The 72,089-nt window shown below is 40.2% G+C and overlaps 2 long non-coding RNA genes across 2 annotated transcripts; both read left to right on the forward strand.

Moving 5' to 3' along the window:
- The first annotated feature begins 8,391 nt into the window (after window positions 1-8,391).
- Window positions 8,392-27,064, forward strand: LOC108351116 (uncharacterized). The gene is made up of 4 exons (XR_001838145.2): window positions 8,392-8,480; window positions 26,506-26,575; window positions 26,750-26,909; window positions 27,000-27,064. It is a non-coding gene; the product is annotated as an uncharacterized LOC108351116 (long non-coding RNA).
- Window positions 27,065-32,886: 5,822 nt separating this feature from the next.
- LOC134487054 (uncharacterized) lies at window positions 32,887-40,172 on the forward strand. Its single transcript, XR_010066773.1, has 2 exons — window positions 32,887-32,982; window positions 39,841-40,172. It is a non-coding gene; the product is annotated as an uncharacterized LOC134487054 (long non-coding RNA).
- Window positions 40,173-72,089: the final 31,917 nt, after the last annotated feature.

The following is a 72,089-nucleotide window of genomic DNA, read 5'->3' on the forward strand; positions in this document are numbered from 1 at the left end:
GACCACAGGTAAGACCAACTTTTCTGCTGCAAGAAAGCTGCCTGGTGAACTCAAGACACAGGCCCACAGGAACAGCTGAAGACCTGTAGAGAGGAAAAACTACACGCCCTAAAACAGAACACTCTGTCCCCATAACTGACTGAAAGAGAGGAAAACAGGTCTACAGCACTCCTGACACACAGGCTTATAGGACAGTCTAGCCACTGTCAGAAATAGCAGAACAAAGTAACTCTAGAGATAATCTGATGGCGAGAGGCAAGCACAGGAACACAAGCAACAGAAACCAAGACTACATGGCATCATTGGAGCCCAATTCTCCCACCAAAACAAACATGGAATATCCAAAAACACCAGAAAAGCAAGATCTAGTTTCAAAATCATATTTGATCATGATGCTGGAGGACTTCAAGAAAGACGTGAAGAACTCCCTTAGGGAAACACAGGAAAACATTAATAAACAAGTAGAAGCCCATAGAAAGGAGACACAAAAATCCCTGAAAGAATTCCAGGAAAACACAAACAGTTGAAGGAATTAAAAATGGAAATAGAAGCAATCAAGAAAGAACACATGGAAACAACCCTGGATATAGAAAACCAAAAGAAGAGACAAGGAGCTGTAGATACAAGCTTCACCAACAGAATTCAAGAGATGGAAGAGAGATTCTCAGGAGCAGAATATTCCATAGAAATCATTGACTCAACTGTCAAAGATAATGTAAAGCGGAAAAAGCTACTGGTCCAAAACATACAGGAAATCCAGGACTCAATGAGAAGATCAAACCTAAGGATAATAGGTATAGAAGAGAGTGAAGACTCCCAGCTCAAAGGACCAGTAAATATCTTCAACAAAATCATAGAAGAAAACTTCCCTAACCTAAAAAAAGAGACACTCATAGGCATACAAGAAGCCTACAGAACTCCAAATAGATTGGACCAGAAAAGAAACACATCCCGTCACATAATAGTCAAAACACCAAACGCACAAAATAAAGAAAGAATATTAAAAGCAGTAAGGGAAAAAGGTCAAGTAACACATAAAGGCAGACCTATCAGAATCACACCAGACTTCTCGCCAGAAACTATGAAGGCCAGAAGATCCTGGACTGATGTCATACAGACCCTAAGAGAACACAAATGCCAGCCCAGGTTACTGTATCCTGCAAAACTCTCAATTAACATAGATGGAGAAACCAAGATATTCCATGACAAAACCAAATTTACACAATATCTTTCTACAAATCCAGCACTACAAAGGATAATAAATGGTAAAGCCCAACATAAGGAAGCAAGCTATACCCTAGAAGAAGCAAGAAACTAATCCTCCTGACAACAAAACAAAGAGAATGAAAGCACACAAACATAACCTCACATCCAAATATGAATATAACAGGAAGCAATAATCACTATTCCTTAATATCTCTCAATATCAATGGCCTCAACTCCCCAATAAAAAGACATAGATTAACAAACTGGATACGCAACGAGGACCCTGCATTCTGCTGCCTACAGGAAACACACCTCAGAGACAAAGACAGACATTACCTCAGAGTGAAAGGCTGGAAAACAATTTTCCAAGCAAATGGTCAGAAGAAGCAAGCTGGAGTAGCCATTCTAATATCAAATAAAATCAATTTTCAACTAAAAGTCATCAAAAAAGATAAGGAAGGACACTTCATATTCATCAAAGGAAAAATCCATCAAGATGAACTCTCAATCCTAAATATCTATGCCCCAAATACAAGGGCACCTACATACGTAAAAGAAACCTTACTAAAGCTCAAAACACACATTGCACCTCACAGAATAATAGTGGGAGATTTCAACACCCCACTCTCATCAATGGACAGATCATGGAAACAGAAATTAAACAGAGATGTAGACAGACTAAGAGAAGTCATGAGTCAAATGGACTTAACGGATATTTATAGAACATGCTATCCTAAAGCAAAAGGATATACCTTCTTCTCAGCTCCTCATGGTACTTTCTCCAAAATTGACCATATAATTGGTCAAAAAACGGGCCTCAACAGGTACAGAAAGATAGAAATAATCCCATGCGTGCTATCGGACCACCACGGCCTAAAACTGGTCTTCAATAACAATCAAGGAAGAATGCCCACATATACGTGGAAATTGAACAATGCTCTACTCAATGATAACCTGGTCAAGGAAGAAATAAAGAAAGAAATTAAAAACTTTTTAGAATTTAATGAAAATAAAGGTACAACATACCCAAACTTATGGGACACAATGAAAGCTGTGCTAAGAGGAAAACTCATAGCGCTGAGTGCCTGCAGAAAGAAACAGGAAAGAGCATATGTCAGCAGCTTGACAGCACACCTAAAAGCTCTAGAACAAAAAGAAGCAAATACACCGAGGAGGAGTAGAAGGCAGGAAATAATCAAACTCAGAGCTGAAATCAACCAAGTAGAAACAAAAAGGACCATAGAAAGAATCAACAGAACCAAAAGTTGGTTCTCTGAGAAAATCAACAAGATAGATAAACCCTTAGCCAGACTAACGAGAGGACACAGAGAGTGCGTCCAAATTAACAAAATCAGAAATGAAAAGGGAGACATAACTACAGATTCAGAGGAAATTCAAAAAATCATCAGATCTTACTATAAAAACCTATATTCAACAAAACTTGAAAATCTTCAGGAAATGGACAATTTCCTAGACAGATACCAGGTATCAAAGTTAAATCAGGAACAGATAAACCAGTTAAACAACCCCATAACTCCTAAGGAAATAGAAGCAGTCATTAAAGGTCTCCCAACCAAAAAGAGCCCAGGTCCAGACGGGTTTAGTGCAGAATTCTATCAAACCTTCATAGAAGACCTCATACCAATATTATCCAAACTATTCCACAAAATTGAAACAGATGGATCACTACCGAATACCTTCTACGAAGCCACAATTACTCTTATACCTAAACCACACAAAGACACAACAAAGAAAGAGAACTTCAGACCAATTTCCCTTATGAATATCGACGCAAAAATAATCAACAAAATTCTGGCAAACCGAATCCAAGAGCACATCAAAACAATCATCCACCATGACCAAGTAGGCTTCATCCCAGGCATGCAGGGATGGTTTAATATACGGAAAACCATCAACGTGATCCATTATATAAACAAACTGAAAGAACAAAACCACATGATCATTTCATTAGACGCTGAGAAAGCATTTGACAAAATTCAACACCCCTTCATGATAAAAGTCCTGGAAAGAATAGGAATTCAAGGCCCATACGTAAACATAGTAAAAGCCATATACAGCAAACCAGTTGCTAACATTAAACTAAATGGAGAGAAACTTGAAGCAATCCCACTAAAATCAGGGACTAGACAAGGCTGCCCACTCTCTCCCTACTTATTCAATATAGTTCTTGAAGTTCTAGCCAGAGCAATCAGACAACAAAAGGAGGTCAAGGGGATACAGATCGCAAAAGAAGAAGTCAAAATATCACTATTTGCAGATGATATGATAGTATATTTAAGTGATCCCAAAAGTTCCACGAGAGAACTACTAAAGCTGATAGACAACTTCAGCAAAGTGGCTGGGTATAAAATTAACTCAAATAAATCAGTTGCCTTCCTCTATACAAAAGAGAAACAAGCCGAGAAAGAAATTAGGGAAACGACACCCTTCATAATAGACCCAAATAATATAAAGTACCTCGGTGTGACTTTAACAAAGCAAGTAAAAGATCTGTACAATAAGAACTTCAAGACTCTGAAGAAGGAAATTGAAGAAGACCTCAGAAGATGGAAAGATCTCCCATGCTCATGGATTGGCAGGATTAATATAGTAAAAATGGCCATTTTACCAAAAGCAATCTACAGATTCAATGCAATCCCCATCAAAATACCAATCCAATTCTTCAAAGAGTTAGACAGAACAACTTGCAAATTCATCTGGAATAACAAAAAACCCAGGATAGCTAAAGCTATCCTCAACAATAAAAGGACTTCAGGGGGAATCACTATCCCTGAACTCAAGCAGTATTACAGAGCAATAGTGATAAAAACTGCATGGTATTGGTACAGAGACAGACAGATAGACCAATGGAATAGAATTGAAGACCCAGAAATGAACCCACACACCTATGGTCACTTGATTTTTGAGAAAGGAGCCAAAACCATCCAATGGAAAAAAGATAGCATTTTCAGCAAATGGTGCTGGTTCAACTGGAGGGCAACATGTAGAAGAATGCAGATCGATCCATGCTTATCACCCTGTACAAAGCTTAAGTCCAAGTGGATCAAGGACCTCCACATCAAACCAGACACACTCAAACTAATAGAAGAAAAACTAGGGAAGCATCTGGAACACATGGGCACTGGAAAAAATTTCCTAAACAAAACACCAATGGCTTACGCTCTAAGATCAAGAATCGACAAATGGGATCTCATAAAACTGCAAAGCTTCTGTAAGGCAAAGGACACTGTGGTTAGGACAAAACGTCAACCAACAGATTGGGAAAAGATCTTTACCAATCCTACAACAGATAGAGGCCTTATATCCAGAATATACAAAGAACTCAAGAAGTTAGACCGCAGGGAAACAAATAACCCTATTAAAAAATGGGGTTCAGAGCTAAACAAAGAATTCACAGCTGAGGAATGCCAAATGGCTGAGAAACACCTAAAGAAATGTTCAACATCTTTAGTCATAAGGGAAATGCAAATCAAAACAATCCTGAGATTTCACCTCACACCAGTGAGAATGGCTATGATCAAAAACTCAGGGGACAACAGATGCTGGCGAGGATGTGGAGAAAGAGGAACACTCCTCCATTGTTGGTGGGATTGCAAACTGGTACAACCATTCTGGAAATCAGTCTGGAGGATCCTCAGAAAATTGGACATTGAACTGCCTGAGGATCCAGCTATACCTCTCTTGGGCATATACCCAAAAGATGCCCCAACATATAAAAGAGACACGTGCTCCACTATGTTCATCGCAGCCTTATTTATAATAGCCAGAAGCTGGAAAGAACCCAGATGCCCTTCAACAGAGGAATGGATACAGAAAATGTGGTACATCTACACAATGGAATATTACTCAGCTATCAAAAACAACGACTTTATGAAATTCATAGGCAAATGGTTGGAACTGGAAAACATCATCCTGAGTGAGGTAACCCAATCACAGAAAGATATACATGGTATGCACTCATTGATAAGTGGCTATTAGCCCAAATGCTTGAATTACCCTAGATGCCTAGAACAAATGAAACTCAAGACGGATGATCAAAATGTGAATGCTTCACTCCTTCTTTAAAAGGGGAACAAGAATACCCTTGGCAGGGAAGAGAGAGGCAAAGATTAAAACAGAGACTGAAGGAACACCCATTCAGAGCCTGCCCCACATGTGGCCCATACATATACAGCCACCCAATTAGACAAGATGGATGAAGCAAAGAAGGGCAGACTGACAGGAACCGGATGTAGATCGCTCCTGAGAGACACAGCCAGAATACAGCAAATACAGAGGCGAATGCCAGCAGCAAACCACTGAACTGAGAACAGGACCCCCGTTGAAGGAATCAGAGAAAGAACTGGAAGAGCTTGAAGGGGCTCGAGACCCCATATGCACAACAATGCCAAGCAACCAGAGCTTCCAGGGACTAAGCCACTACCTAAAGACTATACATGGACTGACCCTGGACTCTGACCTCATAGGTAGCAATGAATATCCTAGTAAGAGCACCAGTGGAAGGAGAAGCCCTGGGTCCTGCTAAGACTGAACCCCCAGTGAACTAGACTGTTGGGGGAATGGCGGCAATGGGGGGAGGGTCGGGAGGGGAACACCCATAAGGAAGGGGAGGGGGGAGGGGGATGTTTGCCCGGATACCGGGAAAGGGAATAACACTCGAAATGTATATAAGAAATACTCAAGTTAATAAAAAAAAAAAGGCCGAAAGGAAAATGTTGATATAATTATTTATGTCAGAATTAAGTATGTTAAGTTTCACACAAGTACCAAAAAAACCTAAATCAGGCTAAGAGTTTGGTAGTAGAAGCGGATGGAAACGGGAGGAAATTTACTATTTGAAATACTCAAAGGATATATTTCCATGAAATAGATATCACTGGCCAATAGGAAAGAGACTTCTGAAAAAAAATGGCAAGAGAGATAACTGATTTTTCATAGGAGAGAACTTCCTACCCGCTTAACACTTGACACCAGCATGCCAGAGTCAGGGAAGGCAAGTCAGTGCAACAGAAGCTTTCAGTGACCAAGCTAACAAAATGGGTCAAGCATTCCTGAGGGTTTGGAAGAGCGGCTAATCTTACACATCACCACAGGTCATGCATTGTACTAAACGTTAAAGGACAACTGGACAGCAGTAGAGAAATCTAGAACAGGAGAGCAGCATAGGGAAGGAGGGGAAGAGAGAGAGGTAGAGAGAGGGGGAGGAGGGAGAGAAGGAGAGAGGCGGAGAAGAGAGAATTGCAGTGTTACAGAACGCATTTCATGTACAAACTTAACCATTCAATGCTACATTTAATATATATATATATACACATATATACACACATATATATACACACACAGACACAGACACAGACACAGACACACACACACACACACACATATATATATATACACACATATATACACACATATATATACACATATATATACACACACAGACACAGACACAGACACACACACACACACACACACACACACATATATATATATACACATATATACACACATATATATACACACACAGACACAGACACAGACACAGACACACACACACACACATACATATATATATATATATACACATATATACACACATATATATACACACACAGACACAGACACAGACACACACACACACACACACACATATATATATATACACATATATACACACATATATATACACACACAGACACAGACACAGACACAGACACACACACACACACATACATATATATATATATATACACATATATACACACATATATATACACACACAGACACAGACACAGACACACACACACACACACACACATATATATATATACACATATATACACACATATATATACACACACAGACACAGACACAGACACACACACACACACACATATATATATATACACATATATACACACACAGACACAGACACAGACACAGACACACACACACACACATATATATATATACACATATATACACACATATATATACACACACAGACACAGACACAGACACAGACACAGACACACACACACACACACACACACACACACACACACATATATATATATATATATAAGTGCTTTTTTGCTAGAGCTGAATGAATCTAAATTACTGATTTATGACAATGAAATTCAGGTCATTCCCACCTGAGAGTGGGAAACCTTTTTTTAAATCTGTGTAGTGACAGAATATAACACATTGACTGCAAATAAATATCATTAGTACAGTGACAAAAGTTTTGAATGTTTTCTGTGGGACTCCTGGCCCAACCTGAGGTTAAAAGCCTGAAGTTTGTAGTCACAAGGTTTTATAGCCATTCATAGGAAGCAGTGAACTGGAGAAAATGACCGATGGATTACTACAAGATGCGGTGACTCAGAGCAGACAGAGGGGAAGTTTAAGGACTCAAGTGAGAGAATGGAAAGGATTTAAATTATGGGGTGAGGATGATGGATTTAAAGAAAAAGAAACCATCAAGTAACTGAAGGTCTTTTGAGGTCTTTCTCTCTAAATTGCCGGTTCAAATGCATTTCTCATTTTCTCTTAGTGGTTTGACCTTTTCTTATTGAGTTATGAGGTATTAAACCTTTCTTGTATGTCTTGGGAATGCTCTTGTATTGTGAGTGAAGGCTTGAGAAGGTGCAGGAGATGAAATTTAGGTCAGAGGACTCGAACTTTAGACTCTAATCTTAGCCAAGGGAGCGAATGACTTGCAAAAGAGGTTAAAAAACGAAGTTCATTGACTAGAGTGGAGCAAGAATTTTGAGGGAGTCAGATCAGTCATAGCTGTAACTTATGGATTCCTTTGTAATAGGATTTTTTTTTTTTTGGTTCTTTTTTTCGGAGCTGGGGAATAAGATTTGAACTACAGTGAAGCAGAAGACAACAGGGCGGATGAGTGGAGGAGAAGAGAGATGGGAGGAGCGGTATGCAGGACTTTTATCTGCAAGAGTGAAAAATATCTTAGAGGAAGGAAGGACTTCTATCCAAATAAAAGAATCATGGCCTGGGAAGGAAAATGGAGGGCCAAGAGAAGAGAGTACGCAAGTAGCTTGCCCTGTATCCTTAGGACAAGAAGCTGTTCCACGGAAGGCTCTGCCGTGAAGTGTCTGGTAAGTAAGTTTTCGTCAGTGTTCTATGCAGTCACAATAGTGCAGCGGAGAGCGTCTGACACGGAGCGGTCTTCCTCCAGACGCCTGATGGAGCATGAGCAGTGGGAGGCCACATCCAAATTCAGGTCTCAGGTCCGTTGTCTTTCGGATCGATCACTGGGTTGTTTACTGAATCACAATCCTCTTCGGTGTTTATGCAGATGATGTGTTCTCTTTCTGAGTGTATGTTCAGTTGTGCTTCAGTCAGAAAAAGGAAGGAAAAACCCCCTGCTATGTTTTCGGCATACTGCATAATGATCAAGTTTAAAACAAGGCACAGATTGAAAGGTCATTACTTAAAATGTTACCTCATAGGATTTTAGATCCACCCAGCTAAGTGTTTCATTAAATACGCTCCCTGTGGTGGCTCCGTTTTGAGTCTTGGCCCTTCTTCCAGCATCCATTCTTTTATGAAAAGCTGCAGATCCCACAAGTGTCGGAACAGGCATCTGGGCAGTCAGAAGGGAAGGATTATAATCCTTAAATAATTAAATGGGAGCTGACCGACGTGGCTCCAGAGTTTCAGCTGTAGGTCAGTATGAAGAAGAGCCAGGTCTATTGTAGTTATGTTTTCTCATTGTTCAGAATACCCATGGTGATTTCAGACAGCTCTTTATACTGATACAATTTTGAACTATGGATCAATACGTATGCATAAGAATCTTGAGTGGAAAAAATCATCAATATCATAAGCAAAAAAGAAATTCAACAGGAAATAAAATCAAAGCATTTAACATACTTAAAAGCAATATTTTCAGTTTAAAGAATCTATTCAGAATTCTGTTCAGCTAAAACACCTTGGTCCGTTTGTCCTTCCTTCCTTCCTTCCTTCCTTCCTGCCTTCCTGCCTTCCTGCCTTCCTGCCTTCCTGCCTTCCTGCCTTCCTGCCTTCCTGCCTTCCTGCCTTCCTGCCTTCCTGCCTTCCTGCCTTCCTGCCTTCCTTCCCCCTCCCTCCCTCCCTCCCTCCCTCCCTCCCTCCCTCCCTCCCTTCCTTCCTTCCTTCCTTCCTTCCTTCCTTCCTTCCTTCTTTTTAATCATCTCACCATCTGTCTGATATCTCGGCTGGAAGCTTGGTAGATACATGTACCTTATGTTGTGGTTTCAATGAACAAACCCCACAAGTTTCACAGGTTGGGATGGAAACTCAGCAGTAATGGGGCTAAGGTGGGAGCCATGCGGGAGGTCAGGAGTGCTTCTCAGCTGCAGGACTAGCTCCATGCCTTCACTAAGTGACTTAGATGGAACAGGTTCTCTCTGTTGCTTGTCCACGAAGCGAGGATTCAGCACAAGGTCATTCTCTCCTCTGTGTGATGATAAAGCAAAGACACCTCAGATAAAACAGAGCAACTTTGCCAGCACTGGACTTCAGCCTCCTTGATCTTGGACTTTACAACCTTGTGGATTGTAGGAAATCAATATCTGGGCTGAAAAAAATATGAATTAACCTACCTGTCTAAGGTGTTTTGTTATGGTGACAGCAGTGGGTAAAAGTTTTTCCATTCAAGCTGCTAGATTCTGTGTAGTCATAGTTTTTTTTTAAGTATTTATTTGTTTATTTATTATATATGAGTATGCTGTAGCTGTCTTCACACACACCAGAAGAGGCATGAGAGCCCATTACAGATGGTTGTGAGCCACCATGTGGTTGCTGGGATTTGAACTCAGGACCTCTGGAAGAGCAGTCAGTGCTCTTAGCCGCTGAGCCATCTCTCTACCCCGTAGTCATAGTTTATTGTTTTGCACCATTTCCAGCTTAAATTGAAGTCTCTGTCTATATGTCTGGATGTCTGTCTTTCCTTCTACCTATCATTTGTCTGTCTGTCTGTCTATCTATCTGTTTATCATCTGTCTATCATCTGTCTATATCTATCATCTATTTTTTGGGAGACCATAATTTTCCTTTTAAATATTATTGTGTTAAAATTTTACTACTTAATGTTTTTTAACCTTTTTATTATAAAGTCAAATACTATACACATACACATATATCTTAAAAATCACTATATTGAGCTATTTTGTGCCCCTCTCTCTCTCTGTCTGAGAAAGGAACTCCTGAAATGACAGCTTCCAGCTCTCTGAGTAGCTAACGATAACCTTCAGCTTTTCACTCTTCCTGACTTCACCTCCCGAGTGCTGGGATTGGAGATGTGCCCACACTCGGTTTTATGTGGTGCTAGGGCTTCAACCTTGGACCTTATGCATGTTAGGCACACACCTTAGTAGCAACACTAGATCCCCAGCCTGAGACCTTGCTAGGAAAGAACCACAAAGATACAAACCCACTATTCCCGAGATTTATTCTGGTGTTATGAATAGCAGCAGATTCCTACTTAATTCACCAGGAGCCTGCCACATCCCATGCATTTATTGGCGCAGTGGTGCTACCAGGCTTTGAGTCTGCATTACTTTTATGTTGCTGTGCATCAGATTGTCCCAAATTTAGCCCAAAAGAAGATACATTTGCTGTCTCACCAGACATATTATAGCTGGGTCTTCTGTACCAGCTAAAATTGTAGCTTGGGTCTTGCTACCCAAGGCTGGGTTCTCTTCTGGAAGAAGGATCTTCCTTGCAGACTTATTCAGCTTGTTGCCAGAATTTATTTCCTGGAGGGTGAGGACTGGCTGGTTGCTTAGATGCCAGAAATATAGACCAACACTTTCAGCAGACAGCCTGCTGACAAGATGGAGTCATAGAATGTCGTGTAACCACAGGAAGGGATTTGATATATTCTATCGGTTAAAAACAGCTTACCGATCCATTCACACACCAACCGATAGAACTATATTGGGCCCTAGCATAAAGATTAGGAGACCATGACAGTGGGGGCTCCCTTACAGACCCGTACCATGAAGTTATCGCAGGTAAATGTACTAAGAATTCTTGTGTACAAGATTTTGTGCACATGTGGTTTTGTTTCTTCGGCATAAACACTCAGGAATAGAAACGCTGGAAAATATGGTAAAAAAAATTAACTTTTTAATAGACTGCCAAGCTGTTTTTGAGAAGAGTTTTACCATTTAAGATTTCTGTTTAAATGTATAAGATTACCATTTGTTTCCCATTATCACCGGCATCTACCGGCACCGGACCCTTTCACATTAGCTGTTCTAGTGGGTGTGTAGCAGTATTCGTTATGGATTTACTCCACATTTGCCCATGTGGTTATTGTCTCTTCATGTATTTCCCTTTGCCAGTGTTTACTCAAACTTCAGACCTTTCCTTTCATTTGGTTGTTTGGTTTTTACATATTCTTTTTTTTTTCCTTTTGGTTTTACATATTCTTGATGCAAACCACATTTCAGTTAGATATACTTTGAGTATTCCAGTCCACTGCTTCTCTGAAATCTGCCTTTTTATTTTCCTTCTATAGTCTACGGTGGTTTTTGATGTTGTTGTTTGTTTTTTTCTTATTCATTCATTCATTCATTTATTTATTTGCATTTAACTTAAGCAATACTTCCCTGTCCTAAGCTCACAAAATGTTATTCTGAATTTTCCCTTACAGGATAGATAGCTGCATTTTTTTTTTTGGTATATAACTAACTATAGGTTAATCTATATGTAAGGCATAAATTAAAGGGGAGGAGTGGGAATTTAATTTTTCATATGAATATACTATGGCTGCAATACATTTAAGAAACTAAAACTATTCTTTTCTTGGCTCCCTTGGTAAAAATCAATTACAAACATATTCATGGGTCTTTTTATTCTGTTCCTCTGAGCCTTGTGCCAATATGACACAGTCTTGGGTACTATAATGAGTAGTGTCTAATGTGGTAGTTTGAATAAAAATGGCCCTGTAGGCTCATATATTTGCTTACACATCAGGGAGTGGAACTGTTTGAAAGGATTGCAAGGATTAAGAGGGATGGTCTTGTTGGAGGAATTGTGTCACAAGGAGCAAGTTTCTAGGTTTCAAAAACCCAGGCCAAGTCCAGTGTCTTTTTGTCTGCCGCCTCCAGTTCAGAATGTAGCTCTGAGCTCCAGGATCTGCCTGTGTACTGCTATGCTCCCCATCATAAGGATAATGGCCAAAACCTCCGAGACTGTAAGCCAGCCCCCAATAACCCTTTCGTAAGGGTTGCCTAGGTCATGCTGTCTCTTCACAACTATAGAACACTGGTAAATCATGGCCCACAAATAGATATAAATCTGAAAGTTCAGCAGCTTGATCTATGCTTCTGGTTCAAGGACCTAGAAGGTTAACTAGACCCAGTGATAAGAGACAGAAATAAATTGATAGTGGGCAGATAACATTTAAGTGATAAAATGGGGTGTTAAAGCGATGTCTCTGTGGTTAAGAGATCTGTTGCACTTGCAGAGGACTGGGTTTGGTTTCCAATACTGACATAGTGGCTCACAATCACTCATAACTCCAGTTCAGTGGATGTGACGTCCAGCTTGGCCTCCACAGACTCCGGACATGTACACGATACATACATGTATGTGCAGCCAAAACACTCATAAAATAAAATAACTTAATCTAAAAGAAAATTTAATGGCAAAAATTATTTTTTGAAATAAGAGTTATCAAAATTATCAACATAACTAAAGGGTCTACATTGATTATTGTTATAACTTTTAATTAAAAATTTGAATAAAAGTATGGATCATTGTGTTGGTAGTTTTGGCCATCCTGACACAAGTTAGAGTCATTTGGTTAAAGGCTGCCCATTGACAAAATGCCTCCAACTATACCCCAGTCCATTAAAGAAACCCATTTAACACAGTGAATGCTCTATATCAATTCTGATGGTTGTGAGTCTGACCTTGAATGGCTAAGCTATCTTCCAACCCTCTGTATCAATTCTGTATTATTCTTTGAATAGAATATTCTATTAACGGTTTGTTGGAGGAGCTTGGTTAGTTTTCCAGAGGCATGCTGCTTTTCTGTACTTGTGCCAGCCTGCCAGCTTTTGCTACAAAACTGAAGCTCTGTTATTAGGCACGTCAAGATTCTGAAATGTTTTCTCTTCTTTAAAAGGTTTTTTCTTTTATTGGGTCTATGTATGCCTGCTTATCCATTAGGGAAGCATGTATATGCAGATGTCTGTAAAAGCAGGAAGAGTGGAGGTGTCCAACATGGGTGCCGGGAGTCAAACTCTGGTTTTCTACAGGAACAGTAAATACCCTTGCCCTCTGAGCCATCTCTGCAGCCCCTGGTTGGACTTCTTGATGAATTATGAAATGTTCCTCCTCCTTGTTGTTGAAATACATCCTCATTCTGAAGTCCACTGTGTTATACATCAAATAAGGCTCTGTCGTGTCAGCATGACAGTATCCCTGGGATAAACAGCTAAGGGGAGGGAAGGCTTATTTTGTCTTATTGCTTCAGCAGCTCATGGTGCTCTCAGTGTGTGGTGATGCAGTATACTGTGGTAGGACCACATGGCTGAGATCTGACAACTTCCTGATGTAGGAAGCAAAGAAGGCAGAAAGGGATAGGGTCCCAATATGCCCTTTGAGTAATATCCTTATTGACCTAAGTTCCTTCACCATAACCTATTTCTTAAAGTATCTACTCCCTCCAAATAGCACCTTAACTGGTGATCAAGTTTTTAACATATGGGCCCTTGGGGATTATTTAAGCAAGTAACAGCAGATATTTGGTTCTCTTAAGCATTTTGTTGTATAGGTACTGTCAGAGACTGAAAAAAAATGGAAAAATGAGGTCTGCTCAGTGTTCCACACCTAGTAAACAGGACCAGTTGTTTTGATGCCTGGCACTGTCTAACACACCCCTGAAACTATTGAGCTTGTCTAAGTGTTTTGGGTATATCTTACAAATGGAAGAGGTGGTATTTACAAATAATTTAAAATAAAGGCAGCAGGCCCATTGGTGGTAACCTTTGCCTCCTTTTATGTTGTGCTGGCATGTGGTTTGAGAGGCGTATTTGAGCAGCATTATATTGAGGAGTCAATGAGGACTACATGGAGAATGTTCCTGTACAATAGTAAAAATTTATCAGTAATTATATACTGTGTTATGAATGTTTGACAACTGATAACATATGAGCAACACAAAGAAAAGCAGATCAAACAGTAGGAACCCAGGAGTAACCACACCCAAAACTGGAAGGTGTAGCATTATAATAAAGTCAGGCAAACTCTTTTTCAGTCCAAAAGGACAAAATTCACAGGAACTTGATGGTTCTTTTCTGACACTAGGGATTATAATTTTCACTAGTCTTTCTTAAAAATTCCTTGGGTGTCAAATCCTCATAGATTTGAGAGGGTTTGTGTGTGTGTGTGTGTGTGTGTGTGTGTGTGTGTGTGTGTGTGTGTGTGTGGTGGTTCGGGAGGTTGAATGCAGTGAGTGTCTGAGTGTCAGATATGATTCTTTCAACACTGAGCTGTGTCCCCGATTCAAACAATCATTTTTATAGACCTCTCATTAGACGCAAAAGTCAAAATTACCTGTTTGAATGTTTAAGTAAGGATGTACAACTGAAAGGTGAACTCTGGCATTCTCTCTATGCAAAAGAACCTTTTCATGCGGTTTTTATAAAATGGACACACCAGTGACAATAGTTCCTACAGCTACAGCGAGCTTATAATGACTCCCGGCAGTGCTCTAGAAATCAGTGGAGAAAGGACCTTGAAAAGTTATGTAATTTGTAATAGTAATCCTGTGTTTTATGGCGAATATCCACTTACACGTGAGTACATGCCATGTGTGTCTTTCTGGGTCTGGGTTACCTAACTCAGGATGACATTTTCTACTTCCCTCCACTTGCCTATGAATATCATGAAGTCATGGTGTTTAATAGCTGACTAGTACTCCATTGTGTAAATACATTGTCTGTATCTATTCTTCTGTTGAGGAACATCTGGGTTGTCTCTAGCTTCTGGCTATTATAAATAAGGCTGCTATGAACATAGTGGAGCATGTGTCCTTGTTATATGTTGGAACATCTCTTGGGTATATTCTCAGGAGTGGTATAGTTGGGTATTCAGGTAGAAAATTTTCCAGTTTTCTGCGGAATTGCCAAACTGATTTCCAGAGTGGCTGTACCAGCTTCCACTCCCACCAGCAATGGAGGAGGGTTCCCCTTGCTCTACATCTTCAACAGCATGTGGTTTCTCGAGATTTTGATCTTAGGCATTATTACAGGTATGTGATGATATTGATTAACATCTATATACAGTTCCGGTCAGCATGCACTACTTGACTTAATCAATATCAATATCAAACCTCAGAATCATTTTGATTTGTATCTCCCTGATGATTAAGAATGTGAAACACTTCTTTAAGTGCATCTCAGGCATTAGAAAATCCTCTGTTGGAAATTCTCTGTTTAGATCTCTACTCCATTTTTTTGGATATATTTTTATTTACACTTCAAATGTTATTACCTTTTCTGGTTTCCAATCCATAAACCCCTTATCCCATTCACCCTCCCCCTTCTTCTTTGAGGGTGTTCCCCCTCCCCAACGAACCATTCCTTCCAGCCTCCCACCCTGACATTCCCCTACACTGGGGGTTCAGTAATGTGGCAGGACTAAAGGCTTCTCCCCATTGATGCCCAATAAGGCCATCTTCTGCTTACATATGCAGTGGTAGTAGTTTAGTACCTGGGAACTCTGGTTGGTTGATATTGTTGTTCTTACAGTGTTGCAAGCCCCTTCAGCTCCTTCAGTCCGTTCTCTAACTCATCCAACAGGAACCGTGTTCTCAGTTCAATGGTTTGCTGCTAGCATTCACTTCTGTATTTGCCATGCTTCGACTGAGCCCCTCAGAAGATAACTATATCCAGTTCCGGTCAGCATGCACTTCTTGACTTAATCAATATTGTCAAAGATTGGAGGATATATATATATGTTATTCCCTTATATATATATGGGCTGGATACCCAGGTGGGCTGGATACCCAGGTGGGTCAGGCTCTGAAGGGCCATTCCTTCATTCTCTGCTCCAAACTTTGTCTCCATATCTTCTCCTATGAATATTTTTCTTCCCCCTTTTAAGAAGGACTGAAGCATCTGCACTTTGGTTGCCCTTCTTGAGCTTGATTGTGGTCTGTGGATTTTATCTTGGGTAATTCGAGCTTTTGGGCTAATATCCGCTTATCATCGAGCACATACCATGAGTGTGTTTTTGTAATTGGGTTACCTCACTTAGGATGATGTTTTCTAGTTCCATCCATTTGCATATGAATTTCATTAAGTCATTGTTTTTGATAGCTTCTCCATTGTATAGATGTACCACAATTTCTGTATCCATTCCTCTGTTGAAGGGCATCTGGGTTCTTTCCAGCTTCTGGCTATTATAAATAAGGCTGCTATGAACATTGTGGAGCATATGTCTTTGTTTTATGTTGAAGCATCATTTGGGTATATGACCAGAGTGGTATAGCTGGGTCCTCAAGTCCAATTTTCCAAAGACTGATTTCCAGAGTGGTTGTACCAGCCTGGAGGAGTGTTCCTCTTTCTCCACATTCTCACTAGCATCTGTTTACACCTGAGTTTTTGATGTTAGCCTTTCTGACTGGTTTGAGGTGGAATCTCAGGGTTGTTTTGATTGCATTTCCCTGATGGCTAAGGATTTTGAACATTTCTTTAGGTACTTGTCAGTCATTCAATATTCCACAGATGAGAATTCTTTGTTTAGCTCTGTACTCCATTTTTAATAGGGTTTTTGACTCTCTGGAGTCTAACTTCCTGAGTTCTTTGTATATTTTGGATATTAGCCTTCTATTGGATGTAGGATTGGTAAAGATATTTTCCCAATATGTTGTTTGCACTTTCGTCCTAATGACAATGTCCTTTGCCTTATAGAAACGTTGCAATTTTCTAAAGTCCCATTTGTCAATACTTGATTTCAGAGTATAACCCATTGGTGTTCTGTTTAGGAAATTTTCCCTAGTGCCTATGTGATGGGGCTCTACTTCACTTTTTCTTCTAATAGTTTGAGTGTATCTGGTTTTAGGTGGAAGTCCTAGATCCACTTCTACTTGAGCTTTGTACAGGGTGATAAGAATGGATGAATTTGCATTCTTCTACATGCTGATCTCCAGTTGAACCAGCACCATTTGTTGACAATGCTATCTTTCTTCCATTGGATGGTTTTAGCTCCTTTGTTAAAGATCAAGTGACCATAGGTGTGTGGGTTCATTTCTGGGTCTTCAGCTCTACTCCATTGATCTACCTGCTTGTCTCTGTACCAATACCATCCAATTTTTACCACTATTGCTCTGTAACATACCTTGAGGTCAGGGATGGTGTTTTCCCTAGAAGTTCTTTTATTGTTGAGGATAGTTTTTGATATCTTGAGTTTTTTGTTATTTCAGATGAATTTGCAAATTGCTGTGTCTAACTCTAGGAAGAATTGAGTTGAAATTTTGATGGGGATTGAATTGACTCTGTAAACTGCTTTTGGCAAGATGGCCATTTTTACTATATTAATCCTGCCAATCCATGAGCATGGGAGATCTTTTCATTTTCTGAGATCTTCTTCAATTTCTTTCTTCAGGGACTTGAAGTTCTTGTCAGACCTTTCACTTGTTTGGTTAGAGTCACACTGAGGTATTTTATATTACTTGTGACTATTGTGAAAGGTGTCTTTCTTTAATTTCTTGCTCAGCTTGTTTATTCTTTGAGTAGAGGAAGGCTACTGATTTGTTTGTTAATTTTATATCCAGTCACTTTACTGAGGTTGTTTTTCACATGTAAGCGTTCCCTGGTGGAAGTTTTGTGTGGTCCAGTTAAGTACACTATCATATCATCTGCAAATAGTGTTATCTTGATTTCTTCCTTTCCAATTTTATCTCTTGGGCCTCCTTCTGTTGTCTGATTGCTCTGGCTCAGACTTCAAGTACTGTATTGAATAGTTAGGGACAGAGTGTGTAGACTTATCTAGTTCCTGATTTTATTGGGATTGCTTCAAGTTTCTCTCCATGTAGTTTGATGTTGGCTACTGGTTTGACCTATATTGCTTTTATTGTGTTTAGGAATGGGCCTTGATTTTCTGATCTTTCCAAGTCTTTTAACATGAAGGGGTATTGAGTTTTGTCAAATGTTTTCTCAGAATGTAATAAGATGGTCATGGGTTTACTATTCTTTGAGTTTGTTTATATAGTGGATTACATTGATGAATTTTTGTATTTTGAACCATCACCATATCACTGGGATGAAGCCTACTTGAACATGATAGATTATTGTTTTGATGTGTTCTTGGATTCGATTTGTGAGAATTTTATTGAGTATTTTTGCATCGATATTCATAAGGGAAATTGGTTTGAAGTTCTCTTTCTTTGTTGGGTCTAGCATAATTATGGTTTCATAGAAGAAATTGGGTAGTGTTCCTTCTTTTTCTATTTTGTTGATTAGTTTGGACAGTATTGGTATTAGGTCTTCTATGAAATTTTGATAGAATTCTGCACTAAACCCATCTGGTCCTGGCTTTTTTTTTGTTGGAAGACCTTTAGTTACTGCTTTTCTTTTTTAATTTCTTTGGTTTCTGTTGTTATGTCTATCTTTTCATTTCTGATTTCGTTAATTTGGATACTCTCTCTGTGCCCTCTGGTTCGTCTGGCTAAGGGTTTATCTATCTTCTTGATTTTTCTCAAAGAAATAGCTCCTGGTTTTGTTGATTCTCTCTTTTTGTTTCTATTTGGTTGATTTCATTATTTCCTGCTGTGTGCTCCTCTTGGGTGTTTTCACCCTTATAGATTCCTGGGATTTTCCATTGTCCTAAGTTTCAGCTTGTCACATAGATATCTCATTCCCAAACTTGTTGTCCCTCCAATTATTCTCTTCCCCCTTTTACTTACATCTCATCCCTTCTGTTTATATTCCCAACCCCTCCCCTATCCAGAACCCTCCTTCCAGCCACTCTGATGTCTAATGTCTTTCCCCTTCTCAATGGCATTTAAGCACACCCACTTGGTGACTCCTTGTTACTTAGCTTTCTTTGGTCTATGGTTTTGGGTATATCAACAAATGGTGCTAATCTAACTGAATGTCAGCATGTAGAAGAATACTATATCTATCACCCTGCACAAAAATCAAGTCCAGGTGAGTCAAAGATCTCGACATAAAACCAGAATCACTGAACCTGGTAGAAGAGAAACTGGTAAATACCCTTGAATACATTGGCATAGGAGACAACTTCCTTAGTGCCCAGTTGCTCATACACTAAGATTAACAATTAAATAAATGGGACTCATGAAATTGAAAAGCTTCTGTAAGGCAAGTCAAAAGACATTGTTAATAGGACAAAACAACAACCCCCAGAATGAGAAAGGATTTTCACCAATCCCATATCTGTCAGAGAATATAATTTCAGAAAGGAGACATCAACAAACCAAATAACCCAAATTAAAAATGGGCAAGAGAGGAGTGCTGACACATCTGAGAGCAGTGATAAGACCAATTGTTCTGCTTCAAGTGATCCACCTGGAGGCCTCAGGACACACAAACCCATAAGCAGTTTTGGCAAGTCCCTTCCACTTTCTGCCTGCGCCAGGAGCTGAATCCATCCCACAGTTCTCTGTTCCCAGATTTGGCTGTAAAAAAACCCAGACATACAGGATGCTGACACACAGGCTTCCAGGAGAGTCAAACCACTATCAGAGACAGCAAGACAAGGTAATACCTGAGACAGCCTGATGGGGAAAGGCAAGCACAGGAACCTAAGCAACAGAAACCAAGACCACTTCACATCATCTGAGCTCAGTTTTCCACCAAAGCAAATACTGGCTATCCAAGCACACAGGAAGAGCAAGATTTGGATCTAAAATCACATCTCATTGTGATGATAGAGGACTTTAATAAGAACATAATTAACTTCCATAAGAAATACAAGGACAAAACAGGTAAACAAGTAGAAGCCCTTCAAGAGGAAACACAAAAGTCCCTTAAAGAATTACAGGAAAATACAACCAAAGAGGTGAAGGAATTGAACAAAACCATCCTGGATTTAAAAGGGGAAATAGCAACAATAAAGAAATCACAAAGGGAGACAACCCTGGAGATAGAAAACATAGGAAAGTGATGAGGAGTCATAGACGAAAACATCACCAATGGAATACAAGAGATAGAAAAGAGAATCTCAGGGGCAGAAGATACCATAGAAAATATCGACATAAGATAATGTAAAATGCAAAACAACAACAACAACAACAAAAAAAACCTCAAAAAAACTCATAACCCCAAACACCCAGGAAATCCAGTACACAATGAGAAGATCAAACCTAATAATAATACATATAGAAGAGAGCAAAGACTGCCAACCTAAAGAACCAGTAAATATCTTCAACAAAATCATAGAAGAAAACTTCACAAAACTAAAGAAAGAGATTCCCATGAACATACTAGAAGACTGTAGAACTCTAAGTAGATTGGACCAGAAAAGAAATTCCTCCCATCAACATAATCAAAACACCAAACACACAAAGAAAAAATATTAAAAGCAGTAGGGGTAAAAGGTCAAGTAACATATAAAGGCAGACCTATCAGAATTATACCAGACTTCTCACCAGAGAGTATGAGAGCATTAAGATCCTGGGCAGATATCATACACACCCTAAGAGAACACTCAACTATATCTAGCGAAATTATCAAATAAAGTAAATGGAGAAACCAAGATATTCCAAGACAAAACCAAATTTACACAATATCTTTCTACAAACCGATCCCTACAAAGGATAATAGATGGAAAACTCCAAAACAAGGAGGGAAATATACCCTAGAAAAAGCAAGAAAGCAACAAAACCCAAAAGAGGAGAGCCACACAAACATAATTCTACCTCTAACAACAAAAATAACAGAAAACAACAATCACTATTCCTTAATATCTCTTAACATCAATGGGCTCAATTCCCCAATAAAAAGACATAAGCAAACAAACAAACTAATAAACAAAAAAAGAGGACTCAGCATTTTGTTGCATATAGGAAACACACCTCGGTGACAAAGACAGACACTACCTCAGAGTAAAAGGTTGGAAAACAGTTTTCCAAGCAAATGGTCCCAAGAAACAAGCTGGAGTAGACATTCTAATATTGAACAAAATCAACTTTCAACCAAAACTAATCAAAAAAGATAAGGAAGGACACTTCATGTTCATCAAAGGAAAAATCCACCAAGATTAAGTCTCAATCCTGAATATCTATGCTTCCAATGCAAGAGCACCTACATTCATAAAAGAAATCTTACTAAAGCTCAAAGCACACACTGCATTTCACACAATAATAGTGGAAGATTTCAACACCCCACTCTCATCAACGGACAGATCATGGAAACTGAAAGTAAAAGCAATCTACAGATTGAATGAAATCCCCATTAAAATTCTAACTCAATTCTTCCTTGAGTTAGACAACTTGCAAATTCATCTAGAATAACAAAAAACCCAGGATAGTGAAAACTATCCTTGACAATAAAAGAATTTCTGGGGGAATTACCACCCCTGACCTCAAGCTGTATTACAGAGCAATAATAATAAAAACTGTATTATATTTGTATGGAGACAGGTAGGTAGATCAATGGAACAGAATTGAAGACCCAGAAATGAACCCACACACCTATCTTGATCTTTAACAAAGGAGCTAAAACCATCCAGTGGAAAAAAGATAGCATTTTCAACCAATGGTACTGGTTCAACTGGAGGTCAGCATGTAGAAGAATGCAAATCGATCCATTCTTATCACCCTGTACAAAGCTCAAGTAGAAGTGGATCAAGGACCTCCACCTAAAGCCAGATACCCTCACACTATTAGAAGAAAAAGTGGGGAAGAGTCTCAGACACATGGCCACTGGGGAAAATTTCCTGAACAAAACACCAATGGCTTATGCTCTAAGATCAAGAATTGATAAATGGGACCTAATAAAACTGCAAAGCTTCTGTAAGGCAAAAGATACTGTCATTAGGGCAAAACAGCAACTAACAGATTGGAAAAAGATCTTTACCAATCCTTCATTCGAAAGAAGGCTAATATCCAAACTATACAAAGAACTCAAGAAGTTTGACTCCAGAGAGTCAAAAACCCTATTAAAAATGGAGTATAGAGCTAAACAAAGGATTCTCAGTTGAGGAATATCAAATGGCTGTGAAGTACCTAAAGAAATGTTCAACATCCTTAGTCATCAGGGAAATGCAAATCAGAACAACCCTGAGATTCCACCTCACACCAGTCAGAATGGCTAAGATAAAAACTCAGTTGACAACAGATGCTGGTGAGGATGTGGAGAAAGAGGAATACTCCTCCATTGTTAGTGGGATTGCAAGCTGGTAAACCACTCTGGTTGTTTTCCTCAGAAAATTGGAAATATTTCTACCTGAATAGCCAACTATACCACTCCTGGGAATACACCTAAAAGGTGTTCCAATATATAACAAGGACATATGCTCCAGTATGTTCATAGTGGCCTTATAATAGCCAGAAACTAGAGACAACCCAGATGTCCCTCAACAGAAGAATAGATAAAGAAAATGTGGTACATTTACACAATGAAATACTAGTCAGCTATGAAAAACAATGACTTCATGAAATTCACGGGCAAATGGTTGAAAGTAGAAAATATCATCCTGGGTGAGGCAACCTAATCACAAAAAAAACCACACATGATATATACTCACTGATAAGTGGATATTAGCTCAAAAGCTTGGATTACCCAAGATACAATCCACAGACCACATCTAGCTCAAGAAGAAGGATGATTGAAGTGCTTCCGTATTTCTTAGAATGGGGAGCAAAAATACTCAAATGAAGAACAAGTTGTGTCAGAGACTGAAGGAATGGCCATTCAGAGACTGCCTTACTTGGTGATCCAGCTCATATACATACAGTCACCAAACTCAGTCACTATTGGGAATGCCAAGAAGTGCATCCTGACAGCAGCCTGATATAGCTGTATTCTGAGAGGGTCAGCCAGAGCATGACAAATACAGAAGCTGAGTCAGTCAACCACTGAACTGAGGACAGGATTCCCATTAGTGTTATTAGACAAAGGATTGAAGCTGCTGAAGGGGCTTATCACCCCATAAGAACAATACCATCCAACCAGAGCTTCTAGGGACTAAATCACCATCCAGAGTACACATGGACACACCTATGACTCCAGCTGCATATGTAGCAGAGGATAGTCTTGTTGGGCACCAATGGGAGGAGAATCCCTTGGTCCTGCCTAGGCTGGATACCCCAGTGTAGGGGAATGTCATAGTGCGGAGGTGGGAAGGGGCGGATGGGGAACACTCCCATAGAAAATGGGGGTGGGGGATGGATATGGGGTTTATGGACAGGAAACTGGGAAAGGGGATAACATCTGAAATGTAAATAAATTAAAAAATGACTTTTTAAAGCTAAAATAAATAAATAAATAAATAAAAAAGTCCTAACAATGGGGAATATGGAGCCTGAATCAGCCATCTCCTGTAACCAGGTAAAATTGGGACATCAACCCAGCCATAAACCCTTAGACCTACAATTTGTCCTGACTACAAGATGTGCACATAAATTTTAGGTTAGGGCCAACCAATGACTGGCCCACCTTGAGACCCATGCCATAAAAGGGAGCCTACTCCTGACAATATTAGTGATACTTGCAAAGAAGAGACTAGCATAACTGTCATTAGAGAGGTTTTACCCAGCAATCAATGGAAACTGATGCAGAGAAAACAGTCAAACATTAAGTGGACGTTGGACGATCTGGTTGAAGAGGGTGAGTGGGGGAGGATTGAAGGAACCAGGGGGGGGGGTCAAGGATACCACAGTTAAACCTACAGAATCAACTATTCTGGGCTCTGCCAATCAGACAGCATACATCTAGGCCCTCTGTACTTATGTAATAGTCTTGTATCTGGGTCTTCATGTGGAACTCCTAAAGCAAGGTCGGGGACTGACTCTGACTACATTGCTGCCTTTGGATCCCTTTTCCTCTGTACTGGGCTGCCTTGTCTAGCCTCAAAATAAGAAGATACACTTTGTCTTATTGCAATTTGATATGCCAAGGGTGGGCTCCCCTTCTCAGAGAAGAAAGAGAGGTATGGATGGGGTTGGCAATTGAGAAGGAGCAAGTGGAAGGAGAGGAGGGACGGGAAGCTTCAATTGGGGTGTGAAGTAAATAGATAACTTAATTAATATTAATTTAATAGAAAGTACTGTAAAAATGTTGTCCTGGGGTCTTCATACAGGTAAGTTCTGGGCTGAAGAGTCAGGGAGAACTTTCAAAGCTTGGCTCACACACTAGAACTGTAAACTGAACTTAAGTGTTTTCACAGCTGGAAACCGTCTGTGTGCAGTTGCTGTCATCTGGCCCAATGCTCAGCCTAACTAAATGGCTGTCATTCTTTAGGCTTATCTGTGGTCACAAAGTCCCCATAAGAAAAATATAAGTGGCATTAAGGCACTTTGACAGGCGCCCCACCTCGTTATAGTCCTAGAAACAACAAGAAAAGAAAAATGGAACAACAGCAACACAAACAAACGAAAGACTGCACAGAAATTGAACCTTTTGGCTTTGCTTGATGGATTTCCTGGGAGACACCCACCTTCACAGTGAGAGTGGGCTCTAAAGTGCCCTTATCTTCACTAAGCCTGTTTTCATTTCTTAAAAGTGAACGGCCATTAAGGAGACCCAAGGAGCGTTGGTGAGGCACAGAGGGTTGAAGGATCTGATAGCTTCGCCGGTCTGTCATTTTCTCAGTGCCAATGTAGGTTTCCTTAAATATCTTGTTAAAAAATATTGACTCTATTAGCAAGTACCAAAATCTACATCCCACAGACAAGAACCTTGACATCTCATTCTTGCACCTGACTCCAAAACTGACATAAACAAGTTGTATATTTTTCTCCCTGATCTTGTTTTCTTATGCTCTATTTATATTAAATATATTCAGTATTATTAGTTAGTTGAATAACACAGTATATTGTACTCTCCTAAATCTATGATTAATCCCACATGCTTTATATAGCATTCACACTTCTGGCCTGCTACCACTTGCTGGAGGTGGTAGGCACTGTTTATGTCTTGCGTTTTCTATAGCATTTATTTTCCATTTATGTATTTTTGTGTACAGAGACTGTATTTGTAGTATAGATGTCTATCTCTTTCTCTCTTTCTCTCCTCAACCCTCCCTCCCTCCCTCACTCCCTTCCTCCGTTCACCTGTTTTTTGCAGCTCGTATTCTTAAGCCAACAACTTGGGGGAAAAGGGTAGTTAATGAGTTAATTGAATAAGCTGAATAAACTGCAGATATATTAAACTGCAGCCCACACATATAACACTCTCCTTTAATAGCTCTGCTCTTTAATAGATGCATTAACTGTTGCTTCTGGAAGTGCCAGGAGCAAAAGAGGGAGGGGTGTGCTGTGCATTCCACCCAGAACACGGAAGATGGAAAGGGTAAAGTGCAGATAAATTTCGATTTTAGTGTTCCTTAACTCTTTTAGTGCCCCAGAAAGGGTGCACTGAGTTCAACAAAGGGATCCTGTGTGAAGTCCTCCAGAGCTGGCCTGAGATGGCTGGCAGGGGAGCAGGCTCGTAAACCCTGGAGAGATGAAGCTGTAGGCTATGTGGCTGTCAGCTGGGAGGGGCTCGGTACCTTTATCTGATTTTCACTTATCTTACCGAACAATTATGGCCAGCAGTCTGGGGACGCTCAAAGCTGGACATGAAGCCAGTACCCCTGGAGACTCCATCTGGCATAAATGACAATTCAGAGGCCAGGCAAAGCTGTCACTATGAACCATTGGCAAGGGAGAAAATGAGATTTCTAAAACAGGAGGGGGTGGAGGGGTGTTGGTGGGGGAGGGAACAGACAGAATGGAAAGCCGAGTTTAGGAATGGTTTTGTGCTGGGTTTTCGGATGAATTCAGCATGGCTTTGGTTTTAATTCTGCTTGCTGCTGTCATTCCGGTCACAAACTGACAAAGTTTCCGTTGCAGGCACTGTTAGCCACTCATGGACATCCTGATGTGTGACACTGCCTGTGGAAAGTTTCAAGTCACTGTAAAAATAAAAAAGGAATTATCAATTATTTTTTCATTAACCTTTCATTTTAACCCCGAAGCATGCAATGTTTAGATATTAAATCCATTAGAAGTAGAATGAACTGTTATTTCAGCAATAAAAAAATGAAATAAAAGAGCATGGATGTGTTTCATTGTTGCCTTACTAGGAAAAGAATCCAACTTCGTCAGCTTTGCTAATGGCGTTTGGAATCACCAAGATCACAAAGGATAAAAGTGGTGAGTTTACACATTAGTGTTTGATCAATTTTATTGAGAGAAATAAAAAGCCTCTAAAAACCAAAGGATCATAAAATGCTTATCTGAATTTTATAAACCAGTATTAATAAGGGTGAGATTTCTGTTAGGTTGAATCCAAAAGTCTAATATAAAAGTGTACCAACTGTCTTTCAGGGTTGGAGCATAGGCAAGACACAAGTTGGTGGAGACAGAGACAGCCTATGCTAGAAGTCTCCAGTAATGGGTCACAGAGACAGCTCAGCTCCTGAGGTGTTGTTGACACAGTGCTTGGCAACCTGTTTTTGATTCCCGGTTCAGGGGGATAGCTCACCTGGTAAGTGTTTACTCATGATCCCAACAAGCTGTGTTCAATCTCTAGATCCATGTAAAAGCTGCATGTGATGATGTGCTTTGTAATTTGCAGAAGAGAAAGAGACTCCTGGAAGTTTCATCACCCAGCTAGCCTACCCAAATCAGCAAGTCCCAGGTCAGTCTAACCAAATTAGTAAACCACAGACTGGCCTGTGAGGGATCTGGCTCCAAAAAGAAAGTGAATGGAAACTAAAGAACAGAGTCCAAGGTGGACATTTGGTACACACACAAACCCACACACACACACACACACACACACAGAGAGAGAGAGAGAGAGAGAGAGAGAGAGAGAGAGAGAGAGAGAGAGAGAGAGAGAACTAATAGACTGATAATAGATGACAGACAGACAGATTAGGAAGGAAGAAAGTCCTGGGGGTCTATGCTGGATCTATGCTCTTTGTAACCAGATAACTTGGGACACTGTATCTTAGTCAAACTTCAGTTGTGTTAATGAGATACAAACAACTTAATTGCAGAAAGGATTCATTTTAGTTGCTAATTTTAGAGATTTCAGTGCATAGTTTGCCTGACTCCATTGTGGGTTGGAGAGGTACCATGATGAGACAGTGCTTAATGACAGCAGCAACATGAGGAGACACCCAGGGCTTCCCAATAATCTACTAACATCTAAAACTTCCTTGGTTAGGCCACGGATGAAGGCAGTGCCCTCATGATCCTGTATTTCAAAAACTATCAAAACTATCTGGGGATAGAGCTCAGGGGTAGCACATGTGCGTGAAAAGTACCATCATGTTAAAATGATTTTGTTTCTGTGTCTGTGGTTGAGTACAGAACATAGGTGCAGGTACCCTAGAAGGTAGAAGAGGGAATTGGAATATTTATTAAACATCTCAGTGCTTATGGAAAGGAAAAAACTCTGAAGGTCTCTGCTCATTATATTCCTGGAAGGTTTTACATTGATAAACTGCATAGAAAAAAATTAAAATCCTACTTTGGTACAGCACACAGTGTGACTTCTGTCCTTAGAAGAGAAGGACCCATGAGTGAGAAAGTCCATTCTAGAACCATTAACGTCAGTAACCAGAGTAATGGCTCTTTTTTCCCCCTCTCTTCCTGAGACAGGATCTCATGTTGTCATGTGGTTCGGGTTGGCCTGGAACTTTCTATAAAGGCTCATCTTCATAACGTTTGAACTGGGGAATAGAAGTACATGCTTCCTGTTCAAACCACAGTGTTTGTCTATCACCACAGCTCACTTACTCCTTTTTATTTTAGTCCAATATCCCAGCCCCAGGGATGGTTCTACTGGCATTTAGGGTGGGTCGTCCATACTCAGTTAAACCTTTCTGGAAAAACACTCGATCCCATAAGGTGTAAGTTTAGATTAAATATCACAGTGACTCAGACAGGATCTCAAATCCCATAAGCTAGATATAGGATATAAAGGCTGCTCTTTGATAGTTATGGAGGTGAAAAAGCTCAAGAAGATAGTTAGAATTAAACAATGATAAGCTGAAACTCAAGTAGATAAGAAAGTCTGAATATTTGTTAAACATGAAAACTAGGTCCATTTTAAAATGAGGAGAAAATTAAATGGTCATACTTTGAAAGGCTTGACATACTGTTATCTTTTGGGTTAAAACCAAATGCCTATGCAATGGAATGTAATTAGATGCTCTGACTTATCTGCTTCTAGAGTGAAGTTTATACAAGAATCCTTTTGAAAACATATATAAAAAAAGGGTGCCCAGGCTTACAAGACATTTTAGCACTTATTAAAAGGGAATCATCAGGTATGGATTTCCCATAACTTAATCCTTCTGCCCAAGAATGCCTTGGATGAAATCCCTCCAGTAAGTCTTAAGTCCTATAGGCATCATTAACACTGATGATTTAAAATTTGTCTTTTGGACTCAGGATAGCAATAGCAGTTAAAGACTATTAACTGTTGGTTTTATGTCACAGTATGTACAGTGGCAAAACTACCAGATGACAATTTGCTTATTACATCCATTGCTAAGTGATAGAGTATGACTCTTTGTCTCCTGTCTTTCTCTGGCTTTTGTCTCGGTCTCTCTCTGTCTCTCCCTTTCTCTTTCTCTCTGCATTAATGGCTCTTTGTTTTCTCTAGGTGCAAGTTTAAATCACTGAGTTGCTATACTTTACATGTTGCCCAGTGAAGCCCAAGGCAGACTGGATGGCCTTAACGAATCAGTTGAATCACTCTTAGATTTTTCTACGGAGAAAAGAAAAAGGGCATTTGAAGACTGGGTGAAATCTACCTCAAGGAAGAAAAGGCTGGCCCCAGTTAGGAGATTCAGTGCTAGGACGAGGAACTGTTTTAGGTGGAGGATTATGGTTATTAGTAGATCCTACATTTTGTTGCCAACTCACTGAAAATGAGTTATGAGTTATGAAATATGTTAGTTATTCTTGTTACTGTGACAAGATACCTGACCAACACTAGTTGAATAAAGCGTATCTTTCTTTTTTAAAGTTTCATCATGCTGTTTAATCTAGCATGTTGCCGAGAAAGGCTAGTGGTAGTGACAGTACAAAGACTTCTCTAGCATGTCTCCTAGAGACCATGCCATCCACTGCTCTGTTTGACTTGGCCTATAAAGACTGTCTTTATTATGGCTCATGGTTTGGGGCTATAGTCCATGATGGTGGGGAAGTTGTGGAAGCAAGAGGGGCTCCAGCTGTCACAGCAGGAGTGTGAGGCAGCTGGCTATACTGTGCCCACATTCAGGAGAGATGGGGTGGGAGGTAAGGGGAAGGGGGGATGTGAGGCAAGGAGGGAGGGAGGCAAACAGCGAGGGAGACTCTGCTTGGATTGCTTCCCACTTTCCGTTTGGTCTGTAGCACATCCTGACTCCTCAGTTAAGCTTGTATGGAAATATCCTCAAAGGCATGTCTCGAAATGCATCTGGTAGATGATTCCTAGTACAGGCAAGTCGACCATGAAAGTCAAGCATCATACACATAGAGTATGTTCTTTAAAATGCTAAAGGACTTTTATAAACATAGCTTCTAAGGGTTTGTATGAGGCATTTCTAGAGAAGAGAAGAAGATCGTTTCGGTGTTCATTTTAATTTTAAGTTGGCGTTTTCTTGGGCATAGTGATAGTGTGACATCAGGAGACTAACCAAAGGCAGTAAGCCATACAGTAGTGTGGCCTAGAGACATGATGCTAGACATGTGTGGCGGCATCCTGTAAGCAAATATTGGCAATGTTCGTGGACCAGAAGGAACATTTATACCCAATGTCCATGATGATTCACCAGAAATTTTTGAAATGGTTGAAAGAAGACATCTATTCTAATTAACTTGTTTTACCAATAGCCAAAAGTGCATCTTGAAGATGGTAACACCAAAAAAATATTGCTTGAATAAATGAATTGTTAACACACACACACACACAAATAAGTTGGTTATATAATCATCAATGGAGACAATTACCTGAAAGCCACTTCAAAATACATGAGTTCAGACTCCTTTCAGCATACCTGTTGAAGATCCTTATTCTGCCCACCCAGTTCCGCCATATCCTTTTTCTTCACCCTGTTCCATGTTCACGGAAGTTCCTGTTTACAGGGTGAAAAGACAGACTTATGGTCCTGTGCTTTGGGCTGGATTTTTCCCCATGGATGGACGGTGAAAGATGAGTGGAAAGTATAACAAAGTCATTATTTTTTACCCTTTTTCCCTGAGCATTGGCCAAAACCCTTCACTGAAGTGTGTGCAGCTACCCCCTTTGTGAGGGACCCAGTCTGAAGCCCGTGGACACCTCTCCCTTTGTTCTCTGACATCGTTTTTCTTGTGTTGAGCTGAGATGTTGGGGGAAGTGCCTTATCCCTTCTATGTTGGTTTAAATTTATCTATACCTGGGGAAACAATATCAGTATCTATACATCAATTTCTTTTAAGTTACCAAATTTTATTTAGCCTGCTTTTTTGGGATGGGCAGTTAAATTAGTTTTCTGATACTATGTCTGCATGTGTATACTTCAAAAAAGAAAATTTAATTAAGATAATGAATATTTCCAATTATGAACCAATTATGTAGAGAAATTCCAAGAAGATTTGAGTCACTAGACTCCCTCATGGTATAACAAACTTCTGGATAGTTCTCAGGTTCATTGTCTAACTTAATAATTTCTATTTAATCTATCTGTGTATCATCTATCTCTCCATCATCTGTCTGTCTGTCTATCTATCTATCTATCTATCTATCTATCTATCTATCTATCTATCTATTTGTCATTTATCTAGTTTAATAAGAGAGTCTTAATGAGAGATCAGGTTGGCTTCTGGGCATGTCTATGGGGGATTATCTTGATTACTTTAATTGAGGTACGAATTCTCTCCCACTCTGTGTGGCACCATTACCTAGGCAGGGGAGTCCGAATTGTATGAGAATGGAGAAAACTAGCTGAACATTAGCATGCAAGCATGAATTCATTGTTCTCTGCTTTGAATGTGGAAGTAACATGACTATTTCAAATACCTGCTACACTGACTTTCCCACCATGGTGGACTGTGTAGGTTAAATTAACCTTTGCTCCTCTAAGTTGGGTTTGTTAGGGCATTTATTATATCATGTAGAAGTGAAACTAGGAAAGTGGGCTTTTGGATATTTTATTGTTATTTATTTTATTTTTTGAGAAAGAGCTTCTCTACATAGTTTTAGCTGTTCCAGGACTTTCTATGGAGATCAGGCTGGCCTCACATTCCAGAGATCTTCTTGCTTCTGCCTCTTGAGTGCTGAGGTTTAAGGCTGTGTCCTCACATTCAGATGACAAAAAGAGATGAGTCGGTACATTAGAAAGGGTGGTTGGACTGTGCATGGAGAATACAAACAAATGCAGTTGTCACAGAAGAACAGAATTATTCAAATAAATGAAGAAATTGTCTTAGTCCATTTCCTTACTATAACTAAATGCCATAGACTGGGTAGTAAATACAATATAAATATATTACATATAAATAATATATAATGTGTAATTATATATATTAAATATAAATGAAGATTTACTTCAGTAACTGTGCCAGAAGCAGGAGGCCTGAAACATAGAAGCAACATCTGCTTATCAGGTAGTGATGGATATTTGCTGCATTATCATAATAGGGTGGATGCCATCATGTAATGAGAGAGCAGGTATGCCAGAGAACTAACATGACAAAGCCTCTCTTCGATAATCTGTTAGTGTATGACTGAATGAGTCCCTCTGTGAGGCTTTGTCCCCATAGTTACCAACGGTCCTGCCTCCAAGCACCATTCACACAAATTTGGAATTTAAGTTTATAACACATAAGATTCAAGGGGCACATACAAAGCACAACAGGAACGCAGAAAGGATACTGCCTTCTGCAAAGATGTCTTAGCACATTTGGGCTGCTGTAGCAAAGGTGCTTTAATTTAGAGACTTATAAATCTTAGTAATTTTGTTCTGTCAATCATGGAAGCTAAGAAGCCCACAGTCAAGATGACATCAGGTTTGTTGCTTGGGAGGGCTGCTCTTGGCTCATAGATGGCCATCTTTTCACTTGGACCTCACATGGTGAAAGGGGAAAGGGCCACAGTAGATTTGTTAGGGTTTTTGTTGTTATTGTTTGTTTGTTTTAGCTTCTTAGTGAGGACTAGAATCCTAGTCCTTAGTGGAAAGCCCTTTCAATGGCTCTAGCTCACAAAACAGATTTTGCTTCAGTATAGTCACAAACACCAAGAACACACCAATACCTACATCATTTTCAGCAACATGAGGTTGACACATTATTTGCTTGGCTTATCTACATGTTAAGATGGAAATAATTATAACATAGATCTTAGAGGGCAGTGTGTATTCAGTGCTGTATTGCAAAGAGAGCACTCGGGTAGGCAGTGAACACAGGGTAACTGCCACTTACTGTTATCTGTGTATTATTCCTAAAATACATTTGAATTTACCCATGCAGGTTCTTCCTTTCTTTTTCCTCAGTAGGTTTCAGCTACCATAAACTTTTGGCAGTAACATGATTCTAACATCCCACCCTTCCCCATCATGCCATGGAGGCTCTTTTTCAGACCTAAGGTAGGTTCCTCAACTGAAGTTCAATGAAGAAATTAGTTCTTGATTCTCATCTTTCTTTCCTTTTTCAAAAAATGTTTTTTTTTTTGGTTAAGTTATTTTATGTGTACCTGGGTGGGTTTGCAAACATTTTATAATAGCTTTGGAAGTGAGACAACAGTGTACTAGGAGTCAGTGATCTCCGTCTCCCATATGGATTCCAGAGCCCAGAGTCACGTTGTCAGGCTTGGTGATAGGTGTCTTTACCTACTGAGTCACCTCTCTGACACTTCTTGATTTTCTTAGGCAATCAAATTCTCAAGGAGATCTATGTGTGTAGGAGAAGGAGTAGAACGTCTCCTTTTTATGTTTCTGATGAATCAAAAGACATTTTCAGAATAAGGTTAAAATTATAAAGCTTATCACTGACTCTAATTTGTTGCTGGAAGATTTCGAGCTGAGTCTATTTTATGTTCCCATTTTTTTGTTAGAAGTTAGAAACCTTCATTGTGTTCAGAGTTTTGAATAGTGATCCAAGTCAAGATATAGTGTAGTGTTGAGTGATTTTGTTTGTTTGTTTTATTGTTGTCATTGTTTTTTCTTAAAGCAGGAGACCATCAAAAATTATCCTTTCTCAAAATTTTCAATAAAAAGCTAATTAGAAATGTAAATAAGGTGAACTATTGTGACATTGGGTGATAAATGGAAAGAGCTTCAGATTAGTAAACAGGTGTCAGGACTGCCTAGACTACTACTAAAGCATTCAATTGCTGGCAAAAGGACATAAGGAATTTAGATTCCGAATATAAATACTCATAACAGAGGGTAGACAATTTTTTAGGTTCATTATAGCCTAAATAAATGGTTCCTTGAGAGAAGATCCTGTCTTTCTTGCTTGTTTTTTTGTGTTGCCAAGCATGTTGATGATTCTGAGTAGCATTTTTCCTTCAATTGTCTCAGAGTTACTCTTGTTATGATGATACACCATAACAAAAAAAAAGTTGTGCAGGAAAGAGCTTATTGGCTTACACTTCCCACATTGTACTCTATCACAGAAGGAAGCCAGGAACCCAATTAGGGCAGGAACCTGGAGGTAGGAGCTGATGAAGAGGCTATAGAAGGGTGCTGCTTAATTAGCTTGCTCCATGTGGCTTGTTCATAGTGCGTTTGTATAGAACCTAGCACCATCAGTCCAGAGATGAAACCACCTTCGAAGGACTGGGTCCTCCCCAGTTGATCACTACAGCTGGATCTTATGGAGATATTTTCTCAACTGAGGCTCGTCCCTCCTTAATGACTCTAGCTTGTGAGCAGTTGACAGAAAACCAGCTAGTGTATCTGTACTTTACTATGAGAAAGAAAGCATGGGGTATTAACCACAAAGCTCCTTGTCTCTCTCTTGGGACTTGGAAAGTACATCTTAGATTTTTGGAGGTCATCTTTTGGATCTACAAATCCAAAACGAGGCTCATGTCAGAAGACCTTCACTAGGCTCCAACTCTACCTTACTTTACCCACTATTGTTTCTTAGGATTGGAGCCCCATCAAATTGCTCTGTTGAATTTAGTGTTTATGATGGAGGTCCTTGGAAGTGGGGTCTTGGGGAGATGACTGGATCATAGGTAGAGAAAGGGTCCTTACAAAGTACCACTCTTGTGTATTAGTTCTTGTTTTGACTGCTGTGACAAAATAGTGGACATAAATAATTTAAGGGAGCCATGATTTATTATGCTTTCAGAAGGGTTAGACCATCATGGAAAGGGATGCTCAGCAGTATGACTCACTCTCAGAAACTGGCTTTCCTATACTACTCATGAGGGCTGCTGTATTCATAGAGGACACACAGACGGTAACAAAAAGAAAGAGTAAAAATTCTAGAACATTCTAAAGCCTTGAACTCTTCAAAAGCAATTATAGTCTCAATGATGTGGAAGTCTTAGTGGTTGGCCACCATAGTCTTGTGGGTATAGGACTATGAGAATACTCTCCTTTATGCAAAACAAAACTATGTAACAAGTGTTCTATACTTTTTGGCCATTTGATGAACAGTAAATTGATCTACTGTAATGATGGCATCATATAATAGCAATAGAAGACCAGCAAGAAGGCTTGGAGTCCTGGGTGAGTCATCTGGTCGAAAGAATTCTGTAGACAGTCAGATGGGAGGTTTAGCAGTGATATCTTCGGGGCTCCATGAACTGGGACTTGTAAAGTCATTACCTCAAAGTAACAGATACATTATTTCATCTCATGTTTTTCACCAATAGTGAGGCAGTACTTCATGGTGCCTTTTAGACTCTGGTGAAAATAGTAGTAGTCTTTTTGTTTCTCTAATTTTGCTTTCTATAGTTTCAGTAACTCATGGTCAGCCATGGTTTGAAACAGTTAATGAAAGTTCAGCAATAAACAATATATGTATTGCTGTTACTGATTATTGTGAGGCTTCCTGTTCCAACACTCTCAGCATTGAATCACTTCTTCATGAAGTGTATCTGCTATGCTGCACATGCTATCCACACATTAGCCTAATCACTGAACAGATGTGGGTTATTGGATTGTGCTTCTTAGACGTCCAGTGTTGAAGTTCTTGTATTCAAGTAACCCTTGTTTTAATTAGTAATGACCCCCAAATCACAAGAGTACCAATATTTTCAACTTGGGTGGATCCTTTAAACAAAAAGATAAAAGTTCTAAATTTAATGAGAAAAAAAAAGCCTATGGTCACAGTGGATTGTTTCCCTATAAAACTGTAAAGAAGAAAAACTAAAATTTGTTTTATTTTTATTTCTGTTTCTCAAGTCACAGAAGCTTGGTCCCAGTGCCTGGTAAGAACTTGGTGTAAATAAGAAGTACATAGTTCGTGGAAAACATGATCTGAAACCTTTTCTAGGTGACAGCAGGGTGTTGCACTGGAAAGCACAGAGCCTAGTTTATAATTCAACTATCATAGGTAGACACATAAAAGAAAATTATGGTACAGGTAGGGTTGTGTGTTATTCACAGTTTCAGGCACTGTGGTGGTGTGAATAGAATGGTACTCATAGACTCAAATGTTTGAATGCTTGGTACACGGGGAGTGGCACTATTAGGAGGTGTGACTTTGTTTGAGTAGATGTGGCTTTGTTGGAGGAAGTGTGTCTTTGAGGATGGGCATTGAGATCTCGTATGCTCAAGCCAGTGTGGCATTGTCTCTTTCTGTTGCCTGATAATCCAAGTGTAGAACTCTCAGTTCCTTTTCAGTACCCTATCTGTCTATATGCCACCATGCTTCCTGCCATAACTATAATGGACTAAGTCAATGAAACTGTAATCCAGACCCAATTAAAAGTCATTATAAGTGTTGTTGTGGTTATGTGCCTCTTCATAGCCATAGAAACTCTAAGACATTAGACATAAAATCCATTAGAATTTTTATCCTGCATGGATAAAGGGGAGCTCATGTACTTTAATGTGAACATATATCACATGCTATGCTCATTGATAAGTGGATATTAGCCCCAAAGTGTGGAATAACCAAGAAACAATTCATAAACCATATGAAGCTCAAGAAGAAGGAAGACCAAAATGTGGATGCTTCAGTCCTTCTCAGAAGGGAGAACAAAATATTCACGGGAGGAAATACAAGTGGAGTAGGGACTGAAGGAAAGGTCATCCAGAGATCCACCTGGGGATCTGTCCTATATGCAGCCACCAAACACAGTCATATGCCAAGAAGTGCTTGTTGATAGAAGCCTGATATGGATGTCTCCTGAGAGTCTCTGCCAGAGCCTTACTGATACAGATGAGGATGCTTGCAGCTAACCATCAGGCTGAGCACAGGGACTGCAATGAAGGAATTATGGAAAAGACTGAAGGAGTTGAAGGGGTTTGCAACCCCATAGGAAGAACAACAATATCAACCAACCAAACCAACTCCCCCAGAGTTCCCAGGGACTAAACCACCAACCAATGAGTATACACATAAAGGGACCCATGGCTCCAGCCACATATGTAGCAGAGAATGGCATTGTCTGGCATCAATAGAAAGAGAAACTCTTGGTTCTCTGAAGGCTTGTTTCCCCAGTGTAGGGGAATACCAGAGCATTGAGGTGGGAGTGGGTACATCTTCATAGAAGCAGGGGGAGAAGGAAGTGGGGAGAAGAAGGGGGAAAAGGGTTAACATTTGAAATGGAAATACATAAAATATCCAATAAAAATAAAATAAAACTAAGAAAAGCAAGGTTGAGTTGAAGAGAGAATAAAAAGAACTCTTCAGAAGTTCCATGTGGTATTGTAAGCATCTCTGCCTTTTGATTACATGATAGGTAGACAAGACCCTAAGATGTTAATGGTACCTACAGATGGATAGATAGAACACTAGGTGATTTTATGGACTTTATGAACTTTATGTGGAGAAGACTTAAGATTTAAAATTGTAAATTCTGAAAAGATCTATGCCTCCTGCAAATAATATCTTCAATTATGATATCATCAATAAAATATGATCCACCAAAGAAATATATAAGAAATATATAGACAGACCATTTGACAAGAAATAGTACTCTATCATCAATGTTGATAGACACGGCATTCTGAAAGATGGTTCCCCATCCTCAGATCATGTCACTAGTTTTGATAGACATGTTAGCAAGGATAGGTGCCACACTCGTGCCCATCTGCAGAGCTTTCTCTCTTCATGACTGAACTAACTACAAATCTTCTAATGTTCTTGCTCCAGAAACACAAAAATAATTAGTCCTTAGTGTTATATGATCTCTGGAGGAAGCCAATCAGCCACAGAGTGACAATATCATTGCATCGGGACCCTTCAGCTTTGGACGTGTTGAAAATTATCCTTAGTGAATCAGGCGATGGGGTATAAGTTCTACTGTCATATCTTAGACAGAAGCTTCCATATAAAAGGGACTTCCAAAGTGACCTGTTAATGGCACAGTAAGGAACTAACTTGATGATAATATTTTGTGAGGATTGGGAGCCATTTTCCAGAACATTCTATACTTTTAATCAACCATCATGTGATTATTTTGGTATCATTTACAACATGTAGACTAAATAAGGTGAAAAACAAAGGGTTTAAAGTAGGTATAGTAGTAGTCTATATTTCCTATGGCAGATGTAATGAAATGTCAAAATGAGCAAATGAATAATGAAGTAGTGTAGTGGCTTAAAGCAGTTTGCATTCTTTTATGTACTTACTACTCTTTAGGAGCCCGGCAGTCCCATCTGGTTCTAACTGAGTCCTGCAATGCTGAAATGAAGGTGCTGTCTATTATGGAGACTGGGAGCTGAACTCAGTTCTTGGCACATTGAACTTTTCAGTTTTAGGAAAGTGCTGCCCACTCACTGGGCCTAATCTTCTCTGCTAGGGGTGTTCTGTCTTGCTCTTTCTTCTTCCCCATTAAGAGGCAGTGGGCCAAACTCCACTCAAGCTGGAAAAATATTTCCTGTTTTTAAGGGTTTGTCTGATTAGATTGGCTCCCTCTCTATTAATCTCTCTTTATCTTCACATTTATAATATTTCCGAAGTCTCTCTAATTAGATCTATGAAGTCTCTTTTGCAATGTGACACCATGTTTACAGGTTGCAGAATGTGAACAGAGAGGTCACTCTGATGCAAACTCATGGACTACTGCCTCTTACAATGAGGTTCTGGGAGAACCATGACCCTGCCCTGGAAACCTGGGAGCCCAGGTTCAAGAGGGCAAACACTTTTACCAGGGGACACAGCCAAAGTTGCAACTCTATCATACTGGAATTAGCAATTGATTATATAGAATGCTCTTCCCTGATAGAATGACCGTAATCTAATGAGCTACAAAGCTCAGAGAACTGGCAACAACAAAAAGTTTTAGAATCGATCCTGTGAGCACTACTATACTGTAGGCAAGCTTTTCCAGCTTCTAAAGACAGGGGCCAAGGCAGGCATCTCTTGCCTTCTCAGTTATTTGGAGGGAGGTTGAGAAGAAGGTGTGATCTGATAAGCTCCATCAATGATAGCAGGGAGGGGTTCCTTCACTCTGGGAGAAGGCATTCCAGACATAGCTTCTGTCCTGGGAATGAGAAGATGAAAGGGCTGACTCCCTTCCCTATCTAGTTGAAGAGCCTTTGCAGGGTGAGGGAGGAAGAGATACAAAGGGAGTATCCTGAGAACTGAACCCAACTGTGAACTCCACGCTGAAGCCCTTGACATGATGTAGTAGGAGAATTAAAAGATACTTCAGGATTTCTATAATTAGGGGAAATTGATCCAAGTTGGGGTGGGGGCAGAGATAATTCAGGCACAGTACTTATAACTGACCTTTGAAGAAACTTACAGTCATGTTTTACTGAGATGTTTTTCTATCTGGTTACATGACTGAGACGCAGAGTTGAGAGAGTGAGTTAGGAAGGAAAAGAAAATGAAGATAGTTGAGGAGAATTGTATAAACTTTGAACTAGTTATGTATCAGAGCCTAAGCATTGAAGAAATTAAAATTGCCTTTCCTATTCTATTTTCATGAAAATCATTTCTCTTTGACTGCAATAAGATTTTCTTTATTGTTCAGAGGAGCACATTATAAAAGTTGAAATTAGTAGCATTTCAATAAGTTGTCCTAAAGTTTTAGATGTCTATCAACAATGGTACTAAAGATTTTCTTCTACACAACTTACTTTGATTTCAGTATTTAAGTTCTCTTAGTTTTTAAAGAAATAGTGTGCAAAAGCCTCATCCCTTTAATTGCAAAGAAAATGAAAAAGATTTAAATATTGAATGTATAACACATAACCATAACGCAATTATTGACATGGAATCATCTCTCCCTGTAATGTAAAACAAATCGTCCATTTTTAATAAATGTCTTATTTTATGTATATAACTGTTTTATGTTTGTGTATGTACAGATGTATACTATCTGCCCATGAAGGTTGGGAGAAGTCATCTGAGGCCTTGAAGCTGGGGTTCTTATATACGATTATGAACTGTCATGTGAAATCTGGGAATAAAAGCCAGGTCCTTGGCAAGATTAGCAAGTGCTCTTAACCTGTGTGCCATGCCTTCAGCCTGCAGTTGTAAATTCTGCATTTGCGAAGTTAAGAAGAAATCATCTCTGACAGGCAGAGCACCCTTCAAGTCCTTAGACTCACAAGTTTGTGGCTATTACAACATCTTGCTTTCTGTGCCTTTGTATGTAACTGCTCTTTCTGATAAAACAATAAAGAAAATGTCCCTTAAAGTAATTGTAAAAGACTCACCATATTTGTTTTGCAAAACCGAACTAATTTTTGAAAATACTTTTCATTCTGTGGAAACAGTCTAACAAAGGGGGGCTAATCACCTAGTCAGCTCTAAGTCTTATGATTCCAAAGTCTGGTGTGGGAGGTACATGACAATCTGCTGGAGAATTCAGAAATAATCTCCAAGTGACTAGGAACAACGGCAAAACTGAGGCAGGTACCCGCTATGGTGTCTATGGAGCCAGCACTCAATAGCGTGTTCCTAAACCAATATACTCGGAGAGTCTGAAAAGAAGAACAAAGGCTAATGAAGGGACAAAACATCTTTTAAGAACAGTGATTTTAAACACAAGAATGTCATTTATGATAATGGATTATTTTCTCAGACCTCTGCAGAGTTCCTTCTGTATCTGAGAAGCAGTTCTGTGCTTTGCTGAGTCCCCTCTTCTGGGTGTCTGTCCCCATCACTATCAATTCTGAGGAGAGTGTCTTAAAAACCGTAACTTCAAAGATGTGAATGTTTAGTAGCCAATCAAAAATAGCCTAGATCTCTTTAAAAAGCATATTAGTTTAGAATTGTTTTGCTTGATAATCAAGCAAGAGTGGAATAACACTTAACAACAACAAATTGTTATTTTTTTAACCTTTATTTGATCACACTGACCATTTCCAATAACTAAAAGTGCAATCCAGAAGCTTAAAACTGAAGTCAAATTTATTTTAATTCCGTATTTAACTCTATCTCACTAGTAGGAACTATAACACAGGAAATTAAGGAAAGAAGTCAGAGACGGTTGCGTGACAAGATGGCACAGTTACTAAAATTTCCTATTGCTAAGCCTGACAACCTGTTTGATCCCTGGATCCCATATGGTGGAAGGTGAGAAATGGTTTGTACAAGGTGATCTCTGATCTTCGCTCATGTGCTCTTCACATGCAAACTACCCCATGAATGAATGAATGAATGAATGAATGAATGAATGAATATGAATAGTAACTGAGTACACCAATGAAAGGTAATGGCAGATGCTACTTATTGAGCTCCCTCTTTACACTAAAGGTACATTAATATCTTACATGTGTTATTTCAGTGATTTCTGGAAAACACTAGACTGTGGGTTCCAGTGAACAGCGATGATTTTACCTGTTCTAATCGTTCGAGTATATTTGAATTTTTCATATCAACAAGCTACTTGGGATAGTTTAGATTCTTCAGAAGCATTTGCTCAGTCTTGATAGATAGAAAAACCCTTTGAGAGAGGTGCTATTAAGTCCCCCTATTTCAGATAAAGAAACAACACCAAGAAAATGATTCATGCTTTCAGAGGGTACCTGGGAGAAGGAAGGGCTTGCTGCTCTACCCATTGTGCAGTATGTCACCCACAAACGAGCAGAAAGTGCAGCAGCAGTGACAGAAGGTGCTCACTGTCACATTCAATATTCATTTTGTTATCAGTGGGGAGCCTGACTTTCATATAACCTTGTAAAGGGTGACTCTTTCTTGGTTTTGTCACTTTAAGGCCTTCAGGAAAATTTGACTTTCCAGTCATCATTGCCTAAAATTCATTGACCACAAGAAGATGTATGAAGCTTTGCCTTAAACCTTGCAGCCTCACACGATACCCAGAAGGTAGAGGCCCTCGGGCCAACATTATGACCAAGGAATGAACAACACGGTCCTGCTTCCTTGGCCTTCATGTAATTCCTCATGATTTGGTTTTACTAGTGTGATATGAAAAAAGTCTCAGAAGGACTGTTAAAATGAAGATTAATATTTTGAAATTATTATAAGTGCCATTTCAAAGGGCAATTTTTAAAAATGTTTCTTCTTCCACTGTACTGAACAGCTCTATATGAATGGGAAAGCAAATGCATTGAGTAGGGATATTTTTCATTTCTGATTCATATATGGATAACTGCTTGTACTGGTGGCCTTTCTCAATCTTAATTTTCAACAGTTCATCACTCTCCAAATGTCTTATGGATCAAAATGTTGAGTTTAGGCAAAAATACAGAAGGGCTCTGAAGCTCATATTTATATTCATATGAAGCTCATACTCCAGTTCCACCCCTTCCAAGCCAATGTCTTCTTTGTGGTGAATGTGACCCATATTTGTCCTATTGCTTTGGCTGAGGAAGGCTAATCATCATCTCAAGCTTCTCCCCATATCTGTGGAATGTCACACCTTTGGAAGAAGACCCCGATGGTTTTCACTGAAGTGGAACAGACCAGAACTTGCTTGTCTAATGTCCCTAATGAAGAGCTTGGCGCCTGACCAACACCACAAAGCAGATGTACTTTCCCTGCTATTGAGTTGGAAGCAGCTGAGAGGTTATCATAAGGAGGCAGAGACTTAAGAATCATGTCAGGAAATATGACCAGGGCTGTGTCTGGTTTTCAGAGACCCAGTGACAGAAGCTGTAGTACATTCCTGCCTCCAGATACAAATACAAAAATTAAATGAAATAAAAGATGAATCTATCTAGTAAGACCATCAGTGGATCATCAAATGTGAAAAGCATACATTTTTCTAGAGATAACACCTATGAACCAGTCCTAGATTTTCTCCTGCTACCCCTCTGTTTCTTGGCCAACACAGCAGAAGACTGATGACTCTAGGAAGCACCACTATGGTACATGTTCTTCAAGTGAAAAGTTATCTGTATACCTTTAGGGTAAACAAAGCTAAATTTAATAGCTACATTATCATATCTGTGTAATGTGCTTTATAACCTTTTATTGAATTGGATTAGCTGCAATATGTGGAGAATCTTATTGATGTGTCGTCATATTGAATGTACACAGATGTGTAGATCCATTGGGGGAAGTATGACATCTTCATTTGTTTAGAAGCCACTAATCAGTTCTGCTCTGGTGTTTTGTACAAGTCTTATTTCCTTGATCTTACTACAATGAAAGTGATAATAGAACCTTATTGTAAAACTAATTCTTGCAGTGTCCTCGGTCTGGATGAACTTTTGTTTACATCAGGCCCTGGCTTAACTCTCTTAGGTCACAGTATCATATTTAATTTAATTTGAACATGTGCATTATCTCCCTAGATTCGTTTTAAGGTTACTAACAAGGAAACTACACTTCATTGCTGGTGATATGGGAAATGTGTGGACTGATGGCAGAATTCACCAGAAGGTCATCAAATTTGAGAAGCTAGGTCATTTTGATTAGTTCTCTAGGAACATAATTTATTGAATTTACTCTACGTTGAGTTCATTGTTTTAGAAATGGAGGATACCAGGAGTGGAAGACTCTGTTTTTTTTTTTTTTAAAGGTGTATCAGAGTTTTATTCATTTGTCAAGGGTAAGTGTGATGTGCTTGCTCAATCAGTTCATAATTTTTTTTCTTTTTTTTTTTATTATTAACTTGAGTATTTCTTATATACATTTTGAGTATTATTCCCTTTCCCGGTTTCCGGGCAAACATCCCCCTCCCCCCTCCCCTTCCTTATGGGTGTTCCCCTCCCAACCCTCCCCCCATTGCCGCCCTCCCCCCCATAGACTAGTTCACTGGGGGTTCAGTCTTAGCAGGACCCAGAGCTTCCCCTTCCACTGGTGCTCTTACTAGAATATTCATTGCTACCTATGGGGTCAGAGTCCAGGGTCAGTCCATGTATAGTCTTTAGGTAGTGGCTTAGTCCCTGGAAGCTCTGGTTGGTTGGCATTGTTGTACTTTTGGGGTCTCGAGCCCCTTCAAGCTCTTCCAATTCTTTCTCTGATTCCTTCAATAGGGGACCTATTCTCAGTTCAGCGGTTTGCTGCTGGCATTCGCCTCTGTATTTGTTGTATTCTGGCTGTGTCTCTCAGGAGAGATCTACATCCGGCTCCTGTCGGTCTGCACTTCTTTGCTTCATCCATCTTGTCTAATTGGGTGGTTGTATATGTATGGGCCACATGGGGCAGGCTCTGAATGGGTGTTCCTTCAGTCTCTGTTTTAATCTTTGCCTCTCCCTTCCCTGCCAAGGGTATTCTTTTTCCTCATTTAAAGAAGGAGTGAAGCATTCACATTTTGATCATCCGTCTTGAGTTTCGTTTGTTCTAGGGATCTAGGGTAATTCAAGCATTTGGGCTAATAGCCACTTATCAATGAATGCATACCATGTATGTCTTTCTGTGATTGGGTTAGCTCACTCAGGATGATATTTTCCAGTTCCAAATATTTGCCTACGAATTTCATAAACTCGTTTTTGATAGCTGAGTAATATTCCATTGTGTAGATGTACCACATATTCTGTATCCATTCCTCTGTTGAAGGGCATCTGGGTTCTTTCCATTTTCTGGCTATTATAAATAAGGCTGCGATGAACATAGTGGAGCACGTGTCTCTTTTATATGTTGAGGCATCTTTTGGGTATATGCCCAAGAGAGGTATAGCTGGATCCTCAGGCAGTTCAATGTCCAATTTTCTGAGGAACCTCCAGACTGATTTCCAGAATGGTTTTACCAGTCTGCAATCCCACCAACAATGGAGGAGTGTTCCTCTTTCTCCACATCCTCGCCAGCATCTGCTGTCACCTGAGTTTTTGATCTTAGCCATTCTCACTGGTGTGAGGTGAAATCTCAGGGTTGTTTTGATTTGCATTTCCCTTATGACTAAAGATGTTGAACATTTCTTTAGGTGTTTCTCAGCCATTCTGCATTCCTCAGCTGTGAATTCTTTGTTTAGCTCTGAACCCCATTTTTAAATAGGGTTATTTGTTTCCCTGTGGTCTAACTTCTTGAGTTCTTTGCATATTTTGGATATAAGGCTTCTATCTGTTGTAGGATTGGTAAAGATCTTTTCCCAATCTGTTGGTTGCCGTTTTGTCCTAACCACAGTGTCCTTTGCCTTACAGAAGCTTTGCAGTTTTATGAGATCCCATTTGTCGATTCTTGATCTTAGAGCATAAGCCATTGGTGTTTTGTTCAGGAAATTTTTTCCAGTGCCTATGTGTTCCAGATGCTTCCCTAGTTTTTCTTCTATTAGTTTGAGTGTGTCTGGTTTGATGTGGAGGTCCTTGATCCACTTGGACTTAAGCTTTGTACAGGGTGATAAGCATGGGTCGATCTGCATTCTTCTACATGTTGCCCTCCAGTTGAACCAGCACCATTTGCTGAAAATGCTATCTTTTTTCCACTGGATGGTTTTGGCTCCTTTGTCAAAAATCAAGTGACCATAGGTGTGTGGGTTCATTTCTGGGTCTTCAATTCTATTCCATTGGTCTATCTGTCTGTCTCTGTACCAATACCATGCAGTTTTTATCACTATTGCTCTGTAATACTGCTTGAGTTCAGGGATAGTGATTCCCCCTGAAGTCCTTTTATTGTTGAGGATAGTTTTAGCTATCCTGGGTTTTTTGTTATTCCAGATGAATTTGCAAATTGTTCTGTCTAACTCTTTGAAGAATTGGATTGGTATTTTGATGGGGATTGCATTGAATCTGTAGATTGCTTTTGGTAAAATGGCCATTTTTACTATATTAATCCTGCCAATCCATGAGCATGGGAGATCTTTCCATCTTCTGAGGTCTTCTTCAATTTCTTTCCTCAGTGTCTTGAAGTTCTTATTGTACAGATCTTTTACTTGCTTGGTTAAAGTCACACCGAGGTACTTTATATTATTTGGGTCTATTATGAAGGGTGTCATTTCCCTAATTTCTTTCTCGGCTTGTTTCTCTTTTGTATAGAGGAAGGCAACTGATTTATTTGAGTTAATTTTATACCCAGCCACTTTGCTGAAGTTGTTTATCAGCTTTAGTATTTCTCTGGTGGAACTTTTGGGATCACTTAAAAATACTATCATGTCATCTGCAAATAGTGATATTTTGACCTCTTCTTTTCCGATCTGTATCCCCTTGATCTCCTTTTGTTGTCTGATTGCTCTGGCTAGAACTTCAAGAACTATATTGAATAAGTAGGGAGAGAGTGGGCAGCCTTGTCTAGTCCCTGATTTTAGTGGGATTGCTTCAAGTTTCTTTCCATTTAGTTTAATGTTAGCAACTGGTTTGCTGTATATGGCTTTTACTATGTTTAGGTATGGGCCTTGAATTCCTATTCTTTCCAGGACTTTTATCATGAAGGGGTGTTGAATTTTGTCAAATGCTTTCTCAGCATCTAATGAAATGATCATGTGGTTCTGTTCTTTCAGTTTGTTTATATAATGGATCACGTTGATGGTTTTCCGCATATTAAACCATCCCTGCATGCCTGGGATGAAGCCTACTTGATCATGGTGGATGATTGTTTTGATGTGCTCTTGAATTCGGTTTGCCAGAATTTTATTGATTATTTTTGCGTCGATATTCATAAGGGAAATTGGTCTGAAGTTCTCTTTCTTTGTTGTGTCTTTGTGTGGCTTAGGTATAAGAGTAATTGTGGCTTCGTAGAAGGAATTCGGTAGGGCTCCATCTGTTTCAATTTTGTGGAATAGTTTGGATAATATTGGTATGAGGTCTTCTATGAAGGTTTGATAGAATTCTGCACTAAACCCGTCTGGACCTGGGCTCTTTTTGGTTGGGAGACCTTTAATGACTGCTTCTATTTCCTTAGGAGTTATGGGGTTGTTTAACTGGTTTATCTGTTCCTGATTTAACTTCGATACCTGGTATCTGTCTAGGAAATTGTCCATTTCCTGAAGATTTTCAAATTTTGTTGAATATAGGTTTTTATAGTAAGATCTGATGATTTTTTGAATTTCCTCTGAATCTGTAGTTATGTCTCCCTTTTCATTTCTGATTTTGTTAATTTGGACGCACTCTCTGTGTCCTCTCGTTAGTCTGGCTAAGGGTTTATCTATCTTGTTGATTTTCTCAAAGAACCAACTTTTGGGTCTGTTGATTCTTTCTATCGTCCTTTTTGTTTCTACTTGGTTGATTTCAGCTCTGAGTTTGATTATTTCCTGCCTTCTACTCCTCCTGGGTGTATTTGCTTCTTTTTGTTCTAGAGCTTTTAGGTGTGCTGTCAAGCTGCTGACATATGCTCTTTCCTGTTTCTTTCTGCAGGCACTCAGCGCTATGAGTTTTCCTTTTAGCACAGCTTTCATTGTGTCCCATAAGTTTGAGTATGTTGTATCTTCATTTTCATTAAATTCTAAAAAGTTTTTAATTTCTTTCTTTATTTCTTCCTTGACCAGGTTATCATTGAGTAGAGCATTGTTCAATTTCTACATATATGTGGGCATTCTTCCCTTATTGTTATTGAAGACCAGTTTTAGGCCGTGGTGGTCCGATAGCACGCATGGGATTATTTTATCTTTCTGTACCTGTTGAGGCCCGTTTTTTGACCAATTATACGGTCAATTTTGGAGAAAGTACCATGAGGAGCTGAGAAGAAGGTATATCCTTTTGCTTTAGGATAGAATGTTCTATAAATATCCGTTAAGTCCATTTGGCTCATGACTTCTCTTAGTCTGTCTACATCACTGTTTAATTTCTGTTTCCATGATCTGTCCATTGATGAGAGTGGGGTGTTGAAATCTCCCACTATTATTGTGTGAGGTGCAATGTGTGTTTTGAGCTTTAGTAAGGTTTCTTTTACGTATGTAGGTGCCCTTGTATTTGGGGCATAGATATTTAGGATTGAGAGTTCATCTTGGTGGATTTTTCCTTTGATGAATATGAAGTGTCCTTCCTTATCTTTTTTGATGACTTTTAGTTGGAAATTGATTTTATTTGATATTAGAATGGCTACTCCAGCTTGCTTCTTCTGACCATTTGCTTGGAAAGTTGTTTTCCAGCCTTTCACTCTGAGGTAGTGTCTGTCTTTGTCTCTGAGGTGTGTTTCCTGTAGGCAGCAGAATGCAGGGTCCTCGTTGCGTATCCAGTTTGTTAATCTATGTCTTTTTATTGGGGAGTTGAGGCCATTGATATTGAGAGATATTAAGGAATAGTGATTATTGTTTCCCTTTATATTCATATTTGGATGTGAGGTTATGTTTGTGTGCTTTCATTCTCTTTGTTTTGTTGCCAAGACGATTAGTTTCTTGCTTCTTCTAGGGTATAGCTTGCCTCCTTATGTTGGGCTTTACCATTTATTATCCTTTGTAGTGCTGAATTTGTGGAAAGATATTGTGTAAATTTGGTTTTGTCATGGAATATCTTGGTTTCTCCATCAATGTTAATTGAGAGTTTTGCTGGATACAGTAACCTGGGCTGGCATTTGTGTTCTCTTAGGGTCTGTATGACATCAGTCCAGGATCTTCTGGCCTTCATAGTTTCTGGCGAGAAGTCTGGTGTGATTCTGATAGGTCTCCCTTTATATGTTACTTGACCTTTTTCCCTTACTGCTTTTAATATTCTTTCTTTATTTTGTGCATTTGGTGTTTTGACAATTATGTGACGGGAGGTGTTTCTTTTCTGGTCCAATCTATTTGGAGTTCTGTAGGCTTCTTGTATGTCTATGGGTATCTCTTTTTTTAGGTTAGGGAAGTTTTCTTCTATGATTTTGTTGAAGATATTTACTGGTCCTTTGAGCTGGGAGTCTTCACTCTCTTCTATACCTATTATCCTTAGGTTTGATCTTCTCATTGAGTCCTGGATTTCCTGTATGTTTTGGACCAGTAGCTTTTTCCGCTTTACATTATCTTTGACAGTTGAGTCAATGATTTCTATGGAATCTTCTGCTCCTGAGATTCTCTCTTCCATCTCTTGTATTCTGTTGGTGAAGCTTGTATCTACAGCTCCTTGTCTCTTCTTTTGGTTTTCTATATCCAGGGTTGTTTCCATGTGTTCTTTCTTGATTGCTTCTATTTCCATTTTTAATTCCTTCAACTGTTTGATTGTGTTTTCCTGGAATTCTTTCAGGGATTTTTGTGTCTCCTCTCTATGGGCTTCTACTTGTTTATTTATGTTTTCCTGGAATTCTTTCAGGGATTTTTGCGATTCTTTTAGGCATTTTTGCGATTCCTCTCTGTAGGCTTCTACTTGTTCTCTAAGGGAGTTCTTCATGTCTTTCTTGAAGTCCTCCAGCATCATGATCAAATATGATTTTGAAACTAGATCTTGCTTTTCTGGTGTGTTTGGATATTCCGTGTTTGCTTTGGTGGGAGAATTGGGCTCTGATGATGGCATGTAGTCTTGGTTTCTGTTGCTTGTGTTCCTGCGCTTGCCTCTCGCCATCAGATTATCTCTAGTGTTACTTTGTTCTGCTATTTCTGACAGTGGCTAGACTGTCCTATAAGCCTGTGTGTCAGGAGTGCTGTAGACCTGTTTTCCTCTCTTTCAGTCAGTTATGGGGACAGAGTGTTCTGCTTTCGGGCGTGTAGTTTTTCCTCTCTACAGGTCTTCAGCTGTTCCTGTGGGCCTGTGTCTTGAGTTCACCAGGCAGCTTTCTTGCAGCAGAAAATTTGGTCTTACCTGTGGTCCTGAGGCTCAAGTTCGCTCGTGGGGTGCTGCCCACGGGCTTTCTGCAACGGCAGCAACCAGGAAGACCTGTGCCACCCCTTCCGGGAGCTTCAGTGCACCAGGGTTCCAGATGGTCTTTGGCTTTTTCCTCTGGCGTCCGTGATGTGTGTGCAGGGAGCAGTCTCTTCTGGTTTCCCAGGCTTGTCTGCCTCTCTGAAGGTTTAGCTCTCCCTCCCACGGGATTTGGGTGCAGAGAACTGTTTATCCGGTCTGTTTCTTTCAGGTTCTGGCGGTGTCTCAGGCGCAGGGGTCCTGCCGCTCCTGGGCCCTCCCCCACGGGAGCCCAGAGGCCTTATACAGTTTCCTCTTGGGCCAGGGATGTGGGTAGGGGTGAGCAGTGTTGGTGGTCTCTTCCGCTCTGCAGCCTCAGGAGTGCCCACCTGACCAGGCGGTTGGGTCTCTCTCTCACCGGGTCTGGGAGCAGAGAGCTGCTGCGGGCCGGGATCCACGGGTGTCGAAGACTCTGTTTTTATCTTAGAATAAGACCAAAGAAGGAAAATATAACTTGTAGAAAAAGTCACAAAAATTTTAGAGAAAAAAAGAAAAGACCTGACCAAGAATCTCAGGAAACTCTCAGAGCAGGCAGCATTGGCCTGCAAAGGCAGCAGGGTTTAGTATGCACAGAAGAATGAGAAAAGTCATGGCGGTCTTCAAATACAGAACTTATCTAGGAATCAGCAGGAGAGTTTGGTTTGTTGGAGTGAAGAAGGAACAAATTCAGGGCTACACTGAGAGCAGATCACAGAGCAGACTTTGAAATCCAGCCAGAGTAGTCTTGGTTTTATCAGCAAGGAAGTGGAGAGTTACTGAATGTTCTGAATGTGGTTTAAAAGGGTTTGAATCTTGCTTCTGAAGATCTGTCTAGAAGTAACAAACAATATCTAAAAATCAGCGTTTGTTCAAGAAAAGATAGAGAGCTTGTGTATCGTCTATTCATCTGATTGTCTTTCTTCCTTTCTTTCTTTCTTCCTTTCTTTCTTTCTTTCTTTCTTTCTTTCTTTCTTTCTTTCTTTCTTTCTTTCTTTCTTCCTTCCTTCCTTTCTCTCTCTCTCTCTCTTTCTTTCTTTCTTTCTTTCTTTCTTTCTTTCTTTCTTTCTATCATCATCAATTTACCTATCATCTGTGCATCTATCTATTTAGATCTAAAACCTATCATTTGTGTTCCTAAGTAGCTAATTCAGTATAGTTTTTGTAGTTTCTTTTTTCAAACTAACTCGATATATTAGCTCACATAATTGCTATATCTAAACGGAGTGCCGCATGCTTCCTCCACCTTCCACAGCTCTGTCCTCAGTTTTGTGCTCTGTTGGATGACTGCATCTCCTTCTGAGTTGTTCAGACTCCTTCTGGGACAACTGAATCAGTAAATAACTGTCTAGCTTCTTTCCTGTCACTCATTTGTGGACATAATCATTCTCTCTTTTTCACCTCTATCTGTCTTTCTGTGTGTCTATCTGTCTCTCATCTTAAGACATAATTGTTCCGTTCTAGAAGAGAGCCACCATACACATAATATTTCAGTTTTCCAGCCTTAGGATAAGATCCCTCTTCAAATGTGAGCCTCTTTACCTGGGATGTAAAGATAATGATACTGCAGGATACCCATGATTTACCTGCACCTCCACAGAAGGCTGAGGAAAAGGAAGAGCTCCTCACGTTCATATTTTACCTTGCAGTGCTCTTTCCTGGCTGCCTGCCAGCCTCCACACATATGTAGTCTCTGACTCATTTTCCTGAAGAACTTTTAACATTCCGTGTGTTAAAAGAAAACACAAGGATGTCAAAAATAACTGAAGCATAGAACATTAACAGAAACAAGATAACTATGCCAAGTATGTACACGACAGTGTGCTGGTCATGGACTTTCTCGTGCTCTGGTTTCAGAGTTTCAGTATCTTTGGGGATTGAAAACGCTCAGCCGAGAAGAGGACTGGAACACCTGGAGGGAAGCTGGTTTTACACAGAATAGGACACTGAACTCAAATCTCAACAAAGGCACCAAAGAATGCGCTGATGAGGCAGGGAAGGGCACGAGAAATGGCACCCTTACTATAGGTTCAAATGTTGTATAAATAAAGAAATGTGTAGTCACAATAATTGGGAGTTGGGCCCTTTAAACAAGTTGTCCTTGTCCCTGTTTCTCTTCTTCGTCAATGACATTCTCTATTACTCTGAAGATTTTAGAGTCTGATATTCTGGGTGTGTGGTTGGGTTTGTATGACAAAGCAACTTGGCGGGAAGAGAACCTGAGTGTTTTGTGTCCCCAAAGAAATCAGTGGATTTCTAAATTTGCACCATTCAGTGATGATCCATTTCAGAATAAACAACCAACAATTGATGCCAGTAGGTATGATGAAGAATTCATATCTCCTGCTGATGCCTGCATTGTGTGCAGCCCTCTCAACAACTCTTTTACTTGGTCACATAATAATCCACAGAGAGCTGTCTTTCCTGCCTCTCCCTCCTTCTCCATCTCCTTCCTCCTCCTCCTCCTCTTCCTCCTCCTCTCCCTCCTCTATCTCCTTCTCCTCTTTCCCCATTTTACATCTTATTCATGTATACTGAAGGCCATGTATGGAGGCCAGAGGACAAAAACAAAAGCTGGTTTTCCCCTTACATAATGTGTGTCTTGGGAATTGAGCTCAGGTCATTAGTCTTTGTGGCAAGAGCTTTACCCACTGAGCCATCTTAATTTAATTTTAGTACAGTTGTTGCTTCTCAGTGTATCAAAGAGGGGATGCTTGCTCGGTTTAGCTCCTTGTGAGACTTACTGTTTTGTATCAACTTCTCCTTGCTGTGGCCACCACTGCTCAAGTAGTCGAATGAGGGATCCCACTTGTGAGGATGACAGCCATGCAAACAGACTATATTAATGGAAATTTTATTTGGAAGATATGCCAGGATCGTCCTGCCGAATGTCTGGACTTAGCAGAACACTGAAGAATAAAATATTGCTGTGTACTCCTTGCATGTGAGATTTTGAATGTGAACAAATAGAAAAATAATATTAGAATATTAGTAATAAAATATAAAGACTTCAAAAGCTACCAATTGATATGAGGTATTAGGATTTCCTTTTCTTTTTTTAATAGCAAGATGAGCCAGGGCTCACTGGACTTAAATAGAAAAACATCTGCGGACAATTTGTGACAGTGATCCCGTGACAGCCCTGAAGCAGTTCATGCTTGTTCAGGCTACAGTGTGCTTTCATCTCTCTAAGTGACCAGTGTGTGTCCTGGTGAGCTGTCACTTTGAAAATGGTCTCCATTGTCCCTGTGGCTTTCTGTTCTCCTCTACTTTGGTGTAATTAATACGTTCAGCTTAAAAAGCCAAGTCTTCAGACAGATTTGCCTGCTTTGCAACTGCTACACTTCCAATTACATGCTAAATTAGGTGCAGATTGAATAGGGACACTAACATTTTCTAACAGGTGGTGAATGAACATTCTTTTGTCCATCAGTTCAGAAACAGCTCTCTGGTCAAAGCATTGCTCTGTTCTAGGGTTCTTTCTAACATGAAATTAGGTCCCAGTTCTTCTTCCCAGCCCCTTGCTCCCAGAAATAAGACTCAGACTCAAATTTATAAATACCTTGGCCATATAGCTAGGTTCTTTTCTGACTAGATCATAAGTAAAGACAACCCATTTATTTTAAGCTACATTCTGACATGTGATCGGTTACCTGTACTCATGTACCAGGCATCCTACCTGCTCCCTCTTCCTGCCAGAGCTCCCCTTGCCTGGCTCTGTCCAAGAATTCTCTCTCCTCCTGATGCCCCACCTTTATTTAATTAACAGGTGATGCATCCATATAATATACAAGATATTCTCTCTACAATGCCATATGTTTTTATTCAGTTTTATCAAAGTTCTTTTAAGGAAGAAGAAGAAGAAGAAGGAGGAGGAGGAGGAGGAGGAGGAAAGGAGGAGGAGGAAAGAAGTCTTTTCAATGAAGCATCTCCAATTCAAGACTGCAGGATGCAGGAAGGATTTCTATTTCACATGTGAAACTGGAATACAAAGGAGACACTGTGTGTGGAATAAAATTCCATCAAACCATATTCTGTCCACTTGATACTCAGATTCTGAGGCTCTGAGGTAAGGAATCTGGACAGAGTCGAGGAGGCTCTCATGCTTTATTTTCTTTAGGTATCAGATCTTTGAGCATTAATTTTAGGATGAAAGCATCATCCCTTTTAATCAATGTTTTAGCTGAATATTGCTATCGCACTCCCCCTATAAGGACCCAAAACTAGGCTGATAAATTCAAGACACGAGGACCAAGGTAATTCACGCAGACAGTAAGCAGTCAGGCACTTCACCAGGATCCTGAGGTTAGACATCCGTGTTTATGAATTGATATTACATCATACCTGGCCAAGTTGAACATGTTTCAATTATACACACATTGTCCTTTTGATCATCAGATAATATGGCGGTGTAGTCTAAATTCAAAGCACTTTCTCTCGTCCCATAACAAGACATTATGTAATTTCTTTGGCATACTATGCTTTTCTTCTGGGGCAGAGGATTCAAATGCAAAGAGACCTGGTGTTTAGTTACGTTTTATTTAAGCCATGCATGTCTCAAGAGAAGGTTGTGCTTAAAACCTTAGGGAAGTCTGAGCTATGTGTGTTTTGAAAGCCCACGATGCTCCAAAGCACTGTGTAATTCTTATACTTGCTCTACAGTGCCCGGGTAGGGGATACAGTGGGAGACGGTGAATGATGGGGAAGCTTTGCAGACCCCTAAAGAGAAACCCAAACCTACTCAGGGTTCCTCAGCAAGAACCTGTCACCAATCACACACGGTTGGTGGCTTTTTTTCTTTCTGGCAGCTGAATGAGGTAAGCACAGTTATCTTTCCTATCACATTTAGACATTTGCTGCTAGAAAACGCTTACTGCCATGGGAGACATGTAAGCACACAATACGCTTTCTGACTATCCTACCCCCATTTTTGTTTTCAATATAGATGACAGACAGGTTACCCGGTAATTTAATTAGTAGGACTTCATTTAAAATTAATAAAATGGAACAAAAGGACATAACTGTGCATTGACTCAAGATATTACAAACATAACTTTTGTACTCAGGAGGAGACTTGACTCCTAACCCTTCCTGAAAGCTCTGACTGATGGAGAAGTCTTACCTTCATGAGAGGTACCTCATTTCGGAAAAACAGATGCACTAATATAGGAAGTCAGTTAGTGCAACCAAGTAGCTGTGACAAGAAACAAGGAACACATTCCTAAAAATTAAGAAGTGCTTTATGCTTTACAATTAAAGGAGCCATCCGGAGTGAGTACTTGCCATGTTGGTCCTTAGGGGCCCTCAGGGTGTACATGGCTTCTGGCTGAGCCCAAACACCAATACTTGCCACATCCTGACCACTGAGAAAATGGCAGTGGGGGGTTCTTGTCATATCACTTTATACTACCCATGCAGGACCTGAAGAACTTTGCTCTGATGATGGTATTCTTCTCTAAACTCTGATTTCATAGCTGTTATCCTCTCAGAATAGGGCCCATCGAGGTAGGCAGGAACATTTGGGGCATTCCGCTTGTTATCCAACCTGCCAATGTGTTTTCAGACTGGAATGTCCCGCAAGTTCCACATGCTGAAGATTTTGTCGGTAGACTTGTAATACTGAGGGAGTGCCAGGAGTTTGGATGGTAGGACGTAATGAGAAGTTTCGGGTCATCAGAGTACTGTCCTGGTGGAGACTGTCCTCTCTCTCTCGCTTCTTGCCCCAGGAGTAAAGCTCTGTTCTGTCTCATGCTGTCATAATGGCATGTTGCCTGGACACAGGTCCTAAGTGATAAAGCTACTGACCCAGGACTAGAACTTCCAAAAGTGTGGGTCAGAACAATCCTTTTCTGTTTGGAAGTTCATTACCTCATGATTGTTTTATACTGATAGAATTAACACAGGGCCCTACCTGGGCTCTCGTGTACTGAAAAGGGAAAAATGCGGGATTGTAGAGTGTACTTGTCCATATGAAATAGGGAGAATTCTGAGGAAAGAAGACACTATCAGTGTTGGAAAATGTTTAGCCTTTGGAACTGTGTTGTATTCAAGCAAAGGAGGCAATGTCTACTTAAGGAAGTTGTAGAAAAGAAAATCAGTCTCCCAAACCTTTTAGACAGTTTAAAGATATATAAATAACTCCTCTTCAGTTCATTTTCTAAAATGCTATTATCAGCAACTTGCATTTCCTGGGCTTAATTCCTTCTCTCTCAAAGATTAAAAAATTATGTGCGTATGTGCGTGCGTGCGTGCGTGTGTGTGTGTGTGTGTGTGTGTGTGTGTGTGTGTATTTGTGGGTATCTGTTGTGTATTTTTGTGTGTGTGTATGTGTATGGGTATATGTATGTGCGTGCCTCAGTATATATGAGTATATCTGTATGTATGTACATGAGCACATGCCACATGTGTGGGCACCTAAGGAAGTCAGGAAAGGCATAAGACTACTGGAAACTGGAGTTAGAAGCGGTTGTGAGCTGGGTGGGTGCTGGGAACCAAACAGACCCTCAGAAGGTTCTTAACCACATTCTTAACCGCTGAGCCATCGCTCCATCCCCTAACATTCTCTTTGCTGTATTGCATGCCCTTGTGCTTGAAAGGTGTATTCTTTGTTTTTATTTGTGTATATACTTTTTGAATTGCTCTAAATATTTCTAGGCATAGAATCCTACCATCAGAAGAACATAGGGGGCTGCCGCTGCAGAGAGCCCCTGGACAGCACCCCACGAGCAAACCTGAGCCTCGGGACCACAGGTAAGACCAAATTTTCTGCTGCAAGAAAGCTGCCTCGTGAGCTTGGGACACACGGAAGCAGAATTTCTCTAGAACCGGGCACGTTCTGTGTTTACCGGAAGTCCCACACCCGCGGATCCCGGCCCGCAGCAGCTCTCTGCTCCCAGACCCGGTGAGAGAGAGACCCAACCGCCTGGTCAGGTGGGCACTCCTGAGGCTGCAGAGCGGAAGAGACCACCAACACTGCTCACCCCTGCCCACATCCTTGGCCCAAGAGGAAACTGTATAAGGCCTCTGGGCTCCCGTGGTGGAGGGCCCAGGAGCGGCAGGACCCCTGCCACAGACACCGCCGGACCCTGAAGGAAACAGACCGGATAAACAGTTCTCTGCACCCAAATCCCGTGGGAGGGAGAGCTAAACCTTCAGAGAGGCAGACAGGCCTGGGAAACCAGAAGAGACTGCTCCCTGCACACACATCTCCGACGCCAGAGGAAAAAGCCAAAGACCATCTGGAACCCTGGTGCACTGAAGCTCCCGGAAGGGGCGGCACAGGTCTTCCTGGTTGCTGCCGCTGCAGAGAGCCCCTGGGCAGCACCCCACGAGCGAACTTGAGCCTCGGGACCACAGGTAAGACCAAATTTTCTGCTGCAAGAAAGCTGCCTGGTGAGCTTGGGACACACGGAAGCAGAATTTCTCTAGAACCGGGCACGTTCTGTGTTTACCAGAAGTCCCACACCCGCGGATCCCGGCCCGCAGCAGCTCTCTGCTCCCAGACCCGGTGAGAGAGAGACCCAACCGCCTGGTCAGGTGGGCACTCCTGAGGCTGCAGAGCGGAAGAGACCACCAACACTGCTCACCCCTGCCCACATCCCTGGCCCAAGAGGAAACTGTATAAGGCCTCTGGGCTCCCGTGGGGGAGGGCCCAGGAGCGGCAGGACCCCTGCCACAGACACCGCCGGACCCTGAAGGAAACAGACCGGATAAACAGTTCTCTGCACCCAAATCCCGTGGGAGGGAGAGCTAAACCTTCAGAGAGGCAGACAGGCCTGGGAAACCAGAAGAGACTGCTCCCTGCACACACATCTCGGACGCCAGAGGAAAAAGCCAAAGACCATCTGGAACCCTGGTGCACTGAAGCTCCCGGAAGGGGCGGCACAGGTCTTCCTGGTTGCTGCCGCTGCAGAGAGCCCCTGGACAGCACCCCACGAGCAAACCTGAGCCTCGGGACCACAGGTAAGACCAAATTTTCTGCTGCAAGAAAGCTGCCTGGTGAACTCAAGACACAGGCCCACAGGAACAGCTGAAGACCTGTAGAGAGGAAAAACTACACGCCCGAAAGCAGAACACTCTGTCCCCATAACTGACTGAAAGAGAGGAAAACAGGTCTACAGCACTCCTGACACACAGGCTTATAGGACAGTCTAGCCACTGTCAGAAATAGCAGAACAAAGTAACACTAGAGATAATCTGATGGCGAGAGGCAAGCGCAGGAACCCAAGCAACAGAAACCAAGACTACATGCCATCATCGGAGCCCAATTCTCCCACCAAAACAAACATGGAATATCCAAACACACCAGAAAAGCAAGATCTAGTTTCAAAATCATATTTGATCATGATGCTGGAGGACTTCAGGAAAGACCTGAACACACTTAGGGAAGCACAGGAAAACATTAATAAACAAGTAAAAGCCTACAGAGAGGAATCGCAAAAATCCCTGAAAGAATTCCAGGAAAACACAATCAAACAGTTGAAGGAATTAAAAATGGAAATAGAAGCAATCAAGAAAGAACACATGGAAACAACCCTGGATATAGAAAACCAAAAGAAGAGACAAGGAGCTGTAGATACAAGCTTCACCAACAGAATACAAGAGATGGAAGAGAGAATCTCAGGAGCAGAAGATTCCATAGAAATCATTGACTCAACTGTCAAAGATAATGTAAAGCGGAAAAAGCTACTGGTCCAAAACATACAGGAAATCCAGGACTCAATGAGAAGATCAAACCTAAGGATAATAGGTATAGAAGAGAGTGAAGACTCCCAGCTCAAAGGACCAGTAAATATCTTCAACAAAATCATAGAAGAAAACTTCCCTAACCTAAAAAAAGAGATACCCATAGACATACAGGAAGCCTACAGAACTCCAAATAGATTGGACCAGAAAAGAAACACCTCCCGTCACATAATTGTCAAAACACCAAACGCACAAAATAAAGAAAGAATATTAAAAGCAGTAAGGGAAAAAGGTCAAGTAACATATAAAGGGAGACCTATCAGAATCACACCAGACTTCTCGCCAGAAACTATGAAGGCCAGAAGATCCTGGACTGATGTTATACAGACCCTAAGAGAACACAAATGCCAGCCCAGATTACTGTATCCAGCAAAACTCTCAATTAACATTGATGGAGAAACCAAGATATTCCATGACAAAACCAAATTTACACAATATCTTTCTACAAATCCAGCACTACAAAGGATAATAAATGGTAAAGCCCAACATAAGGAGGCAAGCTATACCCTAGAAGAAGCAAGAAACTAATCGTCTTGGCAACAAAACAAAGAGAATGAAAGCACACAAACATAACCTCACATCAAATATGAATATAACAGGAAGCAATAATCACTATTCCTTAATATCTCTCAATATCAATGGCCTCAACTCCCCAATAAAAAGACATAGATTAACAAACTGGATACGCAACGAGGACCCTGCATTCTGCTGCCTACAGGAAACACACCTCAGAGACAAAGACAGACACTACCTCAGAGTGAAAGGCTGGAAAACAACTTTCCAAGCAAATGGTCAGAAGAAGCAAGCTGGAGTAGCCATTCTAATATCAAATAAAATCAATTTCCAACTAAAAGTCATCAAAAAAGATAAGGAAGGACACTTCATATTCATCAAAGGAAAAATCAACCAAGATGAACTCTCAATCCTAAATATCTATGCCCCAAATACAAGGGCACCTACATATGTAAAAGAAACCTTACTAAAGCTCAAAACACACATTGCACCTCACACAATAATAGTGGGAGATTTCAACACCCCACTCTCATCAATGGACAGATCATGGAAACAGAAATTAAACAGTGATGTAGACAGACTAAGAGAAGTCATGAGCCAAATGGACTTAACGGATATTTATAGAACATTCTATCCTAAAGCAAAAGGATATACCTTCTTCTCAGCTCCTCATGGTACTTTCTCCAAAATTGACCATATAATTGGTCAAAAAACGGGCCTCAACAGGTACAGAAAGATAGAAATAATCCCATGCGTGCTATCGGACCACCACGGCCTAAAACTGGTCTTCAATAACAATAAGGGAAGAATGCCCACATATACGTGGAAATTGAACAATGCTCTACTCAATGATAACCTGGTCAAGGAAGAAATAAAGAAAGAAATTAAAAACTTTTTAGAATTTAATGAAAATGAAGATACAACATACTCAAACTTATGGGACACAATGAAAGCTATGCTAAGAGGAAAACTCATAGCGCTGAGTGCGTGCAGAAAGAAACAGGAAAGAGCATATGTCAGCAGCTTGACAGCACACCTAAAAGCTCTAGAACAAAAAGAAGCAAATACACCCAGGAGGAGTAGAAGGCAGGAAATAATCAAACTCAGAGCTGAAATCAACCAAGTAGAAACAAAAAGGACCATAGAAAGAATCAACAGAACCAAAAGTTGGTTCTTTGAGAAAATCAACAAGATAGATAAACCCTTAGCCAGACTAACGAGAGGACACAGAGAGTGTGTCCAAATTAACAAAATCAGAAATGAAAAGGGAGACATAACTACAGATTCGGAGGAAATTCAAAAAATCATCAGATTTTACTATAAAAACCTATATTCAACAAAATTTGAAAATCTTCAGGAAATGGACAATTTCCTAGACAGATACCAGGTATCGAAGTTAAATCAGGAACAGATAAACCAGTTAAACAACCCCATAACTCCTAAGGAAATAGAAGCAGTCATTAAAGGTCTCCCAACCAAAAAGAGCCCAGGTCCAGACGGGTTTAGTGCAGAATTCTATCAAACCTTCATAGAAGACCTCATACCAATATTATCCAAACTATTCCACAAAATTGAAACAGATGGAGCCCTACCGAATTCCTTCTATGAAGCCACAATTACTCTTATACCTAAACCACACAAAGACACAACAAAGAAAGAGAACTTCAGACCAATTTCCCTTATGAATATCGACGCAAAAATACTCAATAAAATTCTGGCAAACCGAATTCAAGAGCACATCAAAACAATCATCCACCATGATCAAGTAGGCTTCATCCCAGGCATGCAGGGATGGTTTAATATACGGAAAACCATCAACGTGATCCATTATATAAACAAACTGAAAGAACAGAACCACATGATCATTTCATTAGATGCTGAGAAAGCATTTGACAAAATTCAACACCCCTTCATGATAAAAGTCCTGGAAAGAATAGGAATTCAAGGCCCATACGTAAACATAGTAAAAGCCATATACAGCAAACCAGTTGCTAACATTAAACTAAATGGAGAGAAACTTGAAGCAATCCCACTAAAATCAGGGACTAGACAAGGCTGCCCACTCTCTCCCTACTTATTCAATATAGTTCTTGAAGTTCTAGCCAGAGCAATCAGGCAACAAAAGGAGATCAAAGGGATACAGATCGGAAAAGAAGAGGTCAAAATATCACTATTTGCAGATGACATGATAGTATATTTAAGTGATCCCAAAAGTTCCACCAGAGAACTACTAAAGCTGATAAACAACTTCAGCAAAGTGGCTGGGTATAAAATTAACTCAAATAAATCAGTTGCCTTCCTCTATACAAAAGAGAAACAAGCCGAGAAAGAAATTAGGGAAACGACACCCTTCATAATAGACCCAAATAATATAAAGTACCTCGGTGTGACTTTAACCAAGCAAGTAAAAGATCTGTACAATAAGAACTTCAAGACACTGAGGAAAGAAATTGAAGAAGACCTCAGAAGATGGAAAGATCTCCCATGCTCATGGATTGGCAGGATTAATATGGTAAAAATGGCCATTTTACCAAAAGCAATCTACAGATTCAATGCAATCCCCATCAAAATACCAATCCAATTCTTCAAAGAGTTAGACAGAACAATTTGCAAATTCATCTGGAATAACAAAAAACCCAGGATAGCTAAAGCTATCCTCAACAATAAAAGGACTTCAGGGGGAATCACTATCCCTGAACTCAAGCAGTATTACAGAGCAATAGTGATAAAAACTGCATGGTATTGGTACAGAGACAGACAGATAGACCAATGGAATAGAATTGAAGACCCAGAAATGAACCCACACACCTATGGTCACTTGATTTTTGACAAAGGAGCCAAAACCATCCAATGGAAAAAAGATAGTATTTTCAGCAAATGGTGCTGGTTCAACTGGAGGGCAACATGTAGAAGAATGCAGATCGATCCATCCTTATCACCCTGTACAAAGCTTAAGTCCAAGTGGATCAAGGACCTCCACATCAAACCAGACACACTCAAACTAATAGAAGAAAAACTAGGGAAGCATCTGGAACACATGGGCACTGGAAAAAATTTCCTGAACAAAACACCAATGGCTTATGCTCTAAGATCAAGAATCGACAAATGGGATCTCATAAAACTGCAAAGCTTCTGTAAGGCAAAGGACACTGTGGTTAGGACAAAACGGCAACCAACAGATTGGGAAAAGATCTTTACCAATCCTACAACAGATAGAGGCCTTATTTCCAAAATATACAAAGAACTCAAGAAGTTAGACCGCAGGGAAACAAATAACCCTATTAAAAATGGGGTTCAGAGCTAAACAAAGAATTCACAGCTGAGGAATGCCGAATGGCTGAGAAACACCTAAAGAAATGTTCAACATCTTTAGTCATAAGGGAAATGCAAATCAAAACAACCCTGAGATTTCACCTCACACCAGTGCGATTGGCTAAGATCAAAAACTCAGGTGACAGCAGATGCTGGCGAGGATGTGGAGAAAGAGGAACACTCCTCCATTGTTGGTGGGATTGCAGACTGGTAAAACCATTCTGGAAATCAGTCTGGAGGTTCCTCAGAAAATTGGACATTGAACTGCCTGATGATCCAGCTATACCTCTCTTGGGCATATACCCAAAAGATGCCTCAACATATAAAAGAGACACGTGCTCCACTATGTTCATCGCAGCCTTATTTATAATAGCCAGAAGCTGGAAAGAACCCAGATGCCCTTCAACAGAGGAATGGATACAGAAAATGTGGTACATCTACACAATGGAATATTACTCAGCTATCAAAAACAACGAGTTTATGAAATTCGTAGGCAAATGGTTGGAACTGGAAAATATCATCCTGAGTGAGCTAACCCAATCACAGAAAGACATACATGGTATGCACTCATTGATAAGTGGCTATTAGCCCAAATGCTTGAATTACCCTAGATCCCTAGAACAAACGAAACTCAAGACGGATGATCAAAATGTGAATGCTTCACTCCTTCTTTAAATGAGGAAAAAGAATACCCTTGGCAGGGAAGGGAGAGGCAAAGATTAAAACAGAGACTGAAGGAACACCCATTCAGAGCCTGCCCCACATGTGGCCCATACATATACAGCCACCCAATTAGACAAGATGGATGAAGCAAAGAAGTGCAGACCGACAGGAGCCGGATGTAGATCGCTCCTGAGAGACACAGCCAGAATACAGCAAATATAGAGGCGAATGCCAGCAGCAAACCACTGAACTGAGAATAGGTCCCCTATTGAAGGAATCAGAGAAAGAACTGGAAGAGCTTGAAGGGGCTCGAGACCCCAAAAGTACAACAATGCCAAGCAACCAGAGCTTCCAGGGACTAAGCCACTACCTAAAGACTATACATGGACTGACCCTGGACTCTGACCCCATAGGTAGCAATGAATATCCTAGTAAGAGCACCAGTGGAAGGGGAAGCCCTGGGTCCTGCTAAGACTGAACCCACAGTGAACTAGTCTATGGGGGGAGGGCGGCAATGGGGGGAGGGTTGGGAGGGGAACACCCATAAGGAAGGGGAGGGGGAGGGGGATGTTTGCCCGGAAACCGGGAAAGGGAATAACACTCGAAATGTATATAAGAAATACTCAAGTTAATAAAAAAAAAAAAAAAGTAACTTAAGAAAAAAAAAAAAAAAAAAAAAGAAGAACATAGGGTTCAAGATAAGTATGGAGTGTAACAGACCTACATATGTTCCTTCACAGAGGTCATGCCTTTCTTTGTACAGGAGTGCTCTGCAGGGAGGACATGGTAGTAGTCTTCTCATGTCCCATTTGCTTATGTGCCGTAAGATCCTCATCAGCTCTCACCTGCTGTGTGCTCTTTTTCTAAATAGTTCGTGGATAACTACTAAAGGTATCACTACCTCCAGGGAGACTTGTCTTTTAATTGGAGCCTTCTAAGGAGTTCAATAGCTTCAAATTTCTAAAAAATAAAACCATTAATGAAGAAATAAAAAAGTTATAAAATTTACGTCTTAAATTAGTACAAACATAATGGATCAGTCCACATATTTTTCTTTTATTTATACTGCATTATGTACATTATACATTTTATTTTGTACTGCATTATGTACATTATACATTTTATTTTGTACTGCATTATGTACATTATACATTTTATTTTGTACTGCATTATGTACATTATACATTTATTTGGCAAAGAAATCTAAGCTTCAGGATTAAATAAATTAAATTGTGAAGTGTGTACACTTTAAAAATGTTACATAGATGTCATTTAATTAATACAGACCAGCACCTTTATTAAGCCAATAACCCAGTAAAGTTAATTTTAATAATTCTATACAGGAATTTTTGCATTCATTTTTTCCTTCTGGTTAGCATAAATGTCAAGAACTGAGTGACTAAAAGTCCTCCAAAGTACAATTTAATTTTTAAGGAAATTAAAAAAAAATCCTTTGTTAGACTGTGCTGACTCATTAGCTTAGAAACAACAGCCAGGTAATTGTAACAGACAGCTCCTTTGGTAGATCCCTTTGCAAAGATTTCCTGGACCTTCTCAATTATACACATGGGGAAGAGGGCAGGGTACGATTGCCTTGTGGGTATTTGGCAGTATAGTCCTTAATTATTTTCTGGTTGGCTATAGTTCGACATAAAATAGGAGCTAATTTACATTCTAAATGTTTCATATTTTGTTTGTTAAGTGATAAAATTCGTGAAATCAAAATCTCTGATGGAACACTTTGAGTGTAGAATTGTAATAATTAGAGAGTGGCTGAAAAAAAATCAATGTTAAATTTAGCTGGAGACTGTCTTGTCAATTCCTCCTTGGAACAATTACTGTGAGTATGCGAGCAGCAGGCACCACCATCATGCTCATGGGGTGAATTGGCTGGAATGCACTGGCTCGTTGCACCAGCTAATTTGTACTGGAATGGTCTAGACCACGGTTGAGAGTGATTACAGAATACATAATTAACATCAATGACTGCAAATTCAGTTGTCAACAATTGTAGATTATGGACAATGGATAATTAAACTATAATTAATGAACTAATTAAGATGTCAGCAACAGGAATATTTTGTACTTTCACTGGTAGTTAATGCACTCTTGGTCCTAACACATGAGAATTCTTAAGGAGGAACAAAAGTCTCTAATGACAAACATCTATGCTTTGTGACATGTACAAAACCATTCTGGAGAATGCAGGTGCTCTGATATTCAAAAGAAGTCAACTGAACATATGCAAACACAAAAGCACAGGAACTCTCATCAACAGATGGACTGAGCCACTGATATTGAGTGGTTTAAGTACTTTACCGGCAGGGTACTGGTGGCACACACCTTTAATCCCAGCACTGAGGCAGAGTCAGGCAGATCTGTGAGTGCAGGTCCACACTGGTCTACAGAGCAAGTTTCAGGACAGCCAGGACTATTCAGAGAAACCCTGTCTTGAAAATGAATGAATGAATGAATGAATGAATGAATAAATAAATAAATAAATAAATAAATATTTTTTCTATGTAGGATGGTTCCTTTTTCACTTACTTCCTTTATACATGTACACTGCCCCTGATTTCTGCAGTGTTCTTGGTCAATGGACATTTGGAAAACTATTGGGCAATGATACTCCATTTAGTAGCAGATGCTAAGTTTCCAGCCCATTGACCACACTTCTTTGAATGCTCAAGAAAGAAAACTCTGGAAAAAAAATCAGAAATATGATGCAGTGGGAGAAACAGGGAGAAAGCCTCTGGGTGCCTGCCTCTTCCTGCTCCCAGAAGAGGAGCGATCTTGTGCCTTTTGTGTACCGTCCACAGTTCTACCTGCAGTATTACACTGAGTCATTAGTGGTATAGTATGTCATGTATTCAACAAATTATTGGTCGCACCACCAAATATTTAATCTTTTGGAAATATACAATAATGATTGCAATTGTAGCTGTATCCTCTTCCCAAACCTTGGGACACAGTTGCAGGAATTATATTGTAGATGTGTCATCCGGAACTGGGGAACACACACTTTCTTGTTCGCTGCATTTTGGTGGTGCCTTTTCTGTAATGATTTCCATATATGGCAAAAAGAAGATTCCTTGATGGGAGGTGAGAACTACACCGATTGGTGGGCATATGGACAGATATTTCGACTGCAGTAAGGGATTATGCTGGTTTCATGAAGTGGCCGTTTTAGGTTCTCCTCTAAGATCCGTGACTTCACAAGCCCTAGGTAGTTGGTCAGGTTTCTCGTACCCTGTATGATTCCTCTTGTTGAGTGGGCGCACTAAGACCAATTAGAGAGCTATTGGTTATGCGTGCCACTCATTATCATGCCAGGCTGATCATTGTTGTGGTTCATACACACTGAAGAAAAATTCTATATTGCATGTGTGTGTGCGTATGTGTGCAGATGTAAACATGTGGATAAGACAGAAGTTGAGGTTGAATGTTTTCTTTAACACTTATTTTTTTTTTTACCTTATGCTTTGAATAAGGGCTTCTCAAAATATCTGTAACCTGCTAACTTTGCTGGGCTGTGTGGCCAGCAAGCGCCACAGATCATTCTGTGATGTTTTGTGACATAGGTGAGTACTTTTATACGCAGTTGTCTTCAAGAGTACTGGCACTCTGAACTCAGGGTCAGGGTCTCATGGTTGAGAAAAATCATTTTATCCACGGCACTATCTGAAATTCTTGATTTCTGAAAGGATTTTTCTTTCTGAACTTTAAAAAGTTTAGAATCCCTAATTCCACTTCCTCTTACAAATGATTGTGACTAAGAACAAGGAGTCTTAGATTTTCAGCTCTTTGAATTTCATGATATGCTTGAGAAATAAGTTTTATATGAGAAAATTATATGCAGGTAAGCAAAACAATAATAAATTCATATAATAATGTAGTGGCATGCACAGGAAGTAATGTCACCAGTGACAAGACATGCAAGAGTTTCTAGTATCTTGTTGTATGTATGATTTTTTTCTGTTACAACAATCCCAGAGGCTGAACTATTTATATAAAAGTGTATTTTTTTTAACCATTGTAGGGCTGGGAAGCCTCAAACCAAAGAACTGAATCTGAGAGTCTTCTGTCTGCGATCTAATATGCTGGAGAGTTCCACACAGTGAGAAGAAGGAGAGACCGGGTGACAGAGACAGTGGGGAGAGGAAGACATCTATGCACTTCTATAACAAAGCCATTGCTGAGAGACCTCGTCTGCTCTAATAGCAATGGCGTTGAGTCCTTCATGACGGTAGGCTGTCATGACGAATTGTCTCAAAGTGTCCACCTTCATATCACGATGGAGGATACGTTTCACTGCGAGTGTTTAGAGAGTATTTAGTCCACCAGAATGGACTACAATGAGCAGGTTTTTAAGGGGGCCTGGGCAGAGTTTCTGAGGTTTGAAATGTGAATTTCTGGCAGAAAGCCAAAACACAGAGGCGGTAACGCCAGCACAGTGGTGGGAGAGCAAGGCACACAGCCCAGAAAGGTGAAAGCCTCTTGCTGGGGTAGCATGTGGGACATAGTTCGAGTGTTATCAGTCCTTAAGGGAAAGTGGCTGTCTTATGCTAGGGGTAGCATTTGGGGCATAGTCCGAATGTTATCAGTCCTTAACAGAAACTGGCTTGCTTATGCTAGGGGTACCGCATGGGGCATGGTCTGAGTGTTATCCATCCTTAACTTATGTTAGGGGTAGCATGTAGGGCATAGTCAGAATGTTATCAGTCCTTAACTGAAAGTGGCTTTCTTGTGCTAAACAGCGCCGCTGTAACAAAGACTCTTCCTGGAATTTGTTTGGCAACACCAATAAAGAAGGGTGCTCTCTCCCTCAGGCTCTCCCAGCTCACCATCACATCTAAATCACAGTAAGTGAACTACAATAATGAGGCACAATGCTAAGAAGTCATTTAAAAATGATGTTAGATGTTTGTAGGAGTAATTTTGATATTGTCGCTCATTAATTTTCTATGAAGGTGCTAAGTCCAACTTTGTAAGAAAAGAACAGCTTTTATTTAGCTCGTGGAAGGAGCACCATAAAGAGCTCTGAAGACATGGCACTCTAGGTGTTGAGTTCCTTGCAGAATTTGGAATGAGACTGGGGAACAATAGAATTAGAGAAGCTGAGGCCCCTGGTGAAAAGCAGGAGGTGAGAGGAGCACCAGAAGATGACTGAGCTCACGGAACTATGTCTCTAACTTAAAAGGCGGTAGAGTGTGTGTCTGGTCAATTATCCCTGTAGATAAACGCCATGCTAAGGTTCCTGAAAGTATGAGTGATTTGGAGCAGGAAACTTTCAAGATGAAAGCAGGAGTTTCAGATGGCATTTCAGCAGAGGAGAGAAGACCTTAGGAAAGACCAGGACAAGCCAAACCAAGGAGTAATTGCCAAGGTCTGGATGTCTGGAAAAGAGCCATCGAAGGGTCCTGGTAGAAATGAAGGCAAAGAAGAGGTAAATGGAAGACACATTCAACAAGATATCGGTAGGACTCACTAGCTATTTAAAGAACAAAGACACAACTGAAGTTCCGAAGGACAGTAAGAGATTAAATGCTGGGCTGTAAAACAGAGGGAGATGCATTCTAAAGACTATCCTATCACTCTGAAATCAGAAGTGACTAAAGGAAAAAAAATCAGTAGAGGCTGAGAACATGTAAGAGCTTCATTCAAAATTACACACACACACACACACACACACGCACAGGCACACGCACACACACATGCACACACACACACACACGCACACACACACACATGATTCTTCTTTCATTTATTCGTTCGACAGATAGCAGAGTTCAGTGGCAGTCCTTTGAAGCTTATCTAGTCGAGCTGGAGACAGGTCAGAGACTCCTTGAAGAATGACTGATGAGGGAGAAATCAAAGCTATCTCCAGAAAGAACAAAGAGAAAAGACAACAGTCACAGGGAGAGAGCAAGGGAAGACATGAGGGCAAAGAAACTAAAGAGAAAAGGGCACAGGAAAGTTAGGAGAATTGGACCGCAGTTTCCTTAATGGCCTTAATGGGAAGAGAAGGAGACAGTTTTCCTTTGCTTATTTTAAATGCATAGAACATTTTCTCAACAATGCCAGTATGACTTATAAACACATTCTACGCATCTTGTAATTTCCTATTCACCACCAAGACGAACCAGTTCAGCTGAGCCACACATGTAATTATAAAACTCTTATAAGCACTCCTGGTGGAGTGTTTTAATGAAATAACCAGTCATTTCATTATAGTGCAGAATAACTGAAAGCTTTTATAGCGACTCGTTGCACCAGACCAAGGAGAGTTTTCCTGAACAGAACTGAAACGTGACAGAATCTTATCTTGATGTCGATGATGTCTCGGCCAGGATGTTGAAACAGCTTTTCCTGTCACTAAAAGGACAAACTGTAATCCATCTGCCATGTATAATTTGACAGTCTGCCTTGCTTAAACAGTAGGAGGGAAAGAAAGACGTGCCTTACAAGCTTTCCCCTGCAGGAGGAGGCTTTCAGCAGTTACCAGTTGCTCTTAGGGGTCATCCACAAAAACCTGGCATACAGAAGGCTGAGGTGTGCCTCACAATTGCTGTTGGCCTGAAGGTACCAACTGTTATGGGAACCAATCACTTAGCATCAAGTGTGTGTTTTTGGCATCTCCTGATGGCATTGCTTAAATGTGCCCAAGACTATGTGTCTAGCTATGCACACAAGACTCCTGAGATGATAATCTCTCCAAAGTTCAAGGTGGAAAAGTCCTCTGTGCAGTGGATCTGTGCCCAGTAATGAGACAAAGTCCTTAGCTCATTTTTCCTGATAGTACAAGAATGAAGACTGTGTAGATTTGTTTCCTCCTGATAAGAACTGCTTTCCCAGGACCCATGTCAGCTCAATACACAGCCACCAAACTTCCTAAAACTCTTTCCTGGCACAGGTTCAGAATATAAAAATCTGTTCTTTCCAGAAACTTCCTTTGCTTATTGTGAATAGAGGTTCTCAGGTAATGGCAATTTTCAAGGGGTCAAAGGAAAATAAGAGAGATTTCATTTAGTACAATCAAGTTACCTTCCAAAATCTCAAGAATGTTGGAGGATATTAAAAAATGGACAGCAAACTTAACATAGAAATAACAGCTTTCTTCATGGGAAAAGAACAAGCTGAGATTTTCCACGGCATCAGTGAAATCAATTCGGAACCAGAACCGCCCATAAGACGCCTTTCCCGCCACCCAGAAGAACTAGATTTGGGATGAAGGGAAAGTAACCCAAATGTCAAGTAAGATCTTAGATCTGATCTTGGGACAGGAAAAGAACATGAGTTGGGAAAACTGACGAAATAGGAATCGGTTCTCTAGTTCATTTACTAGGAATGCATCCATGTTCATTCTTTGATTAAACAGGGTGATAATATTAGGGAATAGGGTTGAAGGGCAACTTGGATCTTTCTGGATCATCTCTGCTATTCTCTTGCAGATTTAAGATTATTTCAATGTGAAAAGCTTTTTATTTTTGGATATTTCAAATGTTATTCCCTTTCCCAGTTTCCTGTCCATAAGCCCCCATCCTATCCTAATCCTCTTCTTCTATGAGGGTGTTCCCCCTCCCCAACTACCCCACCCTTATCGCCTCCCCGCCCTGACATTCCCCTACCCTGGAGGCAGGGGAGGTCCAGCCTTGGCAGGACCAAGGGCTTCTCCTCCAATTGGTGCCCAACAAAGCCATCCTCTGCTACATATGCAACTGGAGCCATGTGTCTGTCTATGTGCCGTCATTGGGTAGTGATTTAGTCCCTGGGAGCTCTGATTGGTTGGTGATGTTGTTCTTATGAGATTGTAAGCCCCTTCAGCTCCTATAATCCTTTCTTTAATTCCTCCAATGGGGACCCTGATCTCAGTTCAATGATTTGGTGCTAGCATGTGACTCTGCATATGTTGTATTTGTCATGCTCTGGCACAGCCTCTCAGGAGACAGCTATATCAGGCTCCTGTCAGCATGTACTTCTTGGCGTCATCAATATTGTCTAGTTTTGGTGGCTGTATATATATATATGGATTGGATCCCTAGGTGGGGCAGGCTCTGAATGGCCATTCCTTTTAGTCGCTGCTCCAAACTTTTTCTCTATATCTTCTCCTATCAATATTGTTGTTTCCCCTTCTAAGATGAACTGAAGCATCCTCACTTTGGCTGTTCTTCTTAAGCGTCATATGGTCTGTGGATTGTATCTTGGGGATTCAAGCTTTTGGGCTAATATCCACTTATCAGAGAGTGCATGTGTGGTTGGTTTTTTTTTTTGTTTTGTTTTTGTTTTTTTGTGATTGTGTTACCTCACTCAGCATGATATTTTCTAGTTCCATCCATTTGCCTATGAATTTCATGAAGTCATTGTTTTTAATAGCTGAGTAGTACTCCATTGTGTAGATGTACCACATTTTCTATATCCATTCCTCTGTCGAAGGACATCTGAGATCTATGAGCTTCTGGCTATTATAAATAAGGCTACTATGAACATAGTGGAGCATGTGTCTTTGTTGTATGTTGGAGCATCTTTTGGGTATATACTAAGGAGAGTATAGCTCGGTCCTCAGGTAATACAATGTCCAATTTTCTGAGGAACCTCTAAACTGATTTCCAGAGTGGTTATACCAGTTTGCAATCCCACCAACATTGGAGGAGCGTACCTCTTTCTCCACATCCTCGCCAGCATCTGTTGTCACCTGAGTTTTTGATCTTAGCCATTCTGACTGGTGTGAGGTGGAATCTCAGGGTTGTTTTGATTTGCATTTCCCTTATGACTAAAGATGTTGAACATTTCTTTAGGTGTTTTTCAGCCATTCGGCATTCCTCAGGTGTGAATTCTTTATTTAGCACTGTTCCCCATTTTTAAATAGACTTAATTGGCTCTCTGGAGTCTAACTTCTGGAGTTCTTTCTATATATTGGATATTAGCCCTCTATCGGATGTAGGATTGATAAAGCTCTTTCCCAAATGTGTTGGTTGATGTTTTGTCCTAATGACAGTCTCTTTTGCCTTACAGAAGCTTTGCAGTTTTATGAGGTCCCATTTGTTGATTCTTGATCTTAGAGCATGAGCCATTGGTGTTTTATTCAGGAAATTTTCCCCACTGCCCATGTGTTTGAATCTCTTCCCCATTTTTTCTTCTATTAGTCTGAGTGTATCCGGTTTTACATGGAGGTCCTTGATCCACTTGGACTTAAGCTTTGCACAGGGTGATAAGAATGGATTGATTTACATTCTTCTACATGCTGACCTCCAGTGAACCAG

The sequence above is a fragment of the Rattus norvegicus genome, chromosome 5, assembly GCF_036323735.1.
Source record: "Rattus norvegicus strain BN/NHsdMcwi chromosome 5, GRCr8, whole genome shotgun sequence".
Taxonomy (NCBI): Eukaryota; Metazoa; Chordata; class Mammalia; order Rodentia; family Muridae; genus Rattus; species Rattus norvegicus.